Source organism: Eubalaena glacialis, chromosome 3 (genome assembly GCF_028564815.1).
Source record: "Eubalaena glacialis isolate mEubGla1 chromosome 3, mEubGla1.1.hap2.+ XY, whole genome shotgun sequence".
NCBI lineage: Eukaryota > Metazoa > Chordata > Mammalia > Artiodactyla > Balaenidae > Eubalaena > Eubalaena glacialis.
Window position 1 is genome coordinate 77,868,606 of NC_083718.1, and position 72,089 is coordinate 77,940,694.

Below are 72,089 nucleotides of genomic sequence, written 5' to 3' on the forward strand. Positions count from 1 at the left end.
GTTGCTAGTCCAGAGGGAATTGAGGAGGATGGGTAACAATTAAGAGTCAGCCCTATAGGTAGTCTTGGTGGTAGTGAGAGGGGGTCCGTTTATATTGTCAGGGATACTCATTCTCATTCTGGAGGAAGGCATTCCTCTATTCCTCAGGGGATGTCGTCTATAAGTGTGGGGGGATGGCTGCAGGGTGGACTGATCCTGAGAGCACTGTCAAGGAAGACCTATGACAAGTCCAGGACTCTCAGACCGAACTCTTGACCTCTCAAAAGCTTCTGTAGGAAGCCTTGCTTCTTATGCTGTAGAAATTTCGAAGACACTGGACAGAAACTAGAAAGAGATGACCAGACCTTGAAAGAAGTATGGTCTTCCCACCTAGGATCTCAGAAGTCTGTAAAGCTAGATCTTACTCTAGGTGAGCTCCTTGGATGTTACCTACCCCTTCTCAGTAGAGGGAAAGGAAATCACTCCCTTCAGTAAGAAGACAAAGAACGTTAAGGGATGAGCAGAGAAGCATTTTTAACACAAAATATTTTAGTAGAAAGATGCATGGACAAAAGAGTCTTTGACTCTCCCTAGCACCACCCAAGGCAACAGTATAGCAGGTATGTACCAGTGGCATGAAACCAGAAAAACTCCCAGGAAGCCCTGGGGAAAAGCATGATTTCCTTAAAGGAGGCCCTAGTAGAAGTAGAGATTATTTTCTTTTTAGCCTTTTTTGGTGAATTGAGTGATTAAACAAATCTCTGAACTACTTCTGACTGCTGGTGCTGTTGGTTTTGTTCTATTTTTTCTTTTTGGTGTTATCCAGGAAGTGCCGTGGTATGTGCCAATGAAGAATACATTTATGATTCTCACTCCAAACAGGGTAGAGCTCTTTGTGACCAACTCGTTATTCTTCATAATGACTAGCGAGAAGCTGATTCCATGTAGAGAACCAGCAGCCAGAGAGAACTGGATTAGCACAGTTAGAGAGACAAGAGCTGTTCACAATTTACAGCCTTGGTCAGCATTCTGAAGACCATATTGGATGGAAGCAAAGCCTCTAGGATAAATCAAATAATAAAGGCTGAAATTTCAAGGGCTAAACCAGTGATTTCTAACTTTCTTAATTAAAAAGAATAACATGCATCTCACCTTTCCCAAAGGTTCTGGTATAATTTTCTTCCTTACTGTTTACTATTATCCTGCTGGGAAGATTTTATCCAGTTTTATTTTCTGTAGATTGTATTTTGAAAGTAATAGAGATTTAAAAAATTTTTTTTCAAACATAAAATGACCACATTTAATATGCTTTTAAGAAGTCCCCTGCCCTACCCTGGAAATTAGGTATGCTTTTTAAAAATTCATGCCCACCTTCCTCACCTCTTAAGTACCCAGTTGAAAATGCCTGGACAAAAGTTTGAAATATGTGGAGACAAAGATGATGATTTTTGTAATAAGGGTGCTGAAGCAAGTTGTGCCCATCTCATTACAGGATGGACTGCACAGGACAGACTTGTGAGGTTGGATGCAATGAGAACACATACTGCTCTTTATAAAAAGGGTCAGTGGATTAAGAAATGTTTCTGCCCACAGCTCTGCATAGGGCATCCTTGACCTCCTTGTTCCTCAGACTGTAAACAACAGGGTTCAGCAGGGGAGTGATGATGGTGTAGGTCACTGAGAGAAGGAGGTGTTGTTCTACAGAATTTTCTGACTTAGGCTTGAGGTAGGCAGTGGAGGCACAGCTGTAGTGGACCATAACCATGGTGAGGTGGGAGGCACATGTGGCAAAGGCCTTCTTCTGGCCCACGGCTGAGGCTATATTGAGGATGGTGGAGATGATAAGAACGTAGGAGATGAAGACCAGGCCCATGGGAACCAGGATCGCCGATAAACTGACAACAAAATTGATGATCTCATTGATAGTGGTATCAATACAGGAGAGTTTCATGGCAGGGAGGATGTCACAGAAGAAATGACCAACCACTCTGTGACAAAATGGTAAGGTAAATATGGATGTCACCTGGACAGCTGCCATGGCCAGGCCAATGCTGAAGGCTCCACACATCAGCTGGACACACACCCTCTTGCTCATGATGAGTGTGTATCTCAGGGGGTTGCAGATGGCCACACAGTGGTCATATCCCATCACTGTGAGCAGAAAGCAGTTGTTGATGGCTAAGGTAACAAAGAAGAACATTTGAGTGGTACAACCTGCCAAGGAGATTGGCTGGTTCTGGGCTATAAGGCCGGAGAGCATCTGTGGAATGGTGACCAGTGTGTACACAGTCTCTGAACTGGCCAGGATGCTCAGGAAGAAGTATATGGGCATGTGAAGGTGACGATCAATGTGGATAATGGTCACAATGATGGCATTGCCAGCCAGGGTTAATGTATACAGGATGAGAAAAACTGCAAAGAGTGTGATCTGGTGTTCATGGAATCTGGAGAATCCTAGGAAAATGAACTCTGTCACTTCTGTGAGGTTTTTTCTCTGCATTCTTCAGTTTCAGTGCCTGAAAGCAATGCAGGGAGTCAACATGGAGAAATTCCCATCGTGGACTCTAAAACAGGGATAGAGAGAGAAGTGTGGGGACACACACACACACACACACACACACACGCACGCTCTCACACACGAGTCTGTTTCCTCGCTGTATAATCAGGAGGGTGCTGGCATAGCTCTATGGCTACTTTAGCCTCCTCCCTTTTTTCAATTTTTGCTGTCTCTTTAATCTTTTCTTAAGCCTCTAAGGAATGACCAATATGTGAGACTACTTCACATATCCTTTCAAGTTCTTATCCTTAATATGTTGTTGTTTCTGTAGAGCATGGATGGAAGGTTGTTTCTTTTAATGACATGTAAGCTGCAGGGACCCTGAGCCTCCACCATCCCAGCTTTGCCTTTGTTTGTCTTCTAGGGAAAGTACGAGAATCTGGCACAACAAAACGGAGACGAAAGAGTTAGACTTACTGAATTAAAATCACTGGTGCCACTTAGGAAAAACTTCTGGGAACAGTGTACAGGGAGCAGAATTAATCTCAGGAGAGCTGGTCTTTAGGGACACGTTAGCGGGAGTGAAGATGAGGTTTTGGGGGCTCAGCCAGGATGGTCTAGGTGAGACAGACCGTTGGCAAAGTTGCTTTGTTGTAAAAGTATTAACAGGGATTTGAGGGTTTAGGGGTGAGTAAAATGAGAAAAGGGGGAAATTGTTGGAAAAGAGAGGAGGACCAGCAACATGTCAGAAGGCTGAACCTTTAATGAAAGAAATAACCGATTTCTTTTTGGCAGAGGGAATTTTAAAAATAAAAGAGGTGTAATAATTGATTTTAAATTGTTTGCTAAACTATATTGTGATGTAAAACCCCTCAAGAGCCCCAAACTTTCATTTAAATCTGTCATATGTACAATCTTGAGTTAGTGGTATTTGGGAAAGTGGAGAGAGCTGGGTGATGGCAGTGCAGAAAAAGGGTACCATATGCAAGAGGTAAAATCCAGAGGGAGGAAGAAAAACTTCTTGCTAGTAATGATTGGAAGAAATACAAGGGCCTCTCTTGTCCTATCTTCCCCCTTGCAAGCACACACAGTATTTCCTGGAAGTTTGGTGAGGGACTCTGGGATTGCCACCATATATCAAATGGTGGATTGAACCATTTTCCGCAAAGAACAAGATAACACTAGCAGGCTGGAGGATTTTGGCAAATCTAGGAAACTTACAGTAGCAATCTAGGAAACATTCTAGATTCTTAGTGAATCTAGATTCCTAGGAATCTGGGAAACACAATCTAGAAAATGTTGTGGATATTCTGGAAAGTACTCCATTGTGGGAAATAAGAAGGTAGACATTTAAAGTAGAAATGAGTGTGCCACTAATTAAAGTAATTTATATTAAGAGGCTGCCAAGTTACCAATTGGATAGGTAGAGATGAAAGAGTGTCAGTGCAACTCTAAGCAGCTTTTTAGGAAGGATGAGGTAGAGCTGTAGAGCTGTGGCTACTTAAAATTAAAATTAAAGGAAAAATTCAGTTCATCAGTCCCAGTAGCCACATTTCAAGTGCCCAAAAGCAACACATGAATAGTGGCTACTCTGTTGGGCAGCACAGATATCAAACATTTCCTTCCTTGGTGAAAGTTGTGTTGAACAGTGCTACTCTAGTGTACTTCCATAGACAGATGTGTGGAATGCATTAAAAGCAACAGAAAAGCTATATAAAGAACAATAACATGGTGTGTTGCCATATGGTTAAAAATGTGTGTCTGTGTGTGTGAATGCATATATTTATATATGCAAAAAGTCTGAAAGAATATACAGCTGATATTATCACGGGTTAACCGTTATCTTTGGGTAGGGGTGAGATTATAGGAAACTTTGACTTTTTACATGGCTGTATTTACAGTGAGGATTATGGCCCTTATTTTAAATTATTTTAATTTTGAGCATAAATGTATAGCTCATAGATAGTTTGGAGAAGTCAAGGAGGATGACAACTGAGAAAGAAGGAGGTCACTGGTGAGGTACTGGCCAGTTTCAGTAGAGTCTTGGGCTGGAAAGCCTGGTTACAGGGAGGAAACAAAAATGAACTTTTAACATGTCGTCGATGAGAACAGCAGATTGTATGTGCCTTTCCGCTTTCCTGATGAGCCTATTGCAGTGAGTTACAAAAAATGGCTAAGAAGATATTAAGCCAGGAAAGCCATAGACATATTTGGAGTAGGGAGGAAGAAGAAAATACTAAGCTGAATTGAGTCAGGAGGAGGAAAAAAATCCCTGGTGTCTTTAGGGCCTGAAAAGTACTGCTTTCACCCTGAATCAGCTGGATTTGCTATAAGTATGCCTCAGGTAAATATAAAGTTACTTTCTTTGAATAAATTATAAAGTTATAAACAGGATGGCTGATGACCAGGGAATGTGGCCCAGGTACATAAGCCCAGGAGAAAAAGAGGGGTGAGAAATAAGTTTATTGCCTGTGGTGAACATTTGAATTGGATTGAACAGACAATGAAAGACTATCTTAAGGCAGGATATTCTTAGAACTTGAGGGAAAAAATGCAAAAAGAAGGCCAGCTCAAGACATGTGGGAGCACATAATGCAAATGTTCAATGCAAATGTTCAAAGCAGCGTTCTTTCCATGTTAGTATTTTAGAGGCAAGGTGTGTAGTAGGTGAGGGAAGGGTGATGTTCTGCCACTAGGAGAAGCTATCATTTCTCCTTCCTGAGGAACTCGGGCACAGCCCAAGCTTCAACATGCCCTTTAGCCAAAATAAACAAAGAGCCCTGTAGTGATTGGGATTCACCCTCCATAAAGTGCACTTTGGTGGTTAGCTGTACTCCCTAGAGTAGGTGTCATACGCTCATCACACTTGGAATATTTTTCCAAGTATTCCTCCCGACCATTGCTGTCCACATCAGGAGTTCTAGGGTGCGGTTCACTCCATCTTGTCACATCTCCAGGGATGTTTTAGCATTAAGGACTAAGAATACAGATTAAGAGCAATTGCCTCCTATCTCACTTATTAACCTGTCTCTTTTTGAAGTGCAATCCAAAATTGTTACTGTCAAGGACTGTGTGGCTGAAATGACCAACACAGGGCTGTTACTGCCCCTGGAGGTGAGGCAGGCCCCACTGAAGGAGATGGGGAAGTATGGGATGTGAGAGTAGATCACATTGTGAGTCCTCCTGGGTTGTCTTCCATTCTTGCATGGAAGACATTGGGTGAACAGACCCCAGTGTTCACCTTGGGAGGGGAGGAGAGGTTGTAGAGAGAACCATGGTGCTGAAGAAGTGTGTGGAATGGGTAGGTCAGTTCCACTGGTAGAGATTGGCTGGGATGAGATCTTAGCAGTTGGAACAGGTGTCAATGAACTTAAGGATGATTTTAGCACCAGATGGCTGCCTCCTTTTTTCCTCCTGGTTGCTCTTTTGAGTCACCCCAGCCAGAATTGACTGCAGCTGGGCACTGGAGCAGCAGCCCTTCTACCACCCAAATCCAGTTCCTCTCTGTGCCTGAACCCTAGGGGTGTTTCTGTGTGAGGGACACACCAGTAGACGATCTCAAAAGCATAGTATAGAATAGAAAGGAGTTTTCAAAATGATTTAAATACTCCAGAAGGATAAAAACCCTGTGGGGGAGTAAGAATACTGAAATGGGCTCATGCATCAAAATTTTAGTCATGAAGCCGATACTCTGACTAGAGGGAAAAGAAAAATTAGAGGGGAAAAATACAATCTGAGGGTATAAAGGAAATACCATTTGCAAAGGGAAGAAATTATGACAAAACTCATGGGTACTTAAAATTGTCTACATCTTTATAAGCAAAATCTGTGCCTAGAAACAGAATCTGTTTTAAAAAGTAAAATATGCAAGGTAGTCTAAGTCTCTATAATTATAATTTTGTGTTAAAAAGAGTTGTGCAGCTAAAAAAATAATGACATTGTCTTTTTGCCAAACTTGCCATCCTGTCCTTTCCTTTCTTTTCCTTTCATTAAACAAAATAGGTGTAAGGCTCCAGGAATGGAGGAGTTGACTTCTTAAGAAAATGATGATGATGTGAACTATTTGAATAAACAAGAGAATGATGACTTTTCTTTGGGACAGAAGCCTTCTCATACTCAAAGGAATTCCCCCACCTTCTTGAGTCTGTAGAATCTGCCTGTGCTCTTTTCTGGTTTGAGAGCATAGCAGGCAATTATGACTTATTTACAAGACGTCACTGCAATGCCAAGAAAACTGATTGTCATTTTTTTGCTAGAAGAAATAATAGAATCTTGGTACCTTACAAAACTCAGCCTTATTAGGTTCTAGGTCAGCCTTATTACATTATTAGGTCACTTACAGTTCACTGCACTCTGGCTGAAGCACAGGGTGACACATTCGCCCTGAGCACCTCTGACCTTCGAGGAGCTGCCCCTTTAAATCTGATTTGGAAGGGACTCTCAGAGGAGAATTCCTGTTGTCTAGCTCTTGTCTCCAGGGTTCATTTGCCAAGAGACTTACTGTGCATCCCGTGGGTCTGCGTGGAGTCAGAATCCAGAAATGAGCCCTAGGGAGATCTCATTACAAATGGATCATGCAGGGAATATTGGGCAAGCTTTGGTCTCACATGGCCTGGTTCTTTCTTTTTCTCCTGGAGAAAAATAGCTCAACTCAGACAAAGATGTGTTGAATGTCACATGGCACTATCTTTTGTTCTTTTGAATCCATGTTAGGGTGTTGCCCTTGTTTAGTTACTATCGGTGAAAATGCACTTGTATAAAAGTCAGATGTGGTGCCCCTCAGTGTCTATGGGAAGAACTTATCCCATTTCTGCTACTAGCAGGAGACATACACGGGTTTGGTTAGGGAAGGATTAGGGTTGGGAGCAGAGACTGAAAATAGAGCATGAATGTTTCTTTTTGTCTGTAGGAATATACCAAGAAGTTTAAGGCAGATGATTTGAAGTTTTAGGTGGTAACTCTCATTTTCCTTTATGTCTTAGTTGACACTTAGCACTTACTTGGTGCCAGAACGTGTACTGAGTAGGTGCTGTGAATGTCTCATCACATCTAATCCTCACAAGAACCCCATGAGGTTACAATGAGAAGTTACTGTAGCAGCTAGACCTCTGGATGAAATGCTTTACATTTGTCTTTGCCTCCTTGCTCCAGACACAGTTGGATCAGCCCCTTGTAGACTATGGGCCTCAGTGTAACTTATCAGTAACATTAGATTAGTTTTGCTTTGGATCCTGTGGTTGTATGTGACATGATGTGTGTGCCTTGACCACTGCCCCAACGTATGGTGGAACTGCTTTGCATCTCCCATATTGAACTCACAGAAGAATGGCCACGGCCAGACAAAACCTAAGTGGACAATTCTGGAGCACAAATGGAGTTTAGTTTATAAGTTAATCAGCTATTTAGTCACATCAAGGTAAGGATTAAAGGTGACTCAGGTCATGTTTCAGTTTTCCTTATGTTCTTCGAATGTTCTTGGATACCTGTTCTTTCTAAATAGAGGAAGTACCATGAAGGCCTAGAAAATCTCCATGTTACTCTCCAAAGGTGACTATACATTGCTGCTTTCTAGTGAGGACAAGAGAAAAATCTCTTTTTTTATCCTCACCCAACTCAAGTCTGAGCTAAGGCATATCCCAAACTCAAGGAGACCTTGTTGCTTTAACCTCAGACCTCCCCACAGTTCCCATATAAAACATAGAGAAAGCTTCAAGCCCTCTCATTAGGGCAAAGTCCTTTATAGACTTTTCTGGTAAGCCCAGCCCTGGGGCCGTGTTGCTAAATGCTCCAACCTACTTTACTGGGTCTGGTGGCTGCCTCTTTGTCCATCCTGGGTGAATGGACACATGAGTTAAAAGTAATCACTTGGGGACTTCCCTGGTGGCACAGTGGTTAAGAATCTGCCTGCCAAGGCAGGGGACACGGGTTCGAGACTTTGTCCAGGAAGATCCCACATGCTGCGGAGCAACTAAGCCCGTGCGCCGCAACTACTGAGCCTGTGCTCTAGAGCCTGTGAGCCACAACTACAGAAACTGTGTGCCACAACTACTGAAGCCCACGTGCCTAGAGCCCGTGCTCTGCAACAAGAGAAGCCACCACAGTGACAACCCCGTGCACCACAAGGAAGGGTAGCCCCTGCTCGCTGCACTTAGAGAAAGCCTGTGCGCAGCAACGAAGACCCAATGCAGCCATAAATAAATAAATAAATAGATAGATAAATGAAGTAATTACTCGGTTATTCTGAAGCCCCACTGGATGCTGTCTTTTGACTTCATATTCTATTATCTGTGGGCAAAGCCTGCCTTATTCTTCATACTCAGGCAAATTTTCTTTGGGGTCCTTGCTTCTCTGAGAAGGGACTTAATATCTGTTGAGGATATGCCAAACACTCTGCTCCATGGTTTTCATTATAATGAAAATAACTAATAATAACATCTCACAATTATTTTGTAGTGTTATAATTGGGAAGCCAATTGCTATGCTAAGAGTTGTATCTTAAAGAGGTAAGCGGAGACCAGATTATGGGGGGGCACGTCAAAGGGTTTAAGTTGTATGCTCTATGAGGTGGGGATCCATGGAAGGATTTTAAACTAGGAATTCATGTGAGTAGTATCCTTGATGACTTCAGGACAGTATTATGAAAATCAGGCATTGTATGGTACCACGGGGATTTTTGAGGGAAAGAGGCATGTTTGCCCTTACCCAAAATGATTCCAGACTCTCATACACTTTCAGTTTTCATTCTTGCTACTTCTAGTTTTTTTTTCCCATCTCATTACTTGCCATTAAGTTCTCAGCTGTTGCTTATCTCATTATAGTTGTCTCCTTGGCAGAAGCTCAGACCTCTTTTTGATTTTGTAGCTGGAAAACCAAATAGAAGGATTTCTGTTGCAACTCCACACACGTTTTGAGTTGTTAATACGATTATTAGTAGCTTGTAAGTGTTGCTGCTGCCCCACTCGTTGAGTGCTCTGGCTTTATGATAGACCTTTTTAGTTACTTAAAGGTTTCCCTCCCCATAATTTGCCACCTGATTTTTCTGGATAATGAAACACCAATTTTCAAATATAAGTAGACATAAGAGAAAACGTTTGAGACTACGACGAGCATTAAACAAATGCAGGTGACATAATACATTTTTTTAACTAGGCATACTTGTAGACAGGGAATTCAAAGAAGAAAGAGCTATAGATCTAGGATTTAGTATCCAGTTGCCTTGAGCAGAGCTCTTGGGTGTTGGTTATTTCATTTTCAAGTGCTCTTGTTGATTCCAGACCTCAGCCCCACACCAGGGGCTTGATGACAACATAGCCTTTCATTTCATAGTTCAGAGCCTGCCAGTTTAGGATGGTGGGATTGAGGGAGTAGGAACCCTGATACACAAACTGGATCTCTTCGGGAGACAACAGAGAGTCCCACATGTACAAATCCCCAATCTGTCCCATAAAGGACTGGGTTTTATCAAAGCCTCCTCCATAGGAATCCTGCTCCTGGCCCAGGACAATCTTGGGGTTAGCTCCCACAGAATAACCCTGTCTCAGGCCCTTTTTCACCAGCGGCTTGCCATTGACCCAGAATTTGGCAATGCCTGTGGAAGACTCCCAGCTCGTACAGATGTGCACTGGGGTGGAGAACTCCTCAATAACTCTGGCAGTAACTTTGGTTCTTCCAATGTATAAACTGTACTCTCCAATTCTGTCTTTAAAAATTAGTAGCTCATTATCCTTGCCCTGGGTGTTATAGGAGAAGAGGCTGTAGCCACAGGAGAGATCACTATAGGCTCGAAAACACAAGGCAAAGTTCTGCAGAGGTTTCTCCAGCTTTGTGATCAGGTTCACGTGGTCAGTAGAAGATTCTCTAGGGAACACAAACGCCTTCCTACTGAGGTCTGTGGGAAGAGAAAGAAATATAGTGACCTTCACCATAAATGCAGGGGAAAAAATCACATTCAATCTTTTTCTCATCTCATGCTCCTTGATCACACCCTGACCACCCTACCTTTCTGAGCAAAGGCTTCTGGAAGGCTGGTGAGGACAGAGACCCAAAACAGTAGCTTGTCCATGTTCTTGGCCTGGGGCTGTTACAGCAGCAGCAGTGACCAGGATGAGGGTACAGAGAGCACAGTGGTTGTTCACTCAACTTCTGAGATTCACATTCTTAGGCCTCAGGCTAGGGTTTATGTGCACCTCTGGGTGAGGATGGGGGGATGGAGAGCACCGATAATGCATGAATGATTTTCCAGGCCTGCCCTCTGGTGCCAACAGTCAGAGCTATTGGTGGGGAAGGAAGGGCTGGAAAATCAACGGGAGTTACTTATTAGATACAGGGGACGTCCAGAGCCCCACCCCTCTGTGACCCAGATTCTAGTGCTGGGAAGAGAGTGGTGTGGAGCTGCGGTGTTATGGAAGAGATAAGAACACACCAGCCACACCAGGAGGGCCTGGCTCCACTCTCCAGGGGCCCCTCAGTGTGATGGCCCCGTGTCTTCTGTTTGTGGATATTCTGGGATTCTGGTTTTGGCTGAAGACCCTGAAGTCTCTTCACCTTTGTTTAATTCAATATTTAGTAATAGGTCCATTACTAAGGGGAGCAACAGAATTAGAGTATGTATTTTCTGTCTCCCTGAAGCTTAGTATTTTCAGCTACTATCACTCAGCTCTTTTTCTTCTTTTGACTGTCATAGTGTTTCTTTTTTTTAAATTAATTTTTATTGGAGTATACTTGACTTACAATGTTGTGTTAGTTTCTACTGTACAGCAAAGTGAATCAGTTATACATATACATATATTCACTCTTTTTTAGATTCTATTCCCATATAGGTCATTACAGAGTATTGAGTAGAGTTCCCTGAGCTATACAGTAGGTCCTTATCAGTTATCTGTTTTATATATAGGAGTGTGTAGATGTCAATCCCAATCTCCCAGTTTATCTCCCCTCCCCCACCCCCGCTTTCACCCTTGGTAACCATAAGTTTGTTTTCTACATCTGTGACTATATTTCTGTTTTGTAAATAGGTTCATTTGTACCATTTTTTTAGATTCCACATATAAGCGATACCATATGACATTTGTCTTTCTCTGACTTACTTCACTCAGTATGACAATCTCTAGGTCCATCCATGTTGCGGCAAATGGCATTATTTCGTTCTTTTTTTTATGGCTGAGTAATATTCCATTGTATATATGTACCACATCTTCTTTATCCATTCCTCTGTCGATGGACATTTAGGTTGCTTCCATGTCCTGGCTATTGTGAATAGTGCTGCAATGAACATTGGAGTAGATGTATTTTTTTTTTTTTAACATCTTTATTGGAGTATAATTGCTTTACGATGGTGTGTTAGTTTCTGCTTTATAACAAAGTGAATCAGCTATACATATACATATATCCCCATATCTCTTCCCTCTTGCGTCTCCTTCCCTCCCACCCACCCTCCCTATCCCACCCCTTTAGGTGGTCACAAAGCGCCGAGCTGATCTCCCTGTGCTATGCGGCTGCATACGGTATTTGTTTTTCTCTTACTTCACTCTGTATGACAGACTCTAGGTCCATCCACCTCACTACAAATAACTCAATTTCATTTCTTTTTATGGCTGAGTAATATTCCATTGTATATATGTGCCACATCTTCTTTATCCATTCATCTGTTGATGGACACTTAGGATGCTTCCATGTCCTGGCTATTGTAAATAGAGCTGCAAAGAACATTGTGGTACATGACTCTTTTTGAATTATGTTTTTTTCAGGGTATATGCCCAGTAGTGGGATTGCTGGGTCATATGGTAGTTCTATTTTTAGTTTTTTAAGGAACCTGCACACTGTTCTCCACAGTGGCTGTATCAATTTACATTCCTACCAACAGTGCAAGAGGGTTCCCTTTTCTCCACACCCTCTCTAGCATTTATTGTTTGTAGATTTTTTGATGATGGTGATTCTGACCAGTGTGAGATGATATCTCATTGTAGTTTTGATTTGCATTTCTCTAATGATTAATGATGTTGAGCATTCTTTCACGTGTTTGTTGGCAATCTGTATATCTTTTTTGGAGAAATGTCTATTTAGATCTTCTGTCCATTTTTGGATTGGGCTGTTTGTTTTTTTGATATTGAGCTGCATAACCTACTTGTAAATTTTGGAGATTAATCCTTTGTCAGTTGCTTCATTTGCAAATATTTTCTCCCATTCTGAGGGTTGTCTTTTTGTCTTGTTTATGGTTTCCTTTGCTGTGCAGAAGCTTTTAATTTTCATTAGGTCCCATTTGTTTATTTTTGTTTTTATTTCCATTTCTCTAGGGGGTGGGTCAAAAAGGATCTTACTGTGATTTATGTCATAGAGTGTTCTGCCTATGTTTTCCTCTAAGAGTTTGATAGTGTCTGGCCTTACATTTAGGTCTTTAATCCATTTTGAGTTTATTTTTGTGTATGGTGTTAGGGAGTGTTCTAATTTCATTCTTTTACATGTAGCTGTCCAGTTTTCCCAGCACCACTTATTGAAGAGGCTGTCTTTTCTCCACTGTATATTCTTGCCTCCTTTATCAAAGATAAGGTGACCATATGTGCGTGGGTTTATCTCTGGGCTTTCTATCCTGTTCCATTGATCTATATTTCTGTTTTTGTGCCAGTACCATACTGTCTTGATTACTGTAGCTTTGTAGTATAGTCTGAAGTCCAGGAGCCTGATTCCTCCAGCTCTGTTTTTCTTTCTCAAGATTGCTTTGGCTATTTGGGGTCTTTTGTGTTTCCATACAATTGTGAAATGTTTTGTTCTAGTTCTGTGAAAAATGCCATTGGTAGTTTGATAGGGATTGCACTGAATCTGTAGATTGCTTTGGGTAGTATAGTCATTTTCACAATGTTGATTCTTCCAATCCAAGAACATGGTCTATCTCTCCATCTATTTGTATCATCTTTAATTTCTTTCATCAGTGTCTTATAGTTTTCTGCATACAGGTCCTTTGTGTCCTTAGGTAGGTTTATTCCTAGGTATTTTATTCTTTTTGTTGAAATGGTAAATGGGAGTGTTTTCTTAATTTCTCTTTCAGATTTTTCATCATTAGTGTATAGGAATGCAAGAGGTTTCTGTGCATTAATTTTGTATTCTGCTACTTTACCAAATTCATTGATTAGCTCTAGTAGTTTTCTGGTAGCATCTTTAGGATTCTCTATGTATAGTATCATGTCATCTGCAAACAGTGACAGCTTTACGTCTTCTTTTCTCATCTGGATTCCTTTTATTTCTTTTTCTTCTCTGATTGCTGTGGTTAAAACTTCCAAAACTATGTTGAATAACAGTGGTGAGAGTGGGCCACCTTTTCTTGTTCCTGATCTTAGAGGAAATGGTTTCAGTTTTTCACCATTGAGGATGATGTTGGCTGTGGGTTTGTCATATATGGCCTTTATTATGTTGAGGTAAGTTCCCTCTATGTCTGCTTTCTGGAGGGTTTTTATCATAAATGGGTGTTGAATTTTGTTGAGATCTTTCTCTGCCTCTATTGAAATGATCATATGGTTTTTCTCCTTCAATTTGTTAATATGGTGTATCACATTGATTGATTTGCGTATATTGAAGAATCCTTGCATTCCTGGGGTAAACCTCACTTGATCATGGCGTATGATACTTTTAATGTGCTGTTGGATTCTTGTATTTTTTCAAATTTCGGTTTTCTCCGGGTATATGCCCAGGAGTGGGATTGCTGGATCATATTGTAACTCTATTTTTAGTTTTTTAAGGAACCTCCACACTGTTCTCCATAGTGGCTGTACCAATTTACATTCCCACCAACAGTGTAGGAGGATTCCCTTTTCTCTACACCCTACCAGCGTTTGTAGACTTTTTAATGATGGCCATTCTGACTGGTGTGAGGTGGTACCTCATTGTAGTTTTGATTCACATTTCTCTAATAATCAGTGGTGTTGAGAATCTTTTCATGTGCCTCTTGGCCATCTGTATGTCTTCTTTGGAGAAATGTCTATTTAGATCTTCTGCCCACTTTTTGATTGGGTTGTTTTTTTGATATTGAGCTGCGTGAGCTGTTTGTATATTTTGGAGATTAATCCCTTGTCAGTCGTTTTGTTTGCAAATGTTTTCTCCCATTTTGTGGGTTGTCTTTTGTTTTGTTTATGGTTTCCTTTGCTGTGCAAAAGCTTTTAAGTTTAGTGATGGCTGGGTATGGGCCCGACGCTACAGCGCCATCCATTTTCAGGGCTAGTTGATTCAGTAGGTGAGTTGTTACTTCCATGGCCACCATTCTGGTTATCATGGTGTTTCTTTTTGCCGGACTTTTCCATTTCTCATTACAACTTATTTTCCTTGTAACTTGTTTACTATCTACAGAGATGTTAGCATCTCACTTGGTTTTCCTCTCTTCTTCTTTGAGTCTCTGGCCACTGAGGGTTCATTTACATTAATCTTTGGTGATGACCCCCTTAATACATTCCACTCATGTTTTTTATTAATTCCCAGACACTATACTAGGTGCTGGGGATTCAGTGGTGACCTACCCTGGCACAACCCAAATGACCTCTATCTTCATTCCTTCTGCTACTACTTAAAATGTTGACACTATTATCCACCATTCAAACCTGCTCTGCCTCTAAGATATCAAACTTCAACTCTCCTTTCTAGCCACGGTATTTTCCTTCTTTCTTGCCCCTAAATTCTATGGAATCTGTTTTCATACTCTCGTCCCGTCTCTTGTTCATTCACTCTTCTCTCAGCCCATGGCAGACCTTCTGATCAGCCTTCTCAGTGACACAACAACTGCCACCAAGAATTCCCTTTCTCTGCCGTTGTTCAAATTATCCTTCTAACGCTCAGCTATGGGCAGTTCCCACTCTCTAACTTTTTCTAAGCTGAATCCCAGGTGGTAAAACCTTATATGGTTTTTTTCATAGTAAGGGTAAGTTGGAATTAGGATTATACACTTTATTGCCTCATAATTAAATGCAGATCCTTCAGCTTGGAAGCCAGTGCCATTCACAATCTAGCTCCATCCTGGGATTAACCTCTCAATCAAACCCTGTTTTCTGGTCAAATGCCTCTAACTCTTTTTTCCCATACATGCCTGGCTTTCCTGATTTCCTTACTTCTATTCTTTGCCTTCATTCTGTCTTGAATTTTCCTTATCCATCTGTTTCTTAAAATCCTAACCATTCTTCAAAATCAATCTCTAAAGTGATTCACTTCATGAAGATTTTCCTGATATCTCAGTCAGACATTAATTTGCCTTTTTCCAACTCCCCATGCAGTTAAGGCCAAAGACTTTGGAGTAGAATTTACTAGTGGTTGACTATTGTGAAAGCCGCTCAACCTCTCTGAACCTTGCTTTCCTTTTCTTCAAAACAAAGATAAAACTATCCACCTCACGGTGTTATTGTGAGCATAAATGAGATACTATAATATGCATAAAGTGCGTGGAGCAATGTCTGGATGGTTATTGTCATCTTGAATCTTTTTATGGATATCACCATGTCTTTCTCATATTATAGCTCTTAGTGTATTTATCTCTTATCCTCTCTTGATTGAGGCTGAGCATTAGGTCTTATTCATTTTTATATCACCTGTTTTATTTAACTATTATTTCTGCACATGAAAGGAGCCCAGTATATATTTGTGGAATCACATGATTCAAGCAAGGTGGGGACTTTTTACATAGAACAGTAGTAAACAGAAAGTAGAATCCAATTGAGTAATATAAGCAAATCTGCTGTAAGTAAGAGCTGGGAGGTAACCTTTACTGGGAACCCAGGTACTAGGCTCTTCCCTTTCCCATATGTTAATTAATGAGCGCCATAAAATTTAGAGAATATAGGGTCCACCAACTGCTTCTAGTTTTCATCAAAAATTACTAAAGTATCATTCTGTCCACCAAAGATGGTTTGGAGATCAGTGTAGAAGAGCGTCTTCTCTAATGGGAGATGAGGCTATGGAGCTGGCCTGGGGGATGATGAGCGTATATGACTGATAGGGTCGAGTGCCAAGGTTTATAGCTGGACGTGAAAGTATATGTTCAGCCATTGTGAAGAGACCAGCTGGGTTGGAAAGTAGGTTTCAGAGTAGAATGGGAAGGGGGGGGAGGGGAGGTGGGGCCTGATTCTGTTCTTTAGTTTCCTTCTCTCGAATATGTTTCTTAGGCCTTGGAAGAAACTAGCCTGAGCTTCGGTAGCAGCCAAAGTGGAAACTGTGGATTCTTTCTGTTGCAGGAAGGAAGGTTCTGATGTCAGAATATAGGAAAATGAATCCTGGGTCTGTAGAACTGAGTTGAGTTCTCAAGGTGAGCCAATCCCTGTGGTTGCTGGGAGGCTCCTGGGTGCCTTCCTGCCAGTGAAAATTCAGGTGAGAGGTGTTGGTTCCTGTCTGGGTGGCTCTGGAAAGACTGAGGATAGGGGAGGAAAGATGGCAAGTGTTGAATAGAAGCAGGGTCACCCGTGTGCCTCAAGTGGCGTTGTCCTGGTGACATCAGCTGGCATGCAGTAAAGTGTGCCTTCAGAGAGGATGGGAGGAGAGGGCACTGGCAGTGCCACAAAGAGGGCGTGGCATAAACTCAGATCTGGAAGAAGGCAGAGATGTGAGACCTAACTGATTACCTGAGGGATTAAAGAATACTTGAAAGATTCCTTCTAAGGCCTGGGGTATTTATGGAAGACAAAGTCACAGTAACCACTGGGAGAGCCTGGATAGGAAGAGACTGAAGGAGAAAAGAACATGGGGTCGGAGAAGAGAAGAGGATTTTGGTGCTAATAAAGAATTATTTGCCATATGTTCTGTTGGCTGTAAGGAAATTTAAGAGCATTTACTTGTAGTAGATGGAAAGAGGCAATGGAGACATCAAGAGTAACTGATTATCACCCTGATGGGTGGTTGAATAAAATCAAAGGTAAATAATCTTAGACTGATGGCAGAGTCTTATGGTAAAAGAAAAAGGGCAAATCTGAGATTAAAAAAAAAAAGATACATAGAGTAAACTCTAATTTGGTCCCATATTTTAAACTTCTAATTGCATATGATTTGGAAAAATATGGTACTATTAGTGCAGATAAAACAATTGAGAGGGAGTTCATTTGGAAGAGATGGAGGGTAGATGATAAGTTTGGTTCCTAAAATGCTAAATTTGAAATGATAGTATGACCTACATGTAGAACAGGCCAGTGGAGAATTTGAAATATGTGAGTGCCATTTGAGATTAGAAATAGAGGCTTCAGAGGAATCAACGTATAAGTGATGATGAAACAAAAAAGATTATCTCTTTCAGTGGAAGGGAGAAAAGAGCAAAGGTCAAGGAACCAAGTACTGATGTGAGGGAACATTTGGCTTCCTAGGGTTGGAAGCAAGGGAAGAGTCAGGGAGAGAGACAAAAAATAATGTTTGGTAGAGGGAAGGATGGTGTGTATAGTGTCATGGAAACCAAGTTAATGTAAGTTTCCAGGAGGCAGTGTCTAGTGGTATTAAATGCATCAGAGAGATCTAAGTAGAAAAGATGCTGGATTTAGCAATAAAAACTTCATCGGTGATCTTTGAAAGAGCAATTTCCTTAAAGGGTGTGTGACAGGAGCCAGGTTGCAGGGGATGATGGAGGGAGAAAAAGGGAGGTCTTCCTTTTCTTAGGAGCCTGTGCAGTAATTCTGACAAGGAACAAAAGGAAAGAAGCAAGATTTCTATTGGGGACTCAGCATCCATTGTGTGTTTCCCATGCAGATTATAGATTGTCTGTTTTTGACAGAGAGGCTGTTGTGTCTCTGCTTCCCACTGCATAACGTTTCACCCAGTGACAGAGAAAAATCAGTGTTCACCTGAGATTGTGACTGACCTTTCCACCAAAGAAGCGATTTCAGACTCTAAATGCCAGCTGCAGGCTGCTGGCTGACTCCTACCTGCCCTTCCCAATTCTGGCACAGTCACAGATCGGCCTCTCCCTTTCTAGGTCCTGTTGGTACATGGGAGTCTTCCCTTGATCTCAGTTCGTTGGTCTTAATTTCAGGGTTCATTTATAAAAGAAATTCCCTGATGAATTTGTCATTGTCTCCTTTTGGGTTCAGGCCTCTGTCTAGATCAGCCTCCCTCAATGAAATCTCACTTCTGAATTCAGAATTCAACTGTCATGCCCCTCTAGAATGTTACAATATCCATTTCTCAGTCTTTATCCTTCTCTACATCCCTCAGTTATCACTCATTTATTTGGAATCACTCATCTTCATCCTCATATTTATAAAATTCATCTTGATTGCTGAAATGGATTTTTTTAATCCATTAAATTTTTTTTTATTCATTGGAACCCATTCGCCATAAGCACCTCCTTGCTGTTCATCATCCCTTTGTGAGAACAACATCTGGGGGAGGAGCTGTGAAAAGAAGAAAAAATATAATGGCAGGAACTCGGTGTGACTGTGTCTTAAGTATGTTGAAGAGAAAAGTTCCCCTCTCTATATATAGGAATGCATTTCTCAGTCTGTAGTGACAGAGAATACATGCACTGAAGAAACGTGGGCAGATTTCTCACTTGGGCGGCTGCAAGAGGTCTTAGCTAGAGCTGTCTTGTTTCACTCTTGTCGTCTTATCTTGCCCTATGTCATGTTTCTGCCCAGGACCTAGAGTCCATGTCAGTACAAGAGAATTTTCCCATGTTCACCCATTTAATTCACATCCCTAAAACTACAGAATACAGAGAAAGAAGCTCACAGAAGCTGACAGAGTTCATCTTGCCAGACACCTCCAGCTTCGTGAGTGCTGTTGTGCGAATCTTCACCTTGTCAGGGAATGCCACTATCCTGGTTCTCACCACATTGGCCACGTCCTTCTTCCTGAGCACACAGGCTAGTTCAGAGACCATATACATTGGTCCTCATTCCCTAGTACCCTCAAGTCTCATGTCTCAGAACAATCCTCCTGTTCTTTGTTGTCTTGACCACCACCAGCTGTTATGCAGTCATGTGAAAATCTTTGAGGTGTAGAGTTTGTGAATAAGGAGGTGTGTGCCCAGTTGGTGTGTGTTTTCTTTAGTACTGGCCCAGGTATAACAGCTGTCTAGATGTCATCCCTGTTCCATTTATATTTCTGTGATGCTGTGGTGGCCCACTTCTTTTGTGATCTCCTTCCTGCCATGAAACACTCCTTTATTGCCACTCCTATCCATGAAGTAAACAGTTTTTTATTCCCCACACATATGTTCAGGCTTCATGGGCTTGGTTTACATTTCCTGCACCGATGCCCTCATCACATCCACCATGCTTTGGATCACTTCAGCTCGGGGCTTTGCCACCTGTACCTCCCACCTCACCATGGTCATTGCCTGGTATGGTTGTGCCTCTATCACTTACCTCAAGACTAAGCTGGTCAATTCAGTAGAAAGTAGACCGTCCCTGAGACCTACACCATCATGTCTCTGCTGTTGGACCCTGTTGTTTACAGTGTGGGGTACATGGAGACCAAGGATACCATGTACAGAGCTATGGACAGAAACATTTCTTAACAGACTGACTCATTTCATCAGGAGACCTTTAGTCCTTGCCAATGTTTTTCCTCCTTACGAACATTTCACAGCTCATGCGTAGACCAAATAGAAAGCTGTGTTGTGAACTGGTTCAAGCACTTAGCCTGCTTTTCTACTCATGCTCCAGAAAGAGGGCAGAAGCCAGGCTTTCTGATCAGGGTACACGTGACTGCGGAGACGGCAATACTCCAGGAGCACTTTGATGATTTCTTCTTATGTGGGAGCATTTTAATTGAAAATCTCCTAGCTCCCACCTCACCTGACCATTTGGTACTTGACTTTTGCCTGTGCGTGGAGCAGACCCAGTGATGGTGACCCAGTGACTTCAGTTAAAGAATCCCAGGGACCACCTGAGACTTTCCCCACTTCCATGATCTCAGTTATATGATCCTTAATAGGTATTTCAAAAAGACTCTCCTTAACCGTTTGCTGATTGAAAAATAAATAGTTGCAACGAGAGAGGCCCTTCTTTCCATGAATTCATCCCCACTGGCCACTTAAATAGTGTGTATTTAGGTGGAGTACCCTTTACTTTTATAGGAGAAAACAAAGACCCTTTAAAACAGCATTGTTATTGCAGCCCTGGAAACTGAGCACAGGGAGAACAGAGGGGTGTCTCTTCTCAAAGAAGGATGCTTTCATCGAGAACTCCTCTTCTCAAAAATTTCTTGTCCCTCTAAAGCGGGGGTCCCCAACCCCCTGGCCACGGATGGATACCGGTCCGTAGCCTGTTGGGAACAGGGCCACACAGCAGGAGGTGAGCGGCGGGTGAACAAGCGAAGCTTCCTCTGCCGCTCGCTCCCCATCACTTGCATTACTGCCTGAACCGTCTGCACCCCACCCCCGTCCGGTCCGTGGAAAAACTGTCTTCCACAAAACCGGTTCCTGGTGCCCAAAACGTTGGGGACCCCTGCTCTAAAGCCTTTGAGAATTGTTAATTCCATAATGGCTATGTGGTAGCTATTTGGAGTGGCAATGGCTAATTCTGGGCAAGTGACTTTGATTGCTCTTCTCTAGGTGTGAAATGAAATTTCTAATAAATTGAGCCCAGCAATGCCCAGTTTCCCATCTGCTGGGTGAGCAGGGGCTGAAAGTTTATTTGTGTCCCATGTCTTTTCCCATTGGAGTTCTTCCTCTGAAGAGCTCTTCTCTTTCATAACTTACACTTTTGTTTCTTGGACGGTGGTTATGTGTTTAATTAAGAAATATTTATGTACCTCCACTGTTAGAACTAGAAAATACATTGGAAAAGGCTAGTGTAGTAACATCTATTTTTACACATTCCTATATTTTGGATATAAATGACCCATTGTTGTTTCAACTCCAAGGCCAATCTTTCCATTTTCTATCTTACACTTTTGTCATATTTTTAACCTCAAAATCAGGATTGAGGCACATCTTGGCCACCTGTGATTTTTCTGGCTTCAACAGACCGCTGAAGGTCAAGGGTCCCAGGCATAGGGGCTGCCTTCTCCTGGAATCTCTCTTTTGTCTCACACAGAAGACAGGGAGGGTTAATAAGTGATGCTAGTGTCTTAGGATCAGCACCTGATGTACCATAAGGGTCGGTTCTGAAGCTGAAGTCCACAGATCCTTAAGGGGTTCTTGAATGGGTTTCAATGGGTTTGTGAACTCCCTGAAATTGTGTGCAAAATATTGTGAGTGTGGGCACGTGTGCATTTTTCCATCAAATTTTCAAAGAAATCTCTGATATACCAAAGATAAAAATCTGTTGCTCTAGATTAGGGTTTTGTAAAACTATTTTGACTCAGACCCATAGTAAGAAGTATATTTTATATTGCAGTGCTGTATGCATGCATGCACATACACATCTTTAGATACATCTTGTTCAAACTCATCACAAAGCAATTCAAAAGCTGAAGTCAGGAAAATCTCAGAATGAGAAATGGCAAGAAGTCCTGTGTGGCTAGAGAGGAGTGACAAGAAGAGTGCATGATAGAAAATAGATTGATCGGGGGATGCCTTCATCATCATGGTCAGCATCATTGACAGCTACCCTCTTTTCCACTCTCTGCTCAACCCAGGCAGTACTAGTTGCTCCTTTATGTCTGCTGCCACAGTTGTTTGCACATATTTTAAGTATTTTAGTATTATTTATCATGGTGTATTCCATTAAAATGTATATAGCTTTTAGTAGGAAATTTGTCATACTTTCACTCAAAATATAAGTGCTGAGTATTTATAATGTACCAGTCACTGTCCTAAGCCAGATAGATTCTGTATCCCTAAGGAGCTCAGGCTCTCAAGAGAGAGACCATCCCGTAAAAAAAAAAAAAAAAAAAAAAAAGATAGGCATATCTCTTTGCTCTTTGGTTTTTTGTGCTTTGCAGGTATTGTGGTTTCTTTTTTTACAAATTGAAGGTTTGTGGCAACCTGTGTTGAACAAGCCGATGAGTGGCTTTTTACCAACAGGATCATTTTTTAATTGTTATGTACTTTTTTTTTTTTTAACATGATGCACACTTAATAGACTACAGTCTAGTATAAACATATGTACTTGGGAAACCAAAACATTTTTGTGACTCCCTTTATTGTGATGTTCATTTCATTTTGATGGTCTGGAACTGAATTCGCAGTATCTCTGAGGTGTGTCTATGTGCAGAAGCTGGGATAGGTACACAGCTAGGGGAGGTCAGGGTGGTAGGGACCGTGGGGGGAGAGTTTGGTCACAAAGGAATGAGCACTCAGTTCTACCTGGTGTAGTCCAGGAGAGGATGAAGTCAGGATGGAAGATTAGGGTATTCACATAGGTGAATTGAATTTGGGTAGGGTGAGAAAGATGAGGGTAAGCAAAGGGAATAGCATGGCTAGCTCAAACTTGAAGAAACTTGAGAAGCACAGGCATGCTTGCATCCATCTCTGCATTCCTGGTACCCAGCACAGGGCTCTTAATACAACTTTGGATGGATGAACTGATGAGCATTTACAAAGTACCGGGCCTTGTGTTTGTGTATTTCGGCGTTCTGTAGCCAGTAGAAGCAGCTGACCTCATTTCCTCTGGCCCCCTTATAGTCTTTCTTTATCTCAGGGTGAAAAGGAGGAAAAACATGCTGGAAAAGAAAAAATCCATGGGCTGTTTTTCATCCATCAGATCCCTCGGTAGCTTAGGCCAAGTTCTCCTCCTACCCCCTTTTTTCAACCTGTAAGAAACATTAAGGGAGGAAATAGCTGCAGCAAACCCAACAATAAGTCAAGCAGAGTCTTCACGATGGTGACAAGTGCCTTTGGCAGAAGAGAGAAGGTGGCAGAAGAGATGAGTCCTAGAGGACCAAAAGATGGGCCTAGCACATAGACAAGGTTTTTATAAAAGCAGATTTAAAAGGTACCAGTCCGCAATTCAGTCTGCTGGTGTATGTGTGTGTCTGTGTGTGGGGTGGTGGTGGCATTGGGGGAAGGAAACTAATATTTGAAGGTCTAGAACGTGACAAACACTGTAGTAGGAAACCACATTACTTAATAATACTTCCTTAAAATTATATATTAATTAATTTAAAAACTCTTATTTTACATGCATTTCCTAATTTGAGATGTGTAATGCTTTTGCAAGGATTATTTTCCCTATTTTACTACTGCTCCTGCTCTTATCACTATGGGTAGAGCTAACTTATAAGCCAGATACTGTTCTGAGTTGTTTATATGTGTTCAATCTTTTAATCCTCATACAACCCTATGAGACAGGTAATATCAATATTTACTTATTTATTTATTTATGCATGCCACGCCACGCAGCATGCGGGATCCTAGTCCCCCAACTAGGGATCAAACCCGCGCCCCCTGCAGTGGAAGCATGGAGTCTTAACCACTGGACCTCCAGGGAGGTCTGGAGATAGGTAATGTTATATGTTGCATTTTAGGCACAGAGTTTGAGCAACTTGTCCTAGGACCCACCCTGGGGAGTGGAGTCCTGGGACTGAACTCAGGCTCTCTGACTCCACAGCCCACACCCATAAAATGAAGAGACACCAAAGTTCATACAATTAGTGACAGGATGGGGCTTGGAAAGAACTGGGCCTCAGACCCATGTGGACTAACTCTAAATTCCATATCCAGACTTATACACACACACACACACACATTCCTCTGTCTCTCTCCCTGCCCACAACACCACATTTATCCATTCTCACAGGATAAGGACTAATATGCATATAAGTCAGTTTTCAGATAATTGAACATATCCTTTCTTGGTCCAAATATATCTCTGGTCAAACATTATTAATAGAAATTTCTCAAAGGTATTATCCTCTTCTTTGCCTTTGTAAACAAAGTATACACATTTACCAGTTTCCTGGGATAGTTACTATGTCGCTCCCTACGGGGTGGGGGTGGGCAAGCTTGTTCCTTATATGGGGTGAGGGGAACTTCTGTGGTTTTTAAAAACCACTTTATTGAGATACAATTTATAGTTCATAGAATTCACTGTTTAAATATACAATTTAGTGGATTTTAGTTTATAGAGTCACTATCATCACCATAATCTAAATTTAAAACATTTTTCTTCCCCTAAATAGAAACCCTGTACCTAGTAGCAGTCACTCTTCATCTTCATTCCCTCCAGCCTCCAGTCCTAGGCAGCCACTATTCTGTGAATTTGTCTCTGTAGATTTGCCTCTTCTGGACATTTCATATAAGTGGAATCATCCAATACGTGGTCTTTCATGTGGCTCCTTTCACTTTGCATAACGTTTTCAAGGTTCATCTGAACAATGTCGTAGTTGGTATCAGTACTTCATTCATTTTTATGGCTAAATAATATTCTGGTGTGTGGATATACCATATAATTAATTTTTGAATGTTAAATCAACCTTGCATTCTTGGGTTAGTTCCCACTAAGTTATAGTGTGAAATCCTTTTTATATTGTGCTGGAATCAATTTGCTAGTATTTTGTTGAGGATTTTTGCACCATATTCAGAAGAGATATTGGTCTGAGTTTCATTTTCTTGTGAAGTCTTTGGTTTTAGGGTCAGGGTAATACTGGTCTCGTAGAATGAGACAGGCATAGGTTGCAAAGATAGTACAGGAAGCCTAGTGTACCTTCCACCCAGTTTTTCCCAATGGTTACCTCTTACTTAATCATAGTACTACATCAAAATCAGGAATTTGACATAGGTATTGTGTGTGTGTGTAGTTCTATGTCATTTTATCACGTGTATAGATTTACGTAACTATGACCGAGATTCCTTTACCCTCCTATTCATAATATATGTCTTAAATATCTCCTCTGCATACACTGGTAACCATATTAGACAGGGTTATAATTTTTTCTTCAACCGTCGAACATAATTTAGAAAACTCAGGAGAAGAAAAGTCTATTATATTCACCTATATTTTTGTCTACTATGTTCTTCCTTCCTTGCTAATATTTTAAGGATTTTTCTTTTATTCCCTTTCAATTTAGAGAACTTCTTTTAGCCATTCTTTTAGAGTAGGTCTGCTGGTGACAAATTTTTAGCTTTCCTTTCTCTGAATATGTCTTTATCTCTTTCATCACTGAAGACTATTTTCACTAGATACTGAATTCTGGGTTAACAGTTCATTTCTTTCAGCACTTGAAAAATATTGTGCAACTTCCTCCTGTCCTCCACAGTTTCTGATGAGAAATCCACTGTCATTCAAATAGTTTTCATTATTTCTCTCTGGCTGCTTTCAATTTTTTTTTCTTTGCCTTTGGTTTTCAGAAGTTTGACTATGATATGTCTCAGTGTGGATATTTTTTGGTTTATTCTGTTTGGGGTTTGCTCAGATTCTTGAGTCTGTAGGTTTATGTCTTTTGACAAATTTGGGAAACTTTCAATCATATGTCTTCCAATAATTTTTTAGTTCCATCCTCTTTCTCCTCTTTCCCTGGCACTCTGATGACATGAACATTAGATCTTTTATTATAGTCTTACTTGTTCCTTAGACTTTATCCATTGTTTTTCAGTTGATTTTCTTAGTTGTTCAGATTGGATACTTTCTACTGTTCTATTTCAAATTCAAATTCTTTCTACTGTTTTTCCATTCTTCTGTTGAACTTATCCTTAATTTTGATTACTGTATTTTTTTAGTTCTAAATTTCTATTTGCTTCATCTTTTATATCTTATATTTCTTTATTGAGACTTCCTATTTTTTGCTGAGTTTTTTTTAGTTTATTTGTTTCAAGCATGTTTGTAATTGTTCATTGAAACATTTTTATGATGGCTTCTTTAAAATCCTTATTAGATGATTCCAGCATATGTGTCATGTTGGGGTTGGTATCTGAATGTATTTTTTTCAATTTGAAGTATTTCTGGGTCTTGGTATGATGAATGATGTTTGATTGAAAAACTTGAATATTTTTAGTATTATAAGACTCTGGATCTTATTTAAACTTACGGTTCAGCAGGCCTCCTCTTACACTGCTCTGAAGGGAAGGAATGGCCACCTCTTTTTTACCAGGTGGGGGTGGAAGTCCAGGTCCTCTGCTCAGCCTTTGTTGACAGCAGGATGATCAGGTCCTTGTTACTGCTGGGTTGGGGTGAGAGTTCAGGCTCCGCAGTAGACCTGAACTGATAACATCCTGGCTGGGAGAGGTAGGGCACCTCTTTACTGCCCCTTGTGAGATCTCACTATACTGTAGGTGGTGGCCTTGTTACTGCTGGATGGTGGTGAAAATCTTGACTTTCCAATAAGCCTCCTCTGATACACCCCTGATGGGGGGTGGGTAGAAGCACCTATTACCACTGCATAAGGCCAAAGTCCAAGCTCCCAACCTGGTCTCCACTGAGACCACTGGAGGGGTGGGGGGTTCTTGCTGCCTAACAGAGATGAAATTCCTGGTTACACATTCAGTCTTTTTTTGACACCATTCCAGTGGAGTGTTGGGACGTCTCATTACAGACTGGTAAGAGTGGAAGCCGAGACTTTCTACTTGGTCTTTGATGGTAGGGGTGCAGTTGGGGAAGCAGATTTTTCTGTGGTGTTTTGTTGGAATAGTTTTTATTCCAAAGTTTTCTGTCTTGTTAGGTTATCCCTTTCCTGTCCTGTGTCTAGAGATTGCAGAGCTTTCTCAGGGGCCTTTTGTGTGTCTGCACCCATTGGTATTTTCGGGTCACTGGCTTTTCCAGTTTGCGGTCTGGGGTGTATGAGACCAAAAGAAAATGCAGTGAGCTCCCCACTGTGTCATTCCTCAGGTCCTGTGGTCTCTAGCTGGTCTTCCTCCTTCTCTCCATCTTTCAGTCTTTTTATGTTTATTTCATATACAATGTCCAGGGTTTTCATTTTTACTTTGTGAGAGAGTAGGGAAAAGTACTTCAGCTTACTGGAAGTGAAAGTCTTAGGCATTGTTTTATGCACTTTCTCTTTTAATAAATATAGATAAGAAAGAAAAGTATGTGATTATATAGGTAACTATAAAAGATGGTATAATTACCATTATGGAGTTCTTTGTTTTTTTTCCCGCATGGATTTAAATTATATCTGATGTCACAATTCCTTTCAGCCTGAGGAACTTCTTTAGTATTTCTTCTAAGGCAGGCCTGCCAACAACAAATTCTGTTTCTCTTTACCTAGAAATGTGTTTATTTTGCATTCATTTTTGCAAGGTAGTTTTGCTGGATATAGGATTCTTGGTTGACAGTATTTTCTTTCAGGACTTTGAATATACCACCCCACTGTCTTCTTGCCTTGGTTACTTCTGATGAGACGTCATTTGTTGATCTGATTAGGATTCTCTTGTGTATATGATGAGTTGTTTTTCTCTTGCTGTTTTCAAGATTTTCTTTCCTGTGTTTGGCTTTTGACATTTTGGCAATGATGTATCTGAATGGGTATTTCATTGTATTTATCCTACTTAGAGTTGAGTTTCTTGTCTGTGTAGAATAACATTTTCCCTCAAATTTGGGAAATACGCAGTCATTATTATTATTACTATTATTATTATTTTTATTTATTGTTTTATTTTTTTGGCTGCGTTGGGTCTTTGTTGCTGCGCATGGGCTTTTTCTAGTTGCGGCGAGTGGGGCCTACTCTTCATTGCGGTGTGCGGGCTTCTCATTGCAGTGGCTTCTCTTGTTGTGGAGCATGGGCTCTAGGCACGCGGGCTTCAGTAGTTGCAGCACGTGGGCTCAGTACTTGTGGCTCGCAGGCTCAGTATTTGGGGTGCACAGGCTTAGTTGCTCCGTGGCATGTAGCATCTTCCCAGACCAGGACTCAAACCCTTGTGCCCTGTGTTGGCAGGTAGATTCTTAACCACTGCACCACCAGGGAAGCCCTCAGCCATTATTTTTTTGAAATTTTTTCCCCTCTCTCTTCTCTGATTCTACGATTATGCATATGTTGGTAAGTGTTTTGGGTGCCTTTGATATTCTGCAGTTTAAATATAATATGCATCAGTGTAGATTTTTTGGTATTCATTTTGTTTGGTATTCTCTGTATTTCCTGGATCTATGGTTTGGTGTCTGTCATTAATTTTGGAAAATTCAGTCATTATTACTTCAAATAGTTCTCTTTTTGCTCCTTCTGATATTTCTATTGTGTGTGTAATAATACCTCTTTTGTAATTGTCCCACAGTTCTTTGACATTCTATTTTGCTTCTTCTCACTCTCTGTTTTTTTTCATTCTGAATTTCAGTTGGGGAAGTTTCTACTGACGGATTTTCAAGCTCACTGATTCTTTCCTTGACTGTGTCCAGTCTACTGATGAGTCCATCAAGGGTATCCTTCATTTCTGTTAAAGTGTTTTTGATTTTTAACATTTGCCTTTGATTATTTCTTAGCGTTTCCATCTCTTTGATTACAGTACCCATCTGTTCTTGCATGTTGTCCACTTTTCCCATTAGAATCCTTAGCATATTCATCATAGTTATTTTAAATTTCCAGTCTGATAATTCCAAAATTTCTGCCATATCTGTGTCTGGTTCTGATGCTTACTTTGTCTCTTCAGACTTTTTCCCCTGTCTTGTATCACATCTTATAATTTTTTCTTGTAAGCTAAGCAAATATAGGTAATAGGAACTGAAGTAAATAGGTCTTTAGTATGAGATTTCAGACATGTTTATCTGGCTAAGAGATAAGCTGTGTTTACTCTTTGCTGTAGGTGTCAGTTTCCTCTAGTGTCCTTGTTTTTTTCTCCCTCTTTTCTTTGGATTTCCCTCCAAACTTCTTAAATAGAGTCTGTCTTACAGCTCTGTCACTTGCAATCCACTGTTACTAGACTGGGTGTCTGATGTGGTGGTAAGGTTTTGGAGAGGAGAGGTGATTAAATCTTTGTTTTTTCAGAAAAATTTTTGTCTTTTTGTTTTTTAATGTTACTTTATTAATAAATAAAGAGATACTCCAGTTCATTATAGTCCAGAGGTCAAGCTACTTTCCCACTTTGTTGCAAAGTAAATGTGGCATGTTTGAGATTGAAGACCATGTATATTAGCCTGACTTTCATATTCTTTATGTTCTTTAAAATGATTTGAGGAAAATGTATTAATTTTCCTTTTCAATAACCTTTTTCTTTATTCTTTTTCTTCAATAAACATAACTAATCTAAGAACACTTGCAATTCTTCTACAGAAATCAATAGCTTACATTTTCCATTAGTCCCTGCACTTACCAGGGTTTTAAAGTAATGAGTTCAGAATTTATTTCAATAACATAGTCTTGATACAATTGCTGGTAGAAGAAGCCCAGTGGCTCACAGAAAACATAATAATAACCAGGTTTAACATTCACCTGTCTTTTTTTCTGATTTATCATAGAATACTTATATCCAATTAATTTGATGTATATAAAATTGAATTTTTGAATTTTATTTAATTTATTTTTTATACAGCAGATTCTTATTAGTCATCCATTTTATACACATCAGTGTATACATGTCAATCCCAATCTTCCAATTCATCCCCCCCACCCTCCCCACCCCCCTGCCACTTTCCCCCCTTGGTGTCCATACATTTGTTCTCTACATCTATGTCTCAGTTTCTGCCCTGCAAACCGGTTCATTTGTACCATTTTTCTAGGTTCCACATATATGTGTTAATATACAATATTTGTTATTCTCTTTCAGACTTACTTCACTCTGTATGACAGTCTCTAGATGCATCCACGTCTCTACAAATGACCCAATTTCGTTCCTTTTTATGGCGGAGTAATATTCCATTGTATATATGTACCACATCTTCTTTATTCATTCGTCTGTCGATGGGCATTTAGGTTGCTTCCATGACCTGGCTATTGTAAATAGTGCTGCAATGAACATTGGAGTGCATGTGCCTTTTTGAATTGTGGTTTTATGCCCAGTGTGGGTATATGCCCAGTAGTGAGATTGCTGGATCATATGGTAATTCTATTTTTAGTTTTTTAAGGAACCTCCATACTGTTCTCCATAGTGGCTGTATCAATTTACATTCCCGCCAACAGTGCAAGAGGGTTCCCTTTTCTCCACACCCTCTCCAGCATTTGTTGTTTGTAGATTTTCTGATGATGCCCATTCTAACAGGTGTGAGGTGATACCCCATTGTAGTTTTGATTTGCATTTCTCTAATAATTAGTGATGTTGAGCAGCTTTTCATGTGCTTCTTGGCAATCTGTATGTCTTCTTTGGAGGAATGTCTATTTAGGTCTTCTGGCCATTTTTGGATTGAGTTGTTTGTTTTTTTAATATTGAGCTGCATGAGCTGTTTATATATTTTGGAGATTAATCTTTTTTCCGTTGATTTATTTGCAAATATTTTCTCCCATTTTGAGGGTTGTCTTTTCATCTTGTTTATGGTTTCCTTTGCTGTGCAAAAGCTTTGAAGTTTCATTAGGTCCCATTTGTTTATTTTTGTTTTCAATTCCATTACTCTAGGAGGTGGATCAAAGAAGATCTTGCTGTGATTTATGTCAAAGAGTGTTCTTCCTATGTTTTCCTCTAAGACTTTTATAGTGTCCGGTCTTACATTTAGGTCTCGAATCCATTTTGAGTTTATTTTTGTGTATGGTGTTAGGGAGTGTTCTAATTTCATTCTTTCACATGTAGCTGTCCAGTTTTCCCAGCACCACTTATTGAAGAGACTGTCTTTTCTCCATTGTATATCCTTGCCTCCTTTGTCATAGATTAGTTGGCCATAGGTGTGTGGGTTTATCTCTGGGCTTTCTACTTTGTTCCATTGATCTATATTTCTGTTTTTGTGCCAGTGCCATATTGTCTTGATTACTGTAGCTTTGTAGTATAGTCTGAAGTCAGGGAGTCTGATTCCTCCAGCTCCGAAAATTTTAGTCTTTTTTTTTTCTCCCCTTATGTGAGCCAGGAAGGCCAAAAGGGGCTTGAGCTGTCCAATTGCCTTATCTTTTAATCTTTGTATGCTTTCTTTCACAAGCTAGGGAGCATTATTTAAAAAGTTGTCAATCATTAATTTAGAGGAAAATTCAGGCACTCTTGGGGAGGAATGAGAAAGGCAAACTTCTTCCAATCTTCTGTGTATTCCCCCTGCCAGCCCTAAAATTGCATGCTGAATTTAGCAAACACCCTATCCTTACCCATTTCCACCTTTCTTAGGAGAGAGTTGTTGTTTTACAGCGTCCATAAATTCTTTGATATGCCCCCCTTTGTTAAGGCGAGCTTCATCCCTTTCCCTTGAGTCTGGACTAGACTTAGTGACCCACTTCTAATGAGTAGAGAAAAATGGGTGTGTCAGGGTGTGACTTCAGAGACTGGGTCATAAGCACTGCCATTTCCTGCTTGCTCTTTCTCCTGCTCTTGATCACTCATGTCATGAGGGCACCCAGGAACTGGTGAGGAACTGAAGCCTTCTGCCAGGATACAGCAAGGAACTTAGGCATCGACTAACAGCTGTGTAAGTGAGCCATCTTGGAAGTGGATTCACCAGTGCCAACCAGGCCTTCTGATGGCTGCAGTCCTGGGTGTCATTGTGTTTGCAACCTTATGAGAGACCCTGGACCAGAACCACTAGCTAAGCTGCTCCTGGATTCCTGACCCTCAGAAACTGTGTAAGGTAATAAATGTTTGTGTTTTAAACTACTAACACAGCTATTTAGAGAATATCTATTACATAAGCATATTCTTTGGCACTCTTATCCTCCTATCTCTCTCTCTCTCATTCACACACACACACACACACACACACACACTCATATCCTTCAACTGACTTCAAAAATATTTCTTCAAATCTGATTTCTTAAATAGTATAATTTTGTCTATCTCATCACATCTTAGTGCTATTTAAGTACCATTTAGAGTTGGCAATCTGGGAAATTGCCTAAGTAATCCAAACCTTGATCTGCCTCTGTTTAGGGGTAAGAGAACAATCTAGTACAGTTTTAGCAGTGAGATTTAGGGCTTTCTTCACTGAGGTTAGAGACTGATCTTGGAAAGCGATGGATCCAAGAGCCAGAAGGAGCCCCTCTGGGTCCCAGGGTTAGCCACAGTCTTTGCTTTCTTCATACTCTGATCATCTTATCCAGAGCAAACCATGTACACCGACTAAGAAGATGAAGGCCAGCATGCAGACATAGGTGAGGATGGTATCATTTCCAATGACTTTACCCTGGTGACTGGTGTTGGAGGCTGGGTGGAGAGTGGTTTCTGAGGTGTCCATATGCATTTATTCGCTCAACATTTATTCAGCCCCCAGTATGTCTCAGACCCTCTTCTAGGTGCTGAGCACACAGTGGTAAGTCTACATGTTCCCTCACCTTGGAGAGCTTGTATTCTGATGGCTTTGAAGTTCAGGTCAGGACCAGCCACAACTGACTCCAGTAAACACACAATTACAGCAAAGACTCTTTGTACATCTCTCTCTCCGCACAGTCTCTATTCTTTAAATGTAACTCCATGAAAGGAGAAATCCATGAACAAATTCTAAATAAATTGTTTTTTTATAGCGAAACAGCTTCCAAAAATGATTACAAATTCCAGAGGCTGAATATCCTGTGATGTAGCCATGCATCAGAGTATTAGTCCTGAAGTCATTTTATATAAGAGAAAGAAAACTAACGAGAGAGGAAATCCAAAACCTGAGGATACAAAAGAAGAGTCATTTGTTCAGGAAAGAAATAATGTCAGAACCATGAACACTAATAAAGATTCAGATCTTTGCAATTAAGGCTGGGCCTGGAGAGTAAATATGTGCTCTCTTGGGGAAGTTCAGGTAGCTAAGGAAATTCTTGTTAGTTTCTTCTTTACAGTCCTAGGCAGAAGCTGAGGCTGCACAAAGCTGCCTCTCCACCTCACTACCTGTGGCAGGAACAGTAAGCTGGTGCATCAGTTAGGGCCCTGTTGCAGGAAGCAGAAACCATAAATAGAAAGATTTAAAAGAGGTCATTAAGTGTTTACCAAACTGTGGAGGCCTGCAGGAGAGCAGGCTCTAGGCTGGGCCTCTAGAAACTCCCAGAACAAGACTGTTGAACGAGCCTGCCAGGGGTGCTTCTGTCTCTGCAAGAGTCAGGAAGGTAAGGGATCAGGAGGCCATTCTGATAAGTGATCCAGGTTCAGGAAGCCATTGATGCTGCTGGGGCAAAGCCTCTTAGTAGCCGCATAGCTAATGGCCAGACTCTGGAACACACAGTTTTCTTCCTGCCATGGCTGCCACAGCTGTCTCTTGAAACCCATGAAGCTGGTCACTGGATACTGGAGTGCTGCTTCAGGAAAACTCAATGATGCCATAACCTTGCTTGCCACCAAATACCCACTATTCCAGCATCTTTTTTCATGTAGGTGTCCATGTAACACAGTTATGACCAATGAGATGTAATGGATTTCTGCATGGCATGGGTGGGATCAAGGGCTTCTAGGGAAACTTGCTTTTCTGAAAAATAGGATAGATATTTCTGGTGCTGTCTTCCCTTCTTCCTGCCTTGAGCATGAACATGAAGGCTAGACCTGCAGAAGCCATTTTGTGACCTCTGCAGTTAGAGTCAACTTGTTTTAGAAGGAAACATTAAAAATGTACCACACTGGATGAGAACCTACTGTATAGCACAGGGAACTCTACTCAGTGCTCTGTGGTGACCTAAATGGGAAGGAAATCTGAAAAAGAGGGGATATATGTATACGTATAGATGATTCACTTTGCTGTACAGTAGAAACTAACACAACATTGTAAAACAACTATACTTCAATAAAAATAAGAAAAAAATGCACCACCCTCGATCTCCTATTTTGAACTTCTTAGTATGTGAGACAGGAAAAAATACCTTCATTAGTTTAAGCCATTGTCAATCCAGAAAGAGTTCAGGTATTGTCAGCTGAAAGCACTCTAAACTTACATAACATCTTTCCCCTACCTCTCCCTTGTTCCTCCTTTCCCCTCTCCCTCCCTCTTCTCTCTTCTCTCTTCTCTCTTCTCTCTCTGAATGCTTTCTTCTGTCTGTCCATGCTTGTGGGATGGGAGAGATGGTACCCAAGAGGCCACAATGAAGGAAGACATTTCTGCAGCATATTCTGTTTTCATCGGAGGGCATTTATCTAGTGTGGACATAGCTGAATGGGCCTTTTTTAGCTCACAGGCCTCATGTAATATATCAGCTGCAGTATATCAGTCAACCTTGACTCATACCGTTGTATTTTTCCAGATGTAAATACGGTACTGCCCCAACTGTGACATTGTTTCTCTGGGCATTTATTAGGTTGAACCACATGAAATTGCTGATATTTGATTGTTTTAACTACAAATAGTAATAATTTCATGTGGTGCAACCTAGTATGCATAGCCTTGGAGGGTATTAGAAAACTCTGAAGCCCAAATGAAGTCAATTTATAACCCAATGAACTATTACCTTTCTCAAGTCAGTGGTTAAAAGTGATCCAGGTCTGGTTTCTCTTTCCATGTCAGCATTGGTGTTTCTTCAGGCCATCAAAAAGGTTGTCTCCCACTCCAAAAGGAACCAACGATTAGCATTTCCAGGCCACATCTTTCTCTTATTTTCATCCCAATTCAACCTGAAGCTAAATTTTACTATAGGCACAAGTAGTCTACTACTAACTCTAAGTTCAGGGATTTACACTGAATTTACCTAAGTAAACTGTGGAAAGAGAGGAGTGGGGTAGGGTATTATCATATGTGCTTTCATCTTGGAAAAGCAGCTTATTCTGGAGCCAGGTTGACTCCTATATAGTAAGTAGATCCCTTTACGAATGCAGCAGAGGACCAAAAAAAAAGGACTTTGATGTTAATGATTATGGCTCTGCCCACTGGGCATTTATCATAGGACATTAAGTATATCCATTGTTCCCTAGGTCTTGACTGACCCTAGGACAACCAGAAGGGTCAAAAATTATCATGATCTCTGACTCTGATGTCTTTCTCCAGTTATGATTCTGGGCCTCTGTGTTGTCCATATCCTTCTATCTTTCTGGTGGATTTTTAATGGCACAAGTGTTTTTCCTTGCTGAGATTTTTTTTTTTTTCTTCCTTTGCCATCACTGCCAGTGTATCTGACTGTTACAGAAAGTACCCAGGAAAGATGTCCAGAAGTTTCACTTCAATTAACACCATTAGGTTTGTTAAGAAAAGCTATTATTATTGTGACTTATAGACGTTCCCAATGGGAATTAACATTTCTGAAAGGGGTTTCTCTCTTCTTCAGAGAGATTGTGAAAAACAAAAGGTATAGCATTACTTGGAGATTGGAGAAAGGTCAAAATTCAGAAGCCATTGTTTAGTACATTGGTTAATTACTGACTTGGAGGAGTTTGTTCCAGTGACAAAACTCCTTGGACCGGTGTCATTTGTCTCAGCTTCATATCTCCTGTGCCTAGCATCGCACCTGGCACAGGGTAGTTGTGAAATAAATAGTGGTTAATTAGGTGAATGAATGAATGAATAAGATGGTATGGGATATCAAAGTTGTACGGTTAGCTCTGAGAACTTCTCCATGTTTCACAGAAAAGGGGTCTATAAGACAGACACAGCCTTTACCATTATAAAAATCCTTGTTAACACACATTTCCATAAGTTCCCAGTAAGCATATCTGTGTAGTGGGGTGGAGTAATTTACTCACACTGTAACTCTCTGGTCTTCTACATGAGCCAGGACTCAACAGGTAACAGGGAGAAAATGTTCTATTTAGTTTAAAACTTAGTCTGACCTGATAATATAAGTCATGCCTTTGGCTGATAACCTTCTGGAATAATTGGACACTGTCTCCTGTTTTCATCCTCTTCCCTGCATTTTCCAGAGACAGTGACCAGGTGTATAAAAGGGAATTTTAGTGAGGGGTCCTTGGTTCCTCTTGATGTCATTCTTCCTCCCACATGAGTCCGGTGGAAGAGGTATTGACTTTTAGCCCACCTGCCTCCTGGACTTCTCTCAGGGTCTGAGGTGACAAAGGCTCTCTCTTTGACCAGACTTTAGTCAGGCTTCTCGAAGCCCTCTTCCTAACTAGGCTTTGATGTTTGGCTTCTGTTTCTGTCCGTGTAAGGCCCACATCACCCAGTTTTAGCAAGAATCCTGCCAAGTCAATTGAGAAACAATCCCCCACACTTTATATCTGATCACCCTTGATATCTAATCCAGTTCCTCATCCCCCACCCTTGATATCTGTTCACCCTGGTCTGCCGTCAGCAAGAATTTTGTCAAGTCAGTTGAACCAGAATCTCCTTTACCCCGATGCTTCCTCTTTGGAACATCCTGACCCCCACCTGCTCCTGGGTTATAAATGCCCACTTGTCCGTGCTGTATTTGGAACTGAGCCCAGTTCTATGCTGAGGTCTCTTCCCCCCAGTGCAATATTTCTGAGTAAGACCTATTTTTACTGCTTTACCTACTGTCTGGCTCTGGCTTTTCTTTGGCAGTAGTGGTGCCGTGACTTGGATCAGATCAGATGCATCATTGGACCCCTGGACTTCTCACCTAGGCCCTGACACCCAGCACCTTTGAATACTCTGTCTTCATTCCTGTCTGATTGTTCAGGGTTCAGCTCTTGAACCAGTGCCCCAGATGACAGTCCATTGACAAATTTTGGTTCTTAAGATTCTCAGTATACTCTAGAAACTGGGTTAGAGGCCCAGGCTTCTTTCTTTGCAGGGTACCTCCTGGGCTGTAAGTCTTTCTTCCTGACTCTTTGTTTTGAGTATAGATTCTTTCAATCCCTGACTCCTGGCCTTTGTTCTTTGTTTCAAATGGAAATTCACTTTCTGATTTCCTGGGCTAGAAAATTTCTTCCTGACTCTTTTTGTCAAGTGGGGATCCACTCCTTGACTCCTAGGTTGGAAATTTTTTTTTCCTGGATCTTTTGAAGCCTCTGTTTTCTCTGTTTGATTCTGCTTCTCCCATGGGAGCTTCTCAGTCAACTGAAACCCCCTTCTTGAACCCCATATGACTATATGTTCTGCTAACTCCTGCTTCCTTTCTTGTTGGCATGATTTTACTAAGGTTGATATGGAACTTCAGGGCCTCTTTGGGAAACTGAAGATCTCCCCAAACTGGTTCCCCCGAGACCTCTCCCTTCCCATTGCTTCCACTCACCCTTTCTCCTTCATCACCTTCAATATTTCCTTCAGCTCCTTTGAATCCTTTGTGCCCCCCTTCAAGCCCCTCCCTCCCCCATCCTCTGTTCACCCTGCCGGGCCCTCTTCCTTCTCACTCCAGCCCCTCAGGCACTTGAACTTGATGCTCCCTGCCCCTACTCGGGCTCTCAAGGGACTTGGGATGCCCAAAAGCAATCGCATGAGGTTGAAAAGAAAAATGAAGAAGGCCTATTGGAAACAGACTGGCTATTTTATCCACTCAGACTTTGGAGACATCTAGACGGCTGCTTCATGTCGTCTCAGTCTCTCACCTAAAATGTAGTCCTGTGTCCATACGACAGGGCAAAAGATCTTAAAAATCTCCACAAATACTGGTAAAAGGATTTAACCCTCATATTGAGTGGTTAACCTTGACTTGTTCTATCTGTCAGAAACACAATTTAGATAAATAGAAAGTGTAAATACACCAGTGAGTTTTTGTATTACTGTGCATACCTGGCTCATGGCTAAAATTTTAGATGGAAAGGTATGAGATCTTTTTGCACCTGTATGTTTATGTATGTGTGTAAATATGTTACGCATCTGTGATATTTTCCTACCTCTGGGTGGTATTACCAAATTTATAAAGTCCTGTAAAGGAGCTCTGTTTAAATCAGCTTAGAGGTAAATGAGTGTTTATGTAAATTAAATATTACCAACACTTCCAGAAATATAGGAACTAACCCAAATGCTTTTCAAGTTTTTGTGATTTGAGCAAATCTTTGAAGACTATTTTAATGCTGTTGACTGAATAAAAACAGCTATGCCTTCTGATTATCAGCACTGACTACAGTATGAACATACATTTTTATTCTACTTGGGTTTACTGGTCAAATAGGGTAATATGATATCTACTCGATGTTTAAGATTATAAAAATTATAAATTCAATCTGAAAACAAATGTACAAGTAAAGATGGAATAAAAATGAATTGCTTGATATCCATTGCTTTATGTAAATCAAGCACAGCAGTAAAGCAAACAAAAAACTCCCAAGCATTTAACTTATTTTTTCAGGTTTTTTTGTTGTTGTTGCTGTTTGTTTTTTCCCTGACACTTGCCTAACATGCGTGTGCTGTAAAAAGAGTTAACAGGGAAATAACTGGAGATGATGGCCAGCTTTGTGTAATGGTTTAATATGTCTGCCTAAAAATAGTTTCCAAAATCTTTTTTGGTAACTTACAACCTTAGAGTTATGCTAAGTTAAATAACAGATATTCATTAAACATCTCAATCATTTCTAAGTAACATAAACTGCTGAAACATTCATTACTGAACTTACATTTAAGTTTATATGCTTTTGACTTTTAAATTTTTTTTGGTATAGAGAAGCTAAATATATTTGAGTCTGTCAACACGTTCTTTTTACCATATTAAAAAATATGAGGAAGCATGACGTATAAAACTGTGAGATGGTATATTAAAAAAATTTGCTAGTCTATCACAGAATGCTGGTATGTGACAGGCAGTTCACAGCTGTCTACTTCCTAGAATTTTTTCTGTAAAAGAAGGGTTATTAATGGTTAATATAGTATAATCAGTGTATGAAAATAAAACTACCAAAAATAATAAGGGGAACAACTTTTTAGGCAAAGTATACAAAAAAGTAGGATGTGTTTTTCATAAGGAAACTTTTGCAAGGTATGAAGCATGTGTTTTCATTAAGGGAAAAATAGAATAATTTTGTCCTGAAGTGAAGTGACTGGTTGTCCCAGAGTGAGAAAGAAGATAATAAAGGAAAAAAACCTGAATGAATATAGAAAGTTGTAGGAGATTTAGAGGAAAAGTAATTTCGTGTGTGGTTAAGCTGGCTGAGATTGAATGGATTTATTTATAAGGTTTTTTAAAAATGAGCTCAAAAATATAAGGATGCAAAACTAGAATCTGTTTTTCTTTCTATTAATATAAGAGTTTTCTTGGTTTGTTGGTCTGTTCTTAATAGATCCTAAAAGATTTTTCTTTACTTTTTAAGTCATCCACCTAGGAAACAAAGATTCTCTGTCTTATCAGCATAATTTCCTGTGCCTTATGTTAACCTTATTCTTGATTATTTAAGAGAACCAAGTCTTATCACTTTTAAAAGAGCTAAGGTTTTGTTTGTTTGTTTGTTTGTTTTACAGTTTTGACAATTTTGCCTTCCCCAAATCAAATCCTAAATGAAATCTTCTTGACTCCAAACTGACTTTGAGATTTCCTAGAGGAGCCCTGGAAAGTCTCAGAGGATTTGTTCTCTCACCTTGTAAAAAGAGAGATGTTAAACCAATTTGGTTTATTTGATAGGTTGGATTATATGGAAAGGCATTGTCAAATAAGAGATGTTAACTTAGGGTTATATTTGTATGGGTAAATATAAATGTAAGTATTTCAGAAATTGTATTAATTTCCTAGAAATTGGTCAGTACTCTCTGTCCATGAAATGTCCAATGTAATGTTATCAGTCATAATTCTAATAATTATTTTAAAATGTTGAGTGTCATAGAAACAACCAAATATTCTTATTAAATTAACTCATATCTTACCCATGCTGTTTTAAGTCTTGCATCACCCACAGATAGTTTCTGTTTTGCTCTGGTTCTTCCCTGGAAGCATTTGCAATTACGTACAGGCCAGAATGCTTTGTCTTCTCAGAGTCCCTTGGAAAAGACTATGACAGGAACACTGGGCTACAGGATTCTGATGGCTTTGCTTATGTAACTTTGAAACCATACCACTGGACTGAGTCAGGATTTCTAGAACTCTAATAGAGAAACTGACAGGTTCATAAAACTGTTCACCCAAGATCAAGCAGAACAAGAATTAATTGCATGGGACTGAATGTATTGATAAAGAATGATTGTGGTTTTGGTTTGGGACATTGCTAGATTTTTAATGTTCTATATTCTGGATATAAGGAACGCCTTTCTCTTAGATTATCTATACTTGTAACAATTAGGAGATGATACTTTTGTAAACAAAAATGAAACATTTATCTTTCCTCCCTCCCTGATTCCTTCAGAATTTGCATTAATTTAATGTTTGCAGAAAGTTATCCCCATTATATTTCATTAAATAGAATAGGCAGGGTCATGTCTGGTTTTTATTTGAATACTATATTCAAAATATAAAGTCATGAGGAGATACATCATAAACAGAAAATATATGGTTAAGTCAGGAGATAGCAAAGGGAAGCTAAACATTCCCCATATCAATAAAACACCTGCCTACCTGGTTCACTTACCGTTTCCCTCCTACTTGGTGGGGAGGCTCATGGGACCTGACTTGTAAGAAACCCATTGTGGCAGCTCTTCCTCAGTTTTTAGGAATTCTTTATAGAGAGGCAAATCTCTAGCGTGATCATCTGTTTCTGGAATCTTCTGTGTTCGTTACATTGTGCTGTGCCGATGTGCCTTTCATCTGCTCCTGTTAAGTTGTCACTGGTTGTTTTCAACTTTTTTGGGGGGGGGGTTTGATTAAACTGTTGGGTTCTTCCTAAATTCTTGCTTTCTGATCTTCATTGACTCCATTGTCTGCAACCATGGCCAGTGCCCCTGTGACATGCTTAACTGGGACTCCCTCCTAAATCTAGCATCTCTTGCTCTTTTCTGTTTGGGAAAGGAATTGAGAGAGTTGAAACCAATTCTCCCTAAGCACCAACTAAGAGCAGGACAGTGTGCCATGTATTTTACATAAAAACAACAATAATATAAACAATGTATATAGTATACTAATATTGTTAATTATAATATCATTTATTACATGCCAGTCAGTAGGCTGAACATTTTATATGGTGGACCTTCAGACAGGTAGTCAAATCCTGCAGCAACCCTATTCCTTGCCAAAATTTGACTTCTACCGTAAATGCCTGGGAATCTTAGAGGGTTTTAAGCAAAGGTGACATGAGTATTATTCGGCATGTAGTATTTTCTTGATGACTTTGGGACACTTATGTCACTGATTATTTTACAGTGCTCCAGGGGCTACTGGAGGTGAAGATTTGCCTTGAGTTATGTGGCCCCAGACAGCCCTGCTCCCCTAGCTTCCAGATGTGCATTTTATTAGATCAGGTCTGAGGATGTGCCAGAAGGAAGGAGGAGCCATAGCTCTTAGTGAGTAGAGCAACCCCAGACCTGCTCTACCTTTCTGTTCTATTAACTGTGACCCAGAAATCCAATTTAGCAGGCCCTCAATTAAATTCCATAGAAATAAACAGTTGTGAGTAGAATGAGAGTAAACTCCGTTGAGGGAGAAGTCTAAAAACTTCTACTAATCAAGTGTTAAACCCTTTACTTTTTTTTTCCTTACAACAAATTTTGTTTTTATTATATCCTTGTTGTTCCTTATTTTCTGAATAATAGCACAACTCAAAAATATGAGCCTTAAATGGGAGGTGTTTTGGGCCATGAAAAATATTGAACAAATGCTAGGAGTCATTGTACTTTTCCTGTAAATTAAGTAGCTCAATAGATGGGAAATTCAAAGAAAACAGCAATAGCATAACGCATAAGTATAATTGTCTTCAGAGGTAGTCTTTCCTGTGGGTAATTTTTCTTCCCACTATCTTTGTCCTGTTGGAGCAGAACTTCAACTTGACTCTGGAGCTTGTGAGCACATGATCCTGCATCCTACAGTTCAGTGCCCACCTGTCTGGGCAGATACAGGTCTAATGGAGATACCTTCCTACACAAACAAGTCTTTTCTGGAGATGGACAGATACAGATCCCCAATCCCTCTCACAGAGGACTGGCTCTGATCAACCCACCTCTACAGGAATGCTGCTTCTGCCCCAGGACAATATGGGGTGAACCCCCGCAGAGTAATCCTGTCTCAGTCCCTTTATCACCTAAGGCGACCTGTTGACTCAGAGTTCGGCAACACCAGAGGAGGACTCCCTACTGGCACAGATGTGCACCAGGGCAAGGAACCCTTTATAGACCTTGGAGAAAATTTTGTCACCCCCAATGATAACATGGTACTCTCCAATACTAGGTTTAAAAATGATCATCTCATTATTCTTGGCCTGCAGCTGTACAAGAGTCTAGAGGCATGGAGAGAGGTCAGGGCAAGCACAAAGGCACACAGTGAAGTTCTCCAGAGGTTTTTCCAGCTGTGTGATCAAGCTCACATGAGTGTTACTAGGCCATTTAGGAAAAATAAACACCTTCCTATTCATGTTTGTGAGAGAAAGAAGTGAATACAACAATCTTCAACTAAAATGTCAACAGGAGAAATCATAAATTCAGTCTTGTATTCAGCAATCTCTAGTCTTTTCTTCCCATGGTCCCTCCCACCTTCCCTACCGCACAGACTCATATACACCGAACTTCCAACCTGTCTGAGCAAAGGCTTCTGGGAGATTGGTGAGAACAGAGACCCATAGCAGTGGCTACATATCCTTGGCCTGGGGCTGTTAGAGAAGCAGTGGTGACCAGAATAAATGTAGCACACACCATAGTGGTTGGTTATCTACGGAGCTTCTGACTCACCCACGCAGAGATTCTCATTCTTAGACCTCAGGCTATTCAGGGTTTATCTGCACCTCTGGGTGAGGATGGGGGATGGAGATCACAAATAATGTGTGAGTGATTTTCCAGAACTGCCCCCCCCCCACAGTCAGAGCTACTGGTGGGGAAGGAAGGGCTGGAAAATCAGTGGGAGTTACTTATTAGATACAAGGAACTGCCAGAGCTCCACCCCACTGTGACCCAGATTCTGGTGCTGGGAAGAGAGTGGTGTGGAGCTGCGGTGTTACAGATGAGATGAGGGGCCATGCCGGCCACATCAGGAGGGCTTGACTCCACCCACCAGGGGCCCCTCTGCTGATGGCTGTGTGCTCTGCTGGGAGCTCCTGAGCCACGTGGGTGGGAGGGGGTGTCTCCCTGAGCTTGGGCCTCTCATGGGCTGTGGGTGCAGGGCCTTTTCTTCTTTTTGTTGTTCTGTGAAGTAGTCTGTTTGTGGGACATTCTGGAATTCTGGTTTCTGCTGTAGACACTGAATCCACTCCTCCCCTACTAAAGCAATATCATATGCCAGCACTTTGCTACAGAGATTCAGAGCAATGGAGGACACTGCCTCTGGTTTCTGAAGAATTGTCCTGACTCATCTTTCATCTGTCCTTCTTCCTTTCCCCTTTCTCATGACCCTTTCCCTCCCAGACCCTCATTCACTATCCTCGGAGATATCAGAATCTGATAGTTTTGTTTTCTTCTGCCTCCAGCCTCTCAAAGTGAGGTTCAATGTCTATCTGTGGCAATACTGCCTTCACATCCATTCAGGTGTGCACTCACTACACACAATTTTTGTGAACATCTCTTGTGTGCCATGCAGTACTTAGGTTTTGCAGATAAGAGAGTAATTTTTTTGATGGGCTACATCCAGTGACCTCCATCTCTTTTGTAGTTAAACCATCATGTATTGGAGTTACAATAACTTAACCTTGCTCTCCTCTCCATATTTCAAACTGAAATTCCTTAAACACAGACATTATTCCATCTATTCCACTTTTAATCCCATTAAACTGCTCTACATCTTATTTTGGTTATTCTCCTCCTGCCCACTCCCCTTTTGTTTTGGTCAGCACTTCATCCCCTTTACTTCATCTTGCTCCCAACCTCTGGGACTGATTGCCCTGATTTAGTAACCACCATCCAGAAGCCTTTTTTTCCTTCTGTTCAAATCCTCTGAGCTGGCCAGACCCTAATTGCCACTTCCTGGAAGCTGTTCTCCACATTGTCATTCCTCTGACAACCTTGGTGAGGTTTAGAGTTGGAGTTGGGCTTAGGTTACCTTTTGCATCTTGAATGAAATGCAGGCTCATTATCCTGGGGTCTAGAACCATTCACAGTTCTTTCCCAATCTACTGGTCTTGTCTTACTTCTTCCACAAATCCCACTGTGCACTCAACCTCTTCTACTTGTGGATACATGCCCTGAGTCTCTCCTTTAAATCCTTTGATTCATTCTCTTCTCTGTAACCGAAGTAGCTTTCAGGCATATCTGTTTCTTAAAACCCCAGTTCTTAAAAGTCTACCTCATATGCCATTTTCTTCTTGAAGTCTCTCCTGATCTGATAAGATGGGATGTTTCCATCTTCTGAATGTCATAGTGATGAAGGGCAAAGATTTTGGACAAATTTGGATTCCAAATCCAGCTCACTTATTTTCTAAATTTGGAAACTTAAGCAGGCATTCAAACTTTTGAACCTGTAGCTCCTCATGTGAGGACAGTAATATAACTGCCCTCCTTTGTGGGGTTTTAGTGGGTAGTAAATGCACACAGTGCTTTTTATAGAGTAAATTCTTGAAAAATCATTATTATGACATTTTCTGGTATTACAATGTTGTCTCACAGTTATTTGTATATTAATCTGAACATCCTTACAAAACCTTACAAAAGATTCTATTTTATCCTTCTTGTCTCTGGATCCCACCCATCATCTAGCACTTTTCCTCGTGTATGTTAGGGACTCATTAGATATTTCTTGAACTAAACAAGCAGTAATGCAAATTTGTAGAATTAAAATAAATAGTGAAGAGACAATTAAGAGAAAAGAAGGGAAAATACTGAGTCAAGCACCTTGCTATGCTTATTCCCATGGATTAAAGATTCTTATCAGAGTTCAGAGAACATAGCAGATGCCTGATACTTACAATTTCTCATTGTAGATCAACAAATTACCAGTGTAGTTTGTGAAAAACACCCCAAACAAATAAGGTTCTTCCTTTTCCTCTCTTTAACTCTTTCCTTACTGAAAGATTTAGAGTTAAATCCATTATATGGGACCCAGCAAAGAAGACACTCACACTCAGAGGAGGGAATAAGTGGGGAACAGTGGTGACCAAGTGCAAATGTAGAGGGCCGAGGAGTGACCATTTGTACTGCAGGGAGCAGGAGCCAGTCCAGGGACTGGGAGCTGGAGTAGGTGAGGAGAACATCTGTGCAGGTGAGGGACAGTGGTAGGAAGGGAGGTTAGCTACACACAAGGGAAGTGATAAAATAAGAAAGTATATTAAGGATAATGGGCATCTGATTTCTTACTGTTGGAAAAGAATTGCCAATGCAAAAATGTGGAAAACCTGAATATATCCTGTAGTGTTAGATGGAAATTAGAGGTATTGCTGTGAGCTCATGGTTTTCAGTGTGAGTGTGTGTGGGGGTGTGTGTGTGTGTGTGTGCATGTGCGTGCGCCCAAAGCTGTTTCCAATGTAAGTGCCTGGAAGCAGATCCGGACCTTGCCATCTACATACTGTATATCAATAAAAAGAACCAGGGATGCTTGAGGAAATTGCTAATTCCGTGTCTGAGGCAGGGAAGGTTCAAGAGAGAGCCTAGACTATTTTTTTATTTTTTTTTTGCCAGAAAAGAAGGAAATCATCAAAGAATAATGTCGACCTGTCAAAAGGACACCAAAGCCAGCTTGAGGGGGATCCCACTGGAAATAATTTAATAATCAATATAAACTGAAAGTAATTATAACCCATTGAATAAAACAGTAAACAATGAAACTAAAATGATATAGATGAATAATTAAGTTTGATAAAAAACAGGATATTTATATAGTTTCAAACTACCTCCCTGAAAAATATTAATTTAAGAGAGAAAGAGTAACTTCAAAGTAGAGAATCTTGACTTCTACCACCTTAAGCAATCCAACTGTACATCATTAGAAGTGGGATAATTCAGAGCCATGTGCCTCTTGATAACGTGCAGTGAAAGAACACAGCATCACTTCTGTCCTGCCAAAGATCCGTAACCTGAGTCTAATCATGAGAAGACATTAGACAAATTAAACTTCAGGGACTTTTGTTTTTCTCTCTCTTTTTTTTTAACATCTTTATTGGAGTATAACTGCTTTACAATGGTGTGTTAGTTTCTGCTTTATAACAAAGTGAATCAGCTATACATATACATATATCCCCATATCTCCTCCCTCTTGCGTCTCCCTCCCACCCTCCCTATCCCACACCTCTAGATGGGTCACAGATCACTGAGCTGATCTCCCTGTTCTATGTGGCTGCTAACTTTAGGGACTTTTAACAAAATACCTGACCTGTAATCTTTGGAAATATCCAGGTTATGAAAGACAAGGAATGACTGAGAAACTTTTCTAGATTAAAGAAGGTTAATAAAGCATGCCAATAAATGAAAAGCTTGAATCTGAGCTGGATGTATGGTTGGGACACCTGGCAAAGCACTGAATGGGATCTGAGGATTGGGTGGTGGTGATGAGTCAATGTTACTTTCCTGATTGGGAGGATTGCTTTGTGGTATGTAGGTGAATGTCTTTGTTTGTAGGGAATACTACAGTATTTGAAGGTGATGAGCCCTGTGTCAACAACTTACTCTAAAGGTTCAAGAAAAAAAGTTCTTTGTATTGCACCTTCAAGTTTTCTGTAAATTTGAGGGAAAAAAAGGGATTTAGAGAGAAAAAGTGGTATTCAGTCCTGCCTGGGAAGCAGACGAGCCGCAGTAAAAAGGACAGTAAGAGAAATTATTTGGGACGTGGAAAAAATGGGGATGAACATTTGCAGATTTTTCTAGATGGACATGCGTATTGGGCGATCAGTCACTCGAAGAGACTAGTTTCTTTGGGAAGTAATGTTCTTGATCAGGCGGAAGGAGGAGAGGTAAGGTGGGGGGGCATGTCTAATTCTCCTCTTGCTCTTCCTTTTCTAGAATAAGTTATCCTTTCTCAGGACCCTGGGTGAAAACATTACTGGGTCAGGAAGAATCAAAGAAGGAATAAGGTATTCTCCATTTCAGAAGGGGAAGCATTGGAATTGTGATGTGCAAAACTGAATTCTGGGTCTTAATTTCTGTTTCCTGCCGGTAAGTGTTGAGGTGAGAGATAGTGGTTCTTGACTCAGTGTTTTTGTAGTTTTATTGTGCCATGTAATAGAATTTCCTTTTTCTTAGGAAACTCTCACAGAAGTATTTAAGAGTGTAGGGGCATGATGTGTCCAACTTACTCTCAACTTAATTTAGTTAGAAATGATGAGGGAAATGGGGCAAAATATAAACAATTGGTGAATCCAGGAAAAGGGTATGTAGGAGTTCCTTATATTATACTTGCAACTTTTCTATAAGTTGGAAATCTTGTTAAAATAAGAATGTCAAAAAAGTGTGGGGCAAATGGAATCAGTAATGGTATTGCCTCTGTCAGAGCTGAGAGAAACCTAGGCAAGGAGAAAGCAGAGATGTTGGAGATAACTAAAGAATTTATGAATGTGCTTCAGATAACTTGTAAAGTCAAGGGTTATGCAAGATATCAAGGTCACTATAAACTCAGGGAAAGACTGAAACAAGAGGTTACTGGATTTGAAGCATAAGGTAGAATAGGATTTGGGGCTACTCAAGAATTCCTTATTCTGACTTCCACTGAAATGCTCTGGAGGTTTAAGGATATTTAACTGGATAGAAACAGACACCATAGTTGAGATGACTGCTTGAATCTGATCCTAGTGTGTGTGTGTGTGTGTGTGTGTGTGTATTAAATCAGAGTGCATAATTCTAGGCTGATGAAATGGCCTTCTACCATAAGGTGTAAGGAGGAAGTAAAAGTACATTAAAGCCTTTACACCATTCTATAACTTCCATGAAGGAAAGAGAGGAATAAGCATAGATCAAATGGAAACATTAAAACATAATTTGCTACAGTCTCAGAAGAATCTTAAAGGATTCTCAGGGCAAAGGGACTTGGATCAGTCAACAGGAGTGGGCATGGGGCAAAGATAGGGAACTCTAGGTGCCAGGAACATGCCATACCCGTTGGAAAGTCTCCCAGAAGGGATCTAACTACTAATACTCAGGCTAAGAAAATCTATCTTGCTAAAATGGAATTTATTAACAAACGTGTGTCCTTGGGAAATACTGGATTTATTTACATAAGTGCCCTCTCTTGGAAACACTATAGAGGCTAATCCTCTGTCTTCTAAAGTCCAGGATAGGGATAGAGAAGCCATCTGAGAAGATGGTTTCAGGATCACAAAGCACCAACCACTTGGAAAAATAAGTCCCCTTTTTCATAAGATCCCCTGACACCTGTCTGGAATCTGACTATACTGGTTCCCTTGAGACACTCAGGAAGTTTTGAGGAAAAGAGACCCAGGAGAGCAGGGCTAGTCAATATGGCCTTTCCTTGGAGATTCCTCTCATGATGTCTGAGTTTATAGGTTTTCCTTCTCCTCTTTCTATGGACATAGCTTTCAGGGCCAGCGTGCACATCATGTGTCTCTCTTTCTCTAGGCTACAGTCCTATCGAGAGAGAGTAAGTAATTATAAGATTATAAATCCCTGAAGAAGCACCAGGGTTTGTTTGTTTGTTTTAATTTATTTTTCTTCCTTTCTTTCTTTATTTTTGGCTGCGTTAGTTCTTCGTTGCTGTGTGTGGGCTTTCTCTAGTTGAGGCAAGTGGGGGCTACTCTTCGTTGTGGTACGCAGAATTCTCATTGTGGTGGCTTCTCTTGTTGTGGAGCACAGGCTCTAGGCATGCGGGCTTCAGTAGTTGTGGAACGTGAGCTCAGTAGTTGTGGCACGCAGGATTAGTTGCTCTGCGGCATGTGGGATCTTCCCGGACCAGGGCTCGAACCCGTGTCCCCTGCATTGGCAGGCATATTCTTAACCACTGCGTGACCAGGGAAGTTCCTGGGTTTTTTTTTTTAAATGTTTATTTATTTATTTATTTGGCTGTACCAGGTCTTAGTTGCAGCACATGGGATCTTCATTGTGGATTGCGGGATCTTTAGTTGTGGCATGTGGGATCTAGTTCCCTGACCAAGGATCAAACCTGGGCTCCCTACATTGGGAGCATGGAGCCTTAGCAACTGGACACCAGGGAAGTCCTGGTTTTTTTGTTTTTGTAGATGCTTTCAGATTAGTTTTGCAAGGCAGATTAGTTTTGCTGGGGATACCTGTATGTCTTTCTAACTTAAGCAAGCTCTAGTCCCTTGTGCTCCTGCAGATCTTTTGGGCCAGGATCTGGAGTTCTGGGGTGAGAAACTACAAAGATATGCCAATTGGGGTCATGTCTTGGGGGAAAAAAAAAAAAAGAGCACAGCCTAGCAGATTCTTTCCCATCCTATGATCAAGTGTTTTTCTTTCTCTGGCTCTTCAAATACCTATAATATTCACAAATTTTTAAACAGTCCCTGGCATCTTGCAATTTGTGTTTCAAGGTCTCTGGAGAAGAGGCAACAGAGTTTTGTTTGTTCATTTTCTGCAGGAGTAATTCTCCTGTAATATCATTTTTCAAGAGATTGGCCCAAGTTGCATATTTTAAATTATTTCCCTTTCCTTAACAGATTCACTCAGATTTAAATAACATACATGTATGCACCCAGCATAGGAGCACTTCAATACATAAGGCAAATGCTAACAGCCATAAAAGGGGAAATCGACAGTAACACAATAATAGTAGGGGACTTTAACACCCCGCTTTCATCAATGGACAGATCATCCAAAATGAAAATAAATAAGGAAACACAAGCTTTAAATGACACATTAAACAAGATGGACTTAACTGATATTTATAGGACATTCCACCCCAAAACAACAGAATACACATTTTTCTCAAGTGCTTATGGAACATTCTCCAGGATAGATCATATCTTGGGTCACAAATCAAGCCTTGGTAAATTTAAGAAAATTGAAATTGTATCAGATACCTTTTCCTACCACAACACTATGAGACTAGATATCAATTATAGGAAAAAAAAAAACTGTAAAAAATACAATCACAGGGAGACTAAACAATATGCTACCAAATAACCAAGAGATCACTGAAGAAATCAAAGAGGAAATTAAAAAATACCTAGAAACAAATGACAATGAAAACACGACAACCTAAAACCTATGGGATGCAGCAAAAGCTGTTCTAAGAGGGAAGTTTATAGCAGTACAGTCCTACCTCAAGAAACAAGAAAAATCTTAAACAACCTAACCTTACACCTAAAGCAATTAGAGAAAGAAGAACAAAAACACCCTAAAGTTAGCAGAAGGAAAGAAATCATAAAGATCAGATAAGAAATAAATGAAAAAGAAATGAAGGAAACGATAGCAAAGATCAGCAAAACTAAAAGCTGGTTCTTTGAGAAGATAAACAAAATTGATAAACCATTAGCCAGACTCATCAAGAAAAAAAGGGAGAAGACTCAAATCAAGAGAATTAGAAATGAAAAAGAAGTAACAACTGACACTGCAGAAATACAAAGGATCAAGAGAGATTACTACAAGCAACTGTATGCCAATAAAATGGGCAACCTGGAAGAAATGGACAAATTCTTAGAAAAGCACAACCTTCCAAAACTGAACCAGGAAGAAATAGAAAATATGAACAGACCAATCACAAACACTGAAATTGAAACTGTGATTAAAAATTTTCCAACAAACAAAAACCCAGGACCAGATGGCTTTGTAGGTGAATTCTATCAAACATTTAGAGAAGAACTAACACCTATCCTTTTCAAACTCTTTCAAAATATAGCAGAGGGAGTAACACTCCCAAACTCATTGTACAAGACCATCATCACCCTGATAACAAAACCAGACAAAGATGTCACAAAAAAAGAAAACTACAGACCAATATCACTGATGAACATAGATGCAAATATCCTCAACAAAATACTAGCAAACAGAATCCAGCAGCACATTAAAAGGATCATACACCATGATCAGGTGGGGTTTATTCCAGGAATGCAGGGATTCTTCAATATAGGCAAATCAATCAATGTGATACACCATATTCACAAACTGAAGGAGAAAAACCACATGATCATCTCAATAGATGCAGAAAAAGCTTTTGACAAAATTCAACACCCATTTATGATAAAAACCCTCCATAAAGTACGCATAGAGGGAACTTACCTCAACATAATAAAGGCCATATATGACAAACCCACAGCCAACACCATTCTCAGTGGTGAAAAACTGAAACCATTTCCTCTAAAATCAGGAACAAGACAAGGATGCCCACTCTCACCACTGTTACTCAACATAGTTTTGGAAGTTTTAGCCACAGCAATCAGAGAAGAAAAAGAAATAAAATGAATCCAGATCGGAAAAGAAGAAGTAAAGCTGTCACTGTTTGCAGATGACATGATACTATATTTAGAGAATCCTAAAGATGCTACCAGAAAACTGCTAGAGCTAATCAATGAATTTGGTAAAGTAGCAGGATAGAAAATTAATGCACAGAAATCTCTTGCATTCCTATACACTAATGATGAAAAATCTGAAAGAGAAATTAAGGAAACACTCCCATTTACCATTGCAACAAAAAGAATGATATACCTAGGAATAAACCTACCTAAGGAGACAAAAGACCTGTATGCAGAAAACTATGATACTGATGAAAGAAATTAAATATGATACAAACAGATGGAGAGATATACCATGTTCTTGGATTATAAGAATCAACATTGTGAAAATGACTCTGCTACCCAAAGCAATCTACAGATTCAGTGCAATCCCTATCAAACTACCACTGGCATTTTTCACAGAACTAGAAGAAAAATTTCACAATTTGTATGGAAACACAAAAGACCCTGAATAGCTAAAGCAATCTTGAGAAAGAAAAACAGAGCTGGAGGAATCAGGCTCCTTGGCTTCAGACTATACTATAAAGCTACAGTAATCAAGACAGTATGGTACTGGCACAAAAACAGAAACATAGATCTATGGAACAGGATAGAAAACCCAGAGATAAACCCATGAACATATGGTCACCTTATCTTTGATAAAGGAGGCAAGAATATCCAATGGAGAAAAGACAGCCTCTTCAATAAGTGGTGCTGGGAAAACTGGACAGCTACATCTAAAAGAATGATATTAGAACACTCCCTAACACCATACACGAAAATAAACTCACAATGGATTATAGACCTAAATGTAAGGCCAGACACTATAGAACTCTTAGAGGAAAACATAGGCAGAACACTCTATGACATAAATCACAGCAAGATCCTTTTTGACCCACCTCCTAGTTAAATGGAAATAAAAACAAAAATAAACAAATGGGACCTAATGACACTTAAAAGCTTTTGCACAGCAAAAGAAACCATAAGCAAGATGAAAAGACAACCCTCAGAATGGGAGTAAATATTTGCAAATGAAGCAACTGACAAAGGATTAATCTCCAAAATATAGAAGCAGCTCAATATCAAAAAATCAAACAACCCAATCCAAAAATGGGCAGAAGACGTAAATAGACATTTCTCCAAAGAAGATATACAGATTGCCAGCAAACACATGAAAGGATGCTCAACATCACTAATCATTAGAGAAATGCAAATCAAAACTACAATGAGATATCACCTTACACCAATCAGAATGGCCATCATCAAAAAATCTACAAACAATAACTGCTGGAGAGGGTGTGGAGAAAAGGGAACCCTCTTGCACTGTTGGTAAGAATGTAAATTGATACAGCCACTATGGAGAACAGTATGGAGGTTCCTTAAAATCTAAAATTAGGACTACCATTTGACCCAGCAATCCACTGCTGGGCATATACCCTGAGAAAACCATAATTCAAAAAGAGTCATGTACCACAGTGTTCATTGCAGCACTATTTACAATAGCCAGGACATGGAAGCAACCTAAGTGTCTATCATCGGATGAATGGATAAAGAAGATGTGGCACCTATATACAATGGAATATTACTCACCATAAAAAGAAAAGAAATTGAGTAATTTTTAGTGAGGTGGATGGACCCAGTGTCTGTCATACAGAGTGAAGTAAGAAAGAGAAAAACAAATACCGTATGCTAACTCATATATATGGAATCTAACAAAAAAAAAAAGGTTCTGATGAACCTAGGGGCAGGACAGATATAACGACACCCACGTAGAGAATGAACTTGAGGACATGGGGAGGGGGAAGAGTAAGCTGGGACGAAGTAAGAGAGTAGCATTGACATATATACACTACCAAATGTAAAATAGATAGCTAGTGAGAAGCAGCTACATAGCACAGGGAGATCAGCTTGGTGCTTTGTTACCACCTAGAGGGGTGGGATAGGGAGTGTGGGAGGCAGACGCAAGAGGGAGGAGATATGGGGATATATGTATATGTATAGCTGATTCACTTTGTTATACAGCAGAAACTAACACAACATTGTAAAGCAATTATACTCCAATAAAGATGTTAAAAAAAAAGTAATGTACATGATTCGTTGTAAATATCAATAAATTCTGTAATAGTGTCTTTCCTTCTAAATGCAATTCTTATTGCATCTTCAAACTTTTTGTCTTTTTCTTTTATTTGGAATATAATCTTCATGATTAAAACATTTGCTATACTATCTTTTCATTGTATATTACTCTATTTCAGTGTTCTTATTTTCCCAAGAGGAGAATCTACAAATACATTTCTCTCTGTCTCTCTCATCTTTCATTGTCTCACACTGTTTTATTCTTTGTTTTTGTTGACTTTTTACAAATTCTTGGGTAGCTTCTTCCTATCAGTGGGCTATACCAAGAATAATTTTAAGTGGTTCACCCAAGACCACATATTTTGACATTGGCAGTTTCCAGATCAGGTTCCAGATTTTCCAAGTCCTAGACAATTCCCATGTTTCTTACATCACAATGAGACCTTAAGGAACTGTGGATCTAGCAGTGACAGATTTGCAGGCATAGAATCTTATTTGTGGCCAAATGAGAATCTTTTAAAAAATCAACTTAGATGAGCTGTAATAGATTACATAATATTATACTATACAATATTATACAGTATGATAAATACCATGCAGTGTAAATAACTTAACAAAATGTACCAATTTAAGTATACATTTTGGTGAATTTTGATAAATTTATGTACCTGTATAACTACCATCATAATCAAGAACATTTCCTTCGTCCCTAAAATTTCCCTAGTGTTCTGTTGCAGTCAATTCCCTAACAGTTCTGGCAACTACTGCTTGTGTTTTTGCAGTATAGAATAAAATTATATTTTCTAGAGTGTCCTATAAATGGAATTACACTGTATGCGCTCTTTTGTATCTAACTTCTTTGATTCAGTATAATGTTTTTAAAGATCAGTCATGTTGTTTGTATTAGTAATCTTTTCCTTTTATTGCTGAGCAGTATTTCGTTACACAGATACACCATAAACATTCGAGTTGTTTCCAGTTTCTGGCTTTTAGGAATAAAGCTGCTAGGAACATTCATGTACAGGTCTCTGTGTGGACACATGTTTTAATTTCTCTTGTGTGAATACTTAGCAAAAATATTGAATCATGGGATAAGTATATATTTACCTTTCTAAAAATATGCCAAACTGTTTTACAGATTGGTTGTACCATTTTACATGGCCACCATCAATGTTTAAGAGTTCCAGTTCTTTCACTTCCCTGACAATATTAGGTCTTGTTTTAAATTTTAGCCATTTGACTGAGTGTATAGTGGTATCTCATGGTGTTATTTTACATTTCTCTGGTGGCTAATAATGTTATGATGTTGATTATCCTTTCATGCACTTATTGACCATTTGTATATCTTCTTATGTAAAATGTCTGTTTAAATATTTTTTCAATTTCAAAAATGTGTCTTAGTATTGAGTTGTAAGAATTCTTTACATATATCTAAACTTTTATTCAGAATATATATTGTGGATATTTTCTCCCAGTCTGTGGCTTTCCTTTTCGTTTTTCTAACAATGTCTTTTGAAGAATAGAAGCTTTATTTTGATGAAGTTCAATTTGTGATTTTGTCCTTTTATAGTTTATGCTTTTTATTTTGTATCTAGGAACTTTGCTCATTCCAAGGTCATGATTTTATCACATTTTTGTCTAGAATTTTTAGTTTTAACTTTTATATTTATGTCTTTGATTCATGTTGAGTTGTTTTGTGTATGGCATGAGGTAAAGTTTGAGGCTTATTTTTCTTCCATCTAGATATCCAGTTGTTCCAGCAACATTTGTTGAAAATACTATTATTGAGATAATTTAGAACTTCATAAAAAATCAATTGATCGTATATGTGTGGATTATTTTTGGACTGTGTTTTGTTTCATTGAGCTGTATGTCTATCCTTACACCAATACCATGCTGCCTTGATTACTGTGGTCTTCAATTGCAGTCGTGTAAGTTCTTTAACTTTAAAAATTTTTTTGAAATTGCTGTGGCATTCTTGGTTCTTTGCATTTCCATATACATTTTAGAATGGGCGTATGTTTTATTATCCTGACTAGAGGATTTGGTATCCTAATCTTATGAGGGTCATTGTGAATCCAGAAAATGGAATAGACAGTAGACATTATTTAAGGAAGAATTCCATTGAATGTGATGATGAGGTAGATATGGCTCCAAAATGCTGACCTTGATTGACTGGAATATGGGTGAGGTCATCGAGGAAGACAGAGAAGTTGAGATGGAGAGGCTTTTCCAAATATAAGAGGGTAGATGTTTAGTTTTTGAAAAAGTAAAATTTATTATGTCAGCAAGACCCACAAGTAGAGAAGTCCAGAGGAAGGTACGTCATAAACTTGGAGAAAAGATTGTTGATGGAAATAGAGATCTGAGAGCAATTAACTTAGAAATTATAGCTGAAAAAATTGAGGAGAGCATGGAGAGAAAATAGCAAGGGCCAAGGATTGACCAAAGAACAACATTTCCAATTACAATATAGGTGAAATGAGCAGCTTCATGGAAGAGAACTGAGTGCTGAGAAGAGAGAAAAAATAGTGTGGTGTCATGGAAACCAAGGTCAAAGAATGTTTCCAGGAGGCAGGGTTTTCAGAAGTGTAAAATGAATCAGAAGGACAAGAGAAAGAGGAAAAAGCAAAGTCTGACAGTTTTAGCAGTGAAGACTTCTTTGACATTTGAGAGAACAGTTTTGTGGGAGGGACCGTGATGAAGCCGACTTTCAGGGAATTATGGGAGGTGGGAGAGGAAGTCTATTTCAGTAATTCTGAAAATGAAAGGAGGGAGAACAATGGAATGGTCACTGTAGAGAACCACAGGATCAGATGTATGCTGTCCACACAGTCTGTGTACTCTTGCTTTTCAACAGAGGGGACTAGTGCACTGTGTTTCTTGTAATTATATCAAATTCTGTGTTCACCAGATTTTTAAAAATAGATAGCTAGTGAGAACCTGCTGTATAGCACAGGGAGCTCAGCTCAGTGCTCTGTGGTGACCTAGATCGAACTGGGGGAGGGAGGTCCAAGAGGGAAGGGATATAGGTATGCATATAGCTGATTCACTTCATTGTACAGCAGAAACTAACACAACATTGTAAAGCAGTTTTACTCCAATTAAAAAAAAAAAAATTGGTAGGCCAGTTCAGCTCCACGTAGCTGACAGACTCCTTTCTCCTCCTCTCTCAACTCTGGTACTTACATTCCCTTGTCCACACCTTGAACTGTCCTAATCCTTTCCTATTACAGTGGAAACTAAACAATGTTCTCCCAATTACCCAACTATTTTCCTGACTTCATTCTTAAAAGTACCACTGGAGTCAGCAAAAAAGTTTACTGTGGCGGGACTTGAGTGAAATCTTTCAGTAGAGTGATCACAACAGAAGTTGTTCTGTAGTTGTTCTTTGAGGGTGTGGTGACATATTTGGACCACATTCTCTCTCTGAAATGAGGTTTCTAGATTCAGAACTCAACTGAAATACTGTGTAAAAGTTCTTGGTGGCCCTGTCACCAGATCCAGGGACTGCTTATCACAGTTCATCATCTTCAAGTCTACTTCCTTCTGCTATATCCCCCTCGAAACTCTCATCTTTATCATTTTCTTGACATGCACTTTATTAGTGAGCCCTTTGTTCCTAGAGTTTGTTTTAAGTGGTGGATATCATTACTGATAGGGACATAGAGCATGACTCTTTCCTGGCTGTTCTCTTCCCCTTCCTAACATCACTATGATGTGTGTGTGGTGAGCATTTGCTTGGAAGTCTCCATGCACAGGGGAAGTTTGCTCCATAGTGATCATGTTCACATGTATAAGCCCCAAAGAGACAAAAGTAGTTTTCTTTCTTTCTGTGCCAGGGCCATACGTGTGAGCTTGTTGGTCACAAGGGGGGAATTGAACTCACTCTCTCAGTTTAGCTGTCATTGTCCCTTGCTGTGAAGTCCAATTGCTGATGGGAATTTTCCCCTTGATGACTGCTTCCATTTATTGCTTTAGGGCACTGATATAGTGGAATGCAGAGAAAGAACTTCACAGAAGTGGCAGAATTCATCTTCCTGGGTTTCTCTACCTTTGGAAAGCACCAGATAACCCTCTTTGTGGTTTTCCTTACCATCTCCATTTTCACCCTGGCTGGGGACATCATCATTGTGACCATCATTTGCATTGACCTTCACCACCACATACCCATGTACTTCTTCCTGAGCATGCTGGCTAGTTCTGAGACCGTGTACACATTGGTCATCATCCCACGAGTGCTCTCTGGTCTTATTTTTCATAACCAGCCTATCTCCTTGTAAGGCTGTGCAACCCAGATGTTCTTTTCTGTCATCTTGGCCACTAATAATTGCTTCTTGATCACAGCTATGGGCTGTGACTGCTATGTGGCCATCTGCAAACTCCTGAGGTACACAGTCCTCATGAACAAAGGAGTGTGTGCTAGGTTAGTCTGTGTGTCCTTTGGCACTGGTCTGGTTATGGCAGTTCTCCATATAATGGCCGTGTTCAATTTGCCCTTCTGTGGCATTTACCCAGTCATGAAACTTTCTTGCATTGATACCACTATCAATGAGATTATCAATTATGGTGTAAGTTCATATGTGATTTTTGTTCCTGTGGGCCTGTTCTTCACCTTCTATATCCTCATTATCTCTTCCATCCTGAAGATACCTTCAACCAAGGGCTGGAAGAAGAGCTTTGCCATATGTGCCTCCCACCTCACTGTGGTCATGGTCCACTATGGCTGTGCCTCCATTGCCTACCTCAAGCCCAAGTCAGAAAATGCAAAGAAAAAGATCTTCTTCTCTCTGTGACCTACACCATCATCACTCCTCTGCTGAACCCTGTTGTTTACAGTCTGTTGTTGTTTACAGTCTGAGGAACAAGGAGGTCAAGGATGCCCTATGCAGAGCTGTGGGCAGAAACACTTCTTAACAGATTGAATTGTTTTGTCAGGAGACCTTTGGTCCAGTGTAATGTGTGTCTACTCACAAACATGCCATGATTCACAAGTTCATCAAATACAATGTTTGTGGAGAATAATGTCAAAGAGTTGAAATGCTTTTCCTTCTCATGCTCTAAGGGCAAAGCAGAAAGCAAGATTTTTGCTCTGTCAAATTTTGTTACCAGATACAAGAATCATTCCAAGCCAGATTAAGACTACTTGTTTCTGTGCCTGAGGAGTTCTGCTTGCAAACCTCTTTTGGCCCTCACTTTACCTGGCTCCTCTCAGACAGTCAAATCCTTGACCTAGTCTGGTAAGGAGAAGTGGAGAAGAGACAGTTGGAACAGATGTGAAAGGGGTCTTAGGAAATGAAGCTGCAGAGAAAGCCTGAGGATGGCTTTCATTCTCAGAAGTTAAATCACTTGCCCCGTAACAGTCATTTCAGAAACAATTTTCTTAATTCTTGCTGATTGAAGAATGAACAGCCTCAGCAAAAAGGGTCATTTCTTTCATTATCCAGCCATGTTAGCTCCTTAGCTAGTATTCATTTCTGTGTGTCTCCCTTCCTTCTTTGCAATCAAGGCAAAAATCTCTGTCGTTCCTAGAGGCTAAGCTGGGAGAGAATGTGTTGGTGGCTGTTCTCTGTAACTGCACTTTTATCCAGATGTACTTTTTATAAACACACTTCTTTTTTCAACCTATGGAAGCCTTTCAGATTTAAAACTTCTATGTAGTAACTGCAGTGGCATTGAAGTAGTTGTCTTAGATACTGGTTATTCTGATTGCAGGGTCTAAGGCAAATGTCATTGAATTCCCTTCTATCAGCAACAGTGCAAAGTCATCCTTCTCCCAATACAATTTATATCAAAATAAGCGTATTCATGCTACGTTATTTTATATCCTCAATGAGGAAGGTTGTGGGAATATTTTTTTAATAGACTTTTCTTTTTTTAAATTTATTAAATTTATTTATTTTTGGCTGCGTTGGGTCTTCATTGTTGCACGCGGGCTTTCTCTAGTTGGTGTGAGCGGGGGCTACTCTTCATTTCGGCACGTGGGCTTCTCATTGCGGTGGCTTCTCTTGTTGCGGAGCACGGGATCTACAGCACAGGCTTCAGTAGTTGTAGCATGTGGGCTCAGTAGTTGTGGCTTGCAGACTCTAGAGTGCAGGCTCAGTAGTTGTGGCGCGTGAGCTTAGTTGCTCAGCGGCATGTGGGATCTTCTTGGACCAGGGCTCGAAACCATGTCCCCTGCCTTGACAGGTGGATTCTTAACCACTGCGCCACCAGGGAAGTCCAATTGGGAATATTTTTTGTGGCTCTTACTACTAGTTTACCTCTGCTCTGAGACAGAGCTGGAAGATACCAAGAGACACTGATACGGCAACATGTCTTTTCACACACTTCCATTGTGATTCCATCCCCAGGTCAGTTCCTGTCCCTTACTTTCCAGTTTTATTTTTCTGTTCTGAACCACAGAAATAGTATTGCTGCATCTTCTAGGTGACCTGTAATTTACTCTCTGTTCCACAGATCCTGATGTGAGGAGGTCAACAGGGCTGGGGTTCTTTGTCCAATGTCCCTCGTGGCAGGCTCTCACAGTTGGGTGACATCATAGCTGATGTCAGAGTCTCTGTGGTAAACATCACTGGGTATCCCTGTAGGAGAGGTATCTCAACCTGAGGTTCAGAGTGTCTTGAGGAGTAGTGTTTGGAAGGGCTTAGAGGGGTTTTGAACTTTATGGAATTATTTACTAGATTTTGTGCACAAGTATGAATGTGTCATTTCCATCATATTCTCAAAGAATTTTCTCTGGTATAAGTATTTCTTCCCTTAAATCCTAGCAGAAATATACCACAGAATCCAATTTTCTTCTTTTATAGATCATTTACTTCCATAATTTCCTTAAACTGTCTTAGAGAAGCACTCTTTGACCCTGTCCACTTTTGCCTATGTGGGCACTGCTATTTTTCATTAAGTTGGGGAAATAGAAGGTGTGTGTCGTTCTCAGCTGGGAGGCTGAGGGATAATGGGGGGTGGAGAGACATCAGAAGGCACATGTGGTCTTCTGTGTTGAAAGTTTTCTGGACTTCTCCCATCCCGTCCCCTCCATTCCCTACGTGTTTAAACATCATTCTTGGTCCTCCCCCTCACACCTCATGCATGAGTGAATTGCCCACTAATGTTAGTTGTTTTACACACTTTGCATCACTTTAGACTCACTGGAGGAAGCAGCTCCTACAGGAGAAGTGCAACAAATAGTACAAGAGTGCGTAGGCCTGTGTGGTCTCATATCCTTCCAGTAGGATGAATCAGGAACAGTGAATCGTTTTACTGCTCTCTCCTGTAATTATGCATGTTACTTAGATTGCTGGCTAATGTGGGGGCTATCTTCATTATCTTCTTTCTTTTTGTTATAATTCTCCAATGTCTCTCTCTACCCATATTTCTTCATCTTGCTTCTCTTGTGCATTGCAAATACCTCTTTTCTTTTAGCACTTTTTTTTTGTTTATCTCTTCTGTGCATCAGAAAAATAACCATAATATCAGTTATTTATTCAGTCGATGTGTATTTCTCAAGCACTGTGTGTTAAGCAGTTAACTAGCTGTGGGGTTACAGTAACGAGTAATGCAGGGACTCTGTTTCAAGTTATTCGCAGTCCGATGGGGAAGACAGACAAAATAGCAAAGAATACCAAAACTTGCTATAGGCATACCTACAGGATTGTTGTTTGGGGTCAGGAGTGTTGTGCAAAAAAGAGAACTGGTCAAATCTATTTAGAAGGTCAGAAAATAATTCAGAGAGGTGATATTTAATTAACTTTTTGTGGCATTGGGTCAGTTGAAGTCTGGGAGGGATGAAGGAGGACAATCAAGGGAAAGAAAAGAGCCTGAGCAGAGACACACAAGCCTGAAAAAGCTAGATGTACTAGCAGGTGGGTATTATTCATCTCTGTATGCCCATTGCTGTATTGAATATTAGCCTGACAAATAATAGGTACTTAATATACCTTTGGAAAGATGAATGTGTGAACAAATATTAAGTATAAGGTCTTGTCCAGGAATTTCCAGTTTTTTGTTTGGATAGACATATCAAATCATATTCCCTCTGCCTGCCATATAGACTTCCCTCACCTAAAGTAAACTAACAGAAAATGACAAAGTAGAGGTGACAATCTTGGGAGCATAGTTGAAATTACTTTTCCCCATTGCAGGATTGCCTATAAGCTGTTCTCACTTGCTCCATAAGCTCAGTTGACATTCATACATTTTTGTTAATTAGTCACTTAAAACTGGGCTGGAGGAAAAAATTCCTTCTTTGGAAGGAAACTGGATTAATACAAGGTTAGTATGTTTTATCCATAACCAGAAAAATAACAGACTTGAAACTGATTGCTTGATAGCTTGACATAAAAAGCCAAGAGTTAAGATAGTCTAATACTTAACCTTTTAGAAAAAAAAAAAGTGAAACAGACTATTACGGATCTTAAACATTCTTAAATAGGATTTTCACAGTGTTGACTTTGTAGCTTCCCTAGAGAAAAACCAGTTTCACCTGATATCCTTTCACACTCCCTACTTGCAATGCATGATGGATTAGAGAATATAGTTGCAGCCCTACCAACAATAAGTAGAATAAAACATTTTCTTAATGAGTATAAATGTTTCCAGGAGGAGAGAGGAGGGAGGTAGGCAGGAGGGATAAAATTAAGCCATATTAAGACAGGAAATAAGTGACCCACAGGGCTTAATTTTTTAAAAGGCATATTTAAAAGGTGCAAGATCCCAGATCAGTTTTGAAGCTGCTGCTGAAGTATGTACACATGTGTGATAGCGTATGTGTTTGTGTGTGTGTGTGTGTAAGTATGCACGTATATTTTTGTGAGGGGAGAGATAGTATTTGGGAGTTTTAGATGTGATGAATGCCATGGTCAAAGGTATTGATAATAATGCTTTATTTGAATTATTTTATAACTATTCCTAATATTTATGTAACTCTACAGTTCACAAAGGTCTTTCACATTCATGACCTCATTTGATACTAACAGCACTGTGTAAGATAAATATTACTACCTCATTTTCAGAGAAATACACTGGAGGTAGATTAAGGGACGTTCCTAAGGGCACATACACCATTAGAGATAGAAGTAGGACTAAAAATGGAGCCTCAATTACAGATCTATTAATCCTAAATTCCATGCTCTTTCTGTTACTCCATCCATATGTACAAACACACACACACGCTCACACACACAATTTATTCTAATCAGGGAATAAGGTATGATGAATGAGTAAACTTTATGTTTTAGATGCTGGAGCTTCATTTCAGTCAGTATTGATAGACTCTTCCTGAAATGTTCTGTTTTCATTCCTGCCTTTGTAAACAAAGTATATCGAACCTCATGAATATATTTCTTTAAATGTTTACCACAAGCATTTAAATTTACCTTGTTTTGTGGTTCATTTATATCGTCGGTTGAAACTGAGCTTATGTTAGAGTCTTTGAGTTAACAAAGAGTTAAATGACCCACATATTACAGTATTTTGTGAATTTTGTGTTAGCATTGTATGATTTCTGACTTTTTAAATGATTCATTTTGTTACATCAACAAATATGACATGCATATTCACTCTGAGTATCAGGCACTGGGTTAGGCACTAGATGCAGAGATAAGACCTGAGCCTTGTTCTTGAGTAGCTCACAATCTGCTTGCAGCTGATTTCAATACAGTGTGATTAGTGCTATACACAGAGTACTGTGTAACCCCAAAGAAGAAAATGACATGACTCAGTTGGTGATTTCATCCATTCATGTATTGGAAGATTCAGGTCAAGGTGAATGAATTTAGCAAGTCCAAACACTGTGCTGTAGGGAGACTTCCTGACATTGTGCCTACTCAAAGATAGCAAGTGCACCAAGATTAATGAATCCAAGTGTTTCTATAATGTATCCTCCACAATGCCCAGTATACAATTAAATGCTCAACATCGGAATAAACAGAAAAATATGACCCATAATCAAGAGAAAGATAGTCTATATAAGTTAACCTTAAGATGGCCCAAATTAGTAGTCAGGGACTTAAAAGCAGGTAGTATACATAGGTTCAAAGATTTACAGGAAACCATGCTCTTAATGAACAAACAGATGTGGAATCTCAGTTAAGAAATGAGAGCTGTAATAAGAAAGAAATAGAATTTATAGAACTGAAAGTTAAAATATTTGAAATGAAAAATTTACTAATCTTCTCAACAGCAAATTGTAGTTGGTAAAAGACAGGGTCAATTAACTTGAAGATCAAATTCAATAATTTCTAATGATCTAAGAACAGAAAAGAAATGAATGAAAAGTCTCAATGATTCATGCAACAGTACAAGAAGTCTAATGTCCATGTAATTGGAGTCTCAGAGAGTAGAATGTGTCACACAAATATCTGGAGATTCATTGGCCAAATTAGTGAGAAATATAAACTTGCAGATCCAAGAATCTCAGTGAATCTCAAAACAGGATAAATAAAAAGAGTCAAATCTATGTACATCAGAGCTGAATCTTTAAAAACCAAAGGTAAAGAAATCTTGAAAGTCACCAGGTTAAAGTGGTAAATTACGTATAAGGGAACAATGATAATAATTTCACTGACGTCTAATCAAAAACAATGGAGATCAGAAAACGGTTGAGTGACATTTTTAGTGTTAAGTCAGAATTCTATATCCAGTAAAAAATATCATTCAAAAATTACATATATATGTGAAATATATGTGAAATAAAGATATTTTCAGGTAAGTGAAAATTGAGATAATTATACACTACCAGAAATGCTAAAAGAACTTCTTAAGACTGAAGGGATATGACACCAGACGCAAACTATAGATATATAAAGAGGAATGAAGATCACTATAGATATATAAAGAGGAATGAAGATATGTTAGTATGTGAGTAAACAAAGGTATCTTGTTTTTCTTTCAGTTGTTTTAAAGAATATATTATAATTTAAAGAAAGTATTATGACGTAGTATTGTGAGGCTTATAACATATGTAGATGTCATATACATGACAACTATAGCATAAAGAAAGAGGTAAATATAACTATATTGTTATGAGATGCCTTTGTTTAACAAGAAGTGGTACAATTTTAACTGAGAAAGAGTGTAATAAGTTAAGAATACATACCCATAGAACAGTAATGAAAAGAATAATGCAATGAGGTATACCTATGAAGACAGTACAGAAATAAAATAGAATACTAAAAATATTTAAATATTTTAATATTTAAGAAATATATTAATATTTAAGAAGGAATAAAGGAACAGAGGAATAGCTAACAAATGAGACAAATAGAAAAAATAGTAAAAGAGTAGACTGAAATTCAATGGCATTAAGAACTGTATTCAACCTAGGTATATGGTTGACCCTTCAGTGATGTGGGGGTTAAGGGTGTTCACAACACGCCCCTCCCACCCCCGTCCCAGCAGTCGAAAATCCACATATAACTTTACAGTTGGCACTTTGTATGTGTGGTTCTGCATTTGTGAATTCAACCAACCTCGGATTGTAAACATAGTAATATATGTATTGAAAAAAATCCATCTATAAGTATACCTGTGCAGTTCAAACCTGTGTTGTTCAAGGGCCAACTGTACTAAACATGTCAGTGAAAAGGCAGATGTTGTCAGAATGGATAAAAACAAGCAAGACTCAACTATACACTATTTAAAAGAGAAATTTGACAAAAATACACAGATAAATTGAAAGAAAAATTGTAGGGAAAGATATACCATGCGAACTCTAATTGTACTGAAGGGGTTATACCTTCTAGAACTTCTTTAACAATTTCTGGTAGTGTAGAAATTATCCCAATTTTCACTTATCTTAAAATACCTTTACTTTCTTTTTTCTTTTTCTTTTTTTTTTTAAACATCTTTATTGAAGTATAATTGCTTTACAATGGTGTGCTAGCTTCTGCTTTACAACAAAGTGAATCAGTTACACATATACATATGTTGCCATATCTCTTCCCTCTTGCATCTCCCTCCCTCCCACCCTCCCTATCCCACCCCTCTAGGTGGTCACAAAGCACCGAGCTGATCTCCCTGTGCTATGCGGCTGCTTCCCACTAGTTATCTATTTTACATTTGGTAGTGTATATATGTCCATGACACTCTCTCACCCTGTCACATCTCACCCCTCCCCCTCCCCATATCCTCAAGTCCATTCTCTAGTAGGTCTGTGTCTTTATTCCCATCTTGCCACTAGGTTCTTCATGACCTCTTTTTTTTTTTTTTTCCCTTAGATTCCATATATATGTGTTAGCATACTGTATTTGTTTTTCTCTTTCTGACTTACTTCACTCTGTATGACAGACTCTAACTCCATCCACCTCATTACAAACACCTCCATTTCATTTCTTTTTATGGCTGAGTAATATTCCATTGTATATATGTGCCACATCTTCTTTATCCATTCATCCGATGATGGACACCTAGGTTGCTTCCATGTCCTGGCTATTGTAAACAGAGCTGCAATGAATATTTTGGTACATGACTCTTTCTGAATTATGGTTTTCTCAGGGTATATGCCCAGTAGTGGGATTGCTGGGTCATATGGTAGTTCTATTTTTAGTTTTTTAAGGAACCTCCATACTGTTCTCCATAGTGGCTGTATCAATTTACATTCCCACCAACAGTGCAAGAGTGTTCCCTTTTCTCCACACCCTCTCCAGCATTTATTGTTTCTAGATTTTTTGATGATGGCCATTCTGACCGGTGTGAGATGATACCTCATTGTAGTTTTGATTTGCATTTCTCTAATGATTAATGATGTTGAGCATTCTTTCATGTGTCTGTTGGCAATCTGTATCTCTTCTTTGGAGAAATGTCTATTTAGGTCTTCTGCCCATTTTTGGATTGGGTTGTTTGTTTTTTTGTTATTGAGCTGCATGAGCTGCTTGTAAATCTTGGAGATTAATCCTTTGTCCGTTGCTTCATTTGCAAATATTTTCTCCCATTCTGAGGGTTGTCTTTTGGTCTTGTTTATGGTTTCCTTTGCTGTGCAAAAGCTTTTAAGTTTCATTAGGTCCCATTTGTTTATTTGTGTTTTTATTTCCATTTCTCTAGGACCTGGGTCAAAAAGGATCTTGCTGTGGCTTATGTCATACAGTGTTCTGCCTATGTTTTCCTCTAAGAGTTTGATAGTGTCTGGCCTTACACTTAGGTCTTTAATCCATTTTGAGTTTATTTTTGTGTATGGTGTTAGGGAGTGTTCTAATTTCATACTTTTACATGTACCTGTCCAATTTTCCCAGCACCACTTATTGAAGAGGCTGTCTTTTCTCCACTGTATATGCTTGCCTCCTTTATCAAAGATAAGGTGACCATATGTGCGTGGGCTTATCTCTGGGCTTTCTATCCTGTTCCATTGATCTATATTTCTGTTTTTGTGCCAGTACCAAACTGTCTTGATTACTGTAGCTTTGTAATATAGTCTGAAGTCAGGGAGCCTGATTCCTCCAGCTCCATTTTTCATTCTCAAGATTGCTTTGGCTATTCGGGGTCTTTTGTGTTTCCATACAAATTGTGAAATTTTTTGTTCTAGTTCTGTGAAAAATGCCAGTGGTAGTTTGATAGGGATTGCATTGAATCTGTAGATTGCTTTGGGTAGCAGAGTCATTTTCACAATGTTGATTCTTCCAATCCAAGAACATGGTATATCTCTCCATCTATTTGTATCATCTTTAATTTCTTTCATCAGTGTCCTATAATTTTCTGCATACAGGTCTTTTGTCTCCTTAGGTAGGTTTATTCCTAGGTATTTTATTCTTTTTGTTGCAATGGTAAACGGGAGTGTTTTCTTAATTTCACTTTCAGATTTTTCATCATTAGTATACAGGAATGCAAGAGATTTCTGTGCATTAATTTTGTATCCTGCTACTTTACCAAATTCATTGATTAGCTCTAGTAGTTTTCTGGTAGCATCTTTTGGATTCTCTATGTATAGTATCATGTCATCTGCAAACAGTGACAGCTTTACTTCTTCTTTTCCGATTTGGATTCCTTTTATTTCTTTTTCGTCTCTGATTGCTGTGGCTAACACTTCCAAAACTATGTTGAATAATAGTGGTGAGAGTGGGCAACCTTGTCTTGTTCCTGATCTTAGTGGAAATGGTTTCAGTTTTTCACCATTGAGGACAATGTTGGCTGTGGGTTTGTCATATACGGCCTTTATTATGTTGAGGAAAGTTCCCTCTATGCCTACTTTCTGCAGGACTTTTATCATAAATGGGTGTTGAATTTTGTCGAAAGCTTTCTCTGCATCTATTGAGATGATCATATGGTTTTTCTCCTTCAATTTGTTAATATGATGTATCACGTTGATGGATTTGCGTATATTGAAGAATCCTTGCATTCCTGGAATAAACCCCACTTGATCATGGTGTATGATCCTTTTAATGTGCTGTTGGATTCTGTTTGCTAGTATTTTGTTGAGGATTTTTGCATCTATGTTCATCAGTGATATTGGCCTGTAGTTTTCTTTCTTTGTGACATCTTTGCCTGGTTTTGGTATCAGGGTGATGGTGGCCTCGTAGAATGAGTTGGGGAGTGTTCCTCCCTCTGCAATATTTTGGAAGAGTTTGAGAAGGATAGGTGTTAGCTCTTCTCTAAATGTTTGATAGAATTCACCTGTGAAGCCATCTGGTCCTGGGCTTTTGTGTGTTGGAAGATTTTTAATCACAGTTTCAATTTCAGTGCTTGTGATTGGTCTGTTCATATTTTCTATTTCTTCCTGGTTCAGTCTCGGCAGGTTGTGCATTTCTAAGAATCTGTCCATTTCTTCCAGGTTGTCCATTTTATTAGCATAGAGTTGCTTGTAGTAATCTCTTATGATCGTTTGTATTTCTGCAGTGTCAGTGGTTACTTCTCCTTTTTCATTTCTAATTCTATTAATTTGAGTCTTCTCCTTTTTTCTCTTGATGAGTCTGGCTAATGGTTTATCAATTTTGTTTATCTTCTCAAAGAACCAGCTTTTAGTTTCATTGATTTTTGCTATTGTTTCCTTCATTTCTTTTTCATTTATTTCTGATCTGATCTTTATGATTTCTTTCCTTCTGCTAGCTTTGGGGTTTTTTTGTTCTTCTTTCTCTAATTGCTTTAGGTGCAAGGTTAGGTTGTTTATTCGAGATGTTTCCTGTTTCTTGATGTAGGCTTGTATTGCTATAAACTTCCCTCTTAGAACTGCTTTTGCTGCATCCCATAGGTTTTGGATGGTCGTGTCTCCATTGTCATTTGTTTCTAGGTATTTTTTGATTTCCCCTTTGATTTCTTCAGTGATCACTTCGTTATTAAGTAGTGTATTGTGTAGCCTCCATGTGTTTGTATTTTTTACAGATCTTTTCCTGTAATTGATATCTAGTCTCATAGCGTTGTGGTCGGAAAAGATACTTGATACGATTTCAATTTTTTTAAATTTACCAAGGCTTGATTTGTGACCCAAGATATGATCTATCCTGGAGAATGTTCCATGAGCACTTGAGAAAAATGTGTATTCTGTTGTTTTTGGGTGGAATGTCCTATAAATATCAATTAAGTCCATCTTGTTTAATGTATCATTTAAAGCTTGTGTTTCCTTATTTATTTTCATTTTGGATGATCTGTCCATTGGTGAAAGTGGGGTGTTAAAGTCCCCTACTATGATTGTGTTACTGTCGATTTCCCCTTTTATGGCTGTTAGTATTTGCCTTATGTATCGAGGTGCTCCTATGTTGGGTGCATAAATATTTACAATTGTTATACCTTCCTCTTGGATCGATCCCTTGATCATTATATAGTGTCCGTCTTTGTCTCTTGTAATTGTCTTTATTTTAAAGTCTATTTTGTCTGATATGAGAATTGCTACTCCAGCTTTCTTTTGATTTCCATTTGCATGGAATATCTTTTTCCATCCCCTCACTTTCAGTCTGTATGTGTCTCTAGGTCTGAAGTGGGTCTCTTGTAGACAGCATATATATGGGTCTTGTTTTTGTATCCATTCAGCCAGTCTGTGTCTTTTGGTGGGAGCATTTAATCCATTTACATTTAAGGTAATTATCGATATGTATGTTCCTATTCCCATTTTCTTAAATGTTTTGGGTTTGTTATTGTAGGTGTTTTCCTTCTCTTGTGTTTCTTGCCTAGAGAAGTTCCTTTAGCATTTGTTGTAAAGCTGGTTTGGTGGTGCTGAACTCTCTCAGCTTTTGCTTGTCTGTAAAGGTTTTAATTTCTCCATCAAATCTGAATGAGATCCTTGCTGGGTAGAGTAATCTTGGTTGTAGGTTTTTCTCCTTCATCACTTTAAGTATATCCTGCCACTCCCTTCTGGCTTGCAGCGTTTCTGCTGAAAGATCAGCTGTTAACCTTATGGGGATGCCCTTGTGTGTTATCTGTTGTTTTTCCCTTGCTGCTTTTAATATGTTTTCTTTATATTTAATTTTTGATAGTTTGATTAATATGTGTCTTGGTGTGTTTCTCCTTGGATTTATCCTGTATGGGACTCTCTGTGCTTCCAGGACTTGATTAACTATTTCCTTTCCCATATTAGGGAAGTTTTCAACTATAATCTCTTCAAATATTTTCTCAGTCCCTTTCTTTTTCTCTTCTTCTTCTGGGACCCCTATAATTCGAATGTTGGTGCGTTTAATGTTGTCCCAGAGGTCTCTGAGACTGTCCTCAGTTCTTTTCATTCTTTTTTCTTTATTCTGGTCTGCAGTAGTTATTTCCACCATTTTATCTTCCAGGTCACTTATCCGTTCTTCTGCCTCAGTTATTCTGCTATTGATCCCATCTAGAGTATTTTTAATTTCATTTATTGTGCTTGTCATCGTTTCTTGGTTCCTCTTTAGTTGTTCTACGTCCTTGTTAAATGTTTCTTGCATTTTGTCTATTCTATTTCCAAGACTTTGGATCATCCTTACTATCATTATTCTGAATTCTTTTTCAGGTAGACTACCTATTTCCTCTTCATTTGTTAGGTCTGGTGTGTTTTGACCCTGCTCCTTCATCTGCTGTGTGTTTTTCTGTCTTCTCATTTTGCTTATCTTACTGTGTTTGGGGTCTCCTTTTCACAGGCTGCAGGTTCGTAGTTCCCGTTGTTTTTGGTATCTGTCCCCAGTGGCTAAGGTTGGTTCAGTGGGTTGTGTAGGTTTCCTGGTGGAGGGAACTAGTGCCTGTGTTCTGGTGGATGAGGCTGGATGTTGTCTTTCTGGTGGGTTCGTCCACGTCTGGTGGTGTGTTTTGGGGTGTCTGTGGCCTTATTATGATTTTAGGCAGCCTCTCTGTTAATGGATGGGGCTGTGTTCCTCTCTTGCTAGTTGTTTGGCATAGGGTGTCCAGCACTGTAGCTTGCTGGTTGTTGAGTGAAGCTGGGTCTTGATGTTGAGATGGAGATCTGTGAGAGATTTTCGCCGTTTGGTATTACGTGGAGCTGGGAGGTCTCTTGTGGACCAGTGTCCTGAAGTTGGCTCTCCCACCTCAGAGGCACAGCCCTGATGCCTGGCTGGAGCACCAAGAGCCTTTCATCCACACGGCTCAGAATAAAAGGGAGAAAAATGGAAAGAAAGAAAAAAAGAGGATAAAATAAAATAAAATAAAGCAATTATAATAAAAAATAAGAAAAAAAAATTATTAAGAGTAAATTTATTAAGAAAAAAAAATTTTTTTTAATTTTTAAAAATAGATTTATTAATTTTTTATACTAAAAATAAGAAAAAGATTATTTAGAAAAAATTTATTAAGAAAAAAATTTTTTTAATTTTTTAAAATAAAAAATATGAAAAAACTTATTAAAATTTTTTTAAAAAATAGAAAATAAGGAAAAAATTATTAAGAAAACATTTGTTAGGGAAAAAAAAATTTTTTAAGCCAAAAAAAAAAAAAAAAAAAAAAAAAAACGGACAGACCTAACCCTAGGACTAACGGTGAGAGCAAAGCTATACAGACAAAATCTCACCCAGAAGCATACACATCTACACTCACAAAAAAAAGGAAAAGGGGAAAAGTTAATATATCCTGCTCCCAAAGTCCATCTCCTAAATTTGGGATGATTCGTTGTCTATTCAGGTAGTCAACAGATGCAGGCACATCAAGTTGTTTGTGGAGCTTTAATCCGCTGCTTCTGAGGCTGCTGGGAGAGATTTCCCTTTCTCTTCTTTGTTCGTACAGCTCCCGGGGTTCAGCTTTGGATTTGGACCCGCCTCTGCATGTAGGTCCCCTGAGGGCGTCTGTTCCCCGCCCAGACAGAACGGGGTTAAAGGAGCAGCTGCTTCGGGGGCTCCGGTCAGTCAGGCCGGGGGGAGGGAGCGGTACGGAGGAGGCGGGGCGAGCCTGCGGCGGCAGAAGCCGGCGTGACGTTGCAGCAGCCTGAGGCGCGCCGTGCGCTCTCCCGGGGAAGTTGTCCCCGGATTACGGGAGCCTGGCCGTGGCGGGCTGCACAGGCTCCCGGGAGGGGCGGTGTGGAGAATGACCTGTGCTCGCCCACAGGCTGTTTGGTGGCGGCAGCAGCAGCCTTAGCGTCTCATGCCCGTCTCTGGGGTCCGCGCTGATAGCCGCGGCTCGCGCCCGTCTCTGGAGTTCGTT

General features: G+C 39.7%; 3 protein-coding genes across 3 annotated transcripts; 1 reads left to right on the forward strand and 2 right to left on the reverse strand.

Moving 5' to 3' along the window:
- Positions 1-1,549: 1,549 nt before the first annotated feature.
- On the reverse strand, positions 1,550-2,479 carry LOC133088068 (putative olfactory receptor 10J6). Its single transcript, XM_061185854.1, has one exon. The coding sequence runs from the start codon at positions 2,477-2,479 to the stop codon at positions 1,550-1,552; it is 930 nt and encodes a 309-aa protein (XP_061041837.1).
- A 7,274-nt stretch (positions 2,480-9,753) lies between these two features.
- On the reverse strand, positions 9,754-10,538 carry APCS (amyloid P component, serum). The gene is made up of 2 exons (XM_061185855.1): positions 10,475-10,538; positions 9,754-10,364 (listed from the first exon to the last, which is right to left on the reverse strand). Exons 1-2 carry the CDS (start codon positions 10,536-10,538, stop codon positions 9,754-9,756), a joined length of 675 nt encoding a protein of 224 aa, XP_061041838.1.
- A 47,021-nt stretch (positions 10,539-57,559) lies between these two features.
- On the forward strand, positions 57,560-58,478 carry LOC133088072 (olfactory receptor 10J5). Its single transcript, XM_061185858.1, is given in 3 exon segments — positions 57,560-58,325; positions 58,328-58,389; positions 58,392-58,478. Coding segments are annotated over 3 exon segments (915 nt in total).
- The last annotated feature ends 13,611 nt before the right edge of the window (positions 58,479-72,089 follow it).

Bases quoted from the DNA above. Each gene is read 5' to 3' on its own strand.
- LOC133088068 (XM_061185854.1), bottom strand. From the start codon at position 2,479: ATGCAGAGAAAAAACCTCACAGAAGTGACAGAGTTCATTTTCCTAGGA.
- APCS (XM_061185855.1), bottom strand. From the start codon at position 10,538: ATGGACAAGCTACTGTTTTGGGTCTCTGTCCTCACCAGCCTTCCAGAA. The intron at 10,365-10,474 runs GTAGGGTGGTCA...CTCTTCCCACAG, and splicing joins AGAAGCCTTTGCTCAGAAAG to ACCTCAGTAGGAAGGCGTTT.